General features: G+C 40.8%; 4 protein-coding genes across 6 annotated transcripts; 2 read left to right on the forward strand and 2 right to left on the reverse strand.

Moving 5' to 3' along the window:
* The first annotated feature begins 14732 nt into the window (after positions 1-14732).
* Positions 14733-18318, forward strand: LOC124292217 (mediator of RNA polymerase II transcription subunit 10-like). Its single transcript, XM_046729271.1, has 4 exons — positions 14733-14888; positions 15458-15541; positions 17034-17136; positions 17669-18318. Exons 1-4 carry the CDS (start codon positions 14767-14769, stop codon positions 17762-17764), a joined length of 405 nt encoding a protein of 134 aa, XP_046585227.1. The 5' UTR covers positions 14733-14766; the 3' UTR covers positions 17765-18318.
* Positions 18319-22257: 3939 nt separating this feature from the next.
* LOC124292213 (mdm2-binding protein-like) lies at positions 22258-42113 on the reverse strand. The gene is made up of 16 exons (XM_046729266.1): positions 41842-42113; positions 41263-41393; positions 39681-39772; positions 38228-38292; positions 37792-37855; positions 36612-36810; positions 35931-36032; positions 35254-35360; positions 34242-34305; positions 32868-32985; positions 31634-31939; positions 30410-30577; positions 29615-29743; positions 23021-23109; positions 22640-22732; positions 22258-22284 (listed from the first exon to the last, which is right to left on the reverse strand). Exons 1-15 carry the CDS (start codon positions 41873-41875, stop codon positions 22640-22642), a joined length of 1761 nt encoding a protein of 586 aa, XP_046585222.1. The 5' UTR covers positions 41876-42113; the 3' UTR covers positions 22258-22284.
* Positions 42114-42222: 109 nt separating this feature from the next.
* Positions 42223-46471, forward strand: LOC124292216 (serine/threonine-protein phosphatase 6 regulatory ankyrin repeat subunit B-like). Of its 3 annotated transcripts, none has more exons than XM_046729269.1 (2): positions 42223-42321; positions 44887-46471. In XM_046729269.1, exon 2 carries the CDS (start codon positions 44942-44944, stop codon positions 45998-46000), a length of 1059 nt encoding a protein of 352 aa, XP_046585225.1. In that variant the 5' UTR covers positions 42223-42321; positions 44887-44941; the 3' UTR covers positions 46001-46471. The 3 variants fall into 3 exon arrangements, with proteins under 3 accessions (XP_046585225.1, XP_046585224.1, XP_046585226.1); XM_046729268.1 differs by having other exon boundaries at positions 42233-42316; positions 44883-46471; XM_046729270.1 differs by having other exon boundaries at positions 42304-42389.
* Positions 46472-47093: 622 nt separating this feature from the next.
* LOC124292214 (serine/threonine-protein phosphatase 6 regulatory ankyrin repeat subunit B-like) lies at positions 47094-50242 on the reverse strand. The gene is made up of 2 exons (XM_046729267.1): positions 50177-50242; positions 47094-48872 (listed from the first exon to the last, which is right to left on the reverse strand). The coding sequence occupies exon 2, from the start codon at positions 48858-48860 to the stop codon at positions 47778-47780; it is 1083 nt and encodes a 360-aa protein (XP_046585223.1). The 5' UTR covers positions 48861-48872; positions 50177-50242; the 3' UTR covers positions 47094-47777.
* Positions 50243-60948: the final 10706 nt, after the last annotated feature.

The raw sequence follows: 60948 nt of genomic DNA on the forward strand, positions 1-60948 counted from the left end.
ATCACTGTATGCAGGTGTTATGTCGTGAAGTAGATGTTGGTGTTACGTCACTGTATGCAGGTGTATTGTCGTGAAGTAGATGTTGGTGTTACGTCACTGTATACAGGTGTACTGCCGTGAAGTAGATGTTGGTGTTACATCACTGTATGCAGGTGTTCTGTCGTGAAGTAGATGTTGGTGTTACGTCACTGTATGCGGGTGTTCTGTCGTGAAGTAGATGTTGGTGTTACGTCACTTTATGCAGGTGTTCCATCGTGAAGTAGATGTTGGTGTTATATCACTGTATGCAGGTGTTATGTCATGAAGTAGATGTTGGTGTTATATCACTGTATGCAGGTGTTCTGTCGTGAAGTAGATGTTGGTGTTTCAATGTATGCAGGTGTATTGTCGTGAAGTAGATGTTGGTGTTACCTCACTGTATGCAGGTGTTCTGTCGTTACGTAGTTGTTGGTGTTACATCACTGTATGCAGGTGTTCTGTCGTGAAGTAGATGTTGGTGTTACATCACTGTATGCAGGTGTTCTGTCGTGAAGTAGATGTTGGTGTTACACCACTGTATGCAGGTGTTCCGTCGTGAAGTAGATGTTGGTGTTACGTCACTATATGCAGGTATACTGTCGTGAAGTAGATGTTGGTGTTACGTCACTGTATGCAGGTGTTCTGTCGTGAAGTAGATGTTGGTGTTACATCAATGTATGCAGGTGTTCCATCGTGAAGTAGATGTTGGAGTTACACCACTGTATGCAGGTGTTCCGTCGTGAAGTAGATGTTGGTGTTACGTCACTGTATGCAGGTGTTCTGTCGTGAAGTAGATGTTGGTGTTATATCACTGTATGCAGGTGTACTGACATGAAGTAGATGTTGGTGTTACATCACTGTATGCAGGTGTTCTGTCGTGAAGTAGATGTTGGTGTTATATCACTGTATGCAGGTGTTCTGTCGTGACGTAGTTGTTGGTGTTGTATCACTGTATGCAGGTGTACAGCTGTGTCGTACATGTTGGTGTTACGTCACTGTATGCAGGTGTACTTCCGTAAAGTAGATGTTGTATGGTGTTACATTACTGTGTGCAGGTGTTCTGTCGTGAAGTAGGTGTTGATGTTACGTCACTCTATGCAGATGTACGTTCGTGAAGTGGAAGTGGTTTGGTGTTATATTACTGCATACAGGTGTTCTGTCGTGAAGTAGATATTGTATGGTGTTACATCACTGTATACAGGTGTACTGCTGTGTCGTACATGTTGTAGTTACGTCACTGTATGCAGGTGTACTGCCGTAAAGTAGATGTTGTATGGTGTTACATCACTGTATGCAGGTGTATTTCTTGAAAATAGACGTGGTATTGAAAACGACCCCTTGTACGAGTAACAATTGTCAAAGAAGATTCCCTTCAAAGCTGATACTTTAAGGATGCGAATGATTTTAAACCTTTCAACGTTCTTATTGCTGTAAGGCTCTTACTTCCGTGTGAAGTCTTTAAGTTCATGGTAATGGAAAATCGTATGTGCTGTAGGTCATCTGGTAATGTGTCAACGGCGGCTTGTTCTAATTATTGCGATTAAATCACTCGCCTCGCTGAAACTCTTCCTCAGTTTAATAGCTCGTCCCACGCACACAGGTGTTTCCAACAAGCATAAACGGCTGGAGATTTTTTGCGTTCGAAAATTGTGTTTTAAGCAAAAGAAAAATGATTGGGAAGTGATTTATGTTTGTCAAATCTGATTTAGCTTAATCGATATCCCATCGTCGTGTGCAGACTCACCAATGAGTGGCTTACGTCTTTGGGTATCGATTGAACATATTTTTCAGTGATCAGTGAAATGGGGCGTTCAGCATTGTGGTTATTCTGGGTGTCTTGTACATATTTAGCGGCATCGTGGCTGAGCTTGTGATATTTTCCGAAGGAGAACCCAATGGCAGAAAAATCGTAGACATGATTGTGTTTCTTGTTACCCTGCCTCGGATTGCTAGTAGGTATCTAGTAAAAACGGGGATTAGCTGGCTGAATGTCAGTATACAGAGTCAATATGCTGAGTTGTACCATACCCCAGTGTTACCCTGCCTGGGATTGCTAGTAGGTATCTAAAACGGGGATTTAGCTGGCTGAATGTCAGTATACAGAGTCAATATACTGAGTTGTACCATACCCCAGTGTTACCCTGTCTGTGATTGCTAGTAGGTATCTAGTAAAAACGGGGATTAGCTGGCTGAATGTCAGTATAATGAGTCAATATACTGAGTTGTACCATAGCCCAGTGTTACCCTGCCTGTGATTGCAAGTAGGTATCTAAAAAAGGGGATTAGCTGGCTGAATGTCAGAATACAGAGTCAATATGCTGAGTTGTACCATACCCCAGTGTTACCCTGCCTGGGATTGCTAGTAGGTATCTAAAACGGGGATTAGCTGGCTGAATGTCAGTATACAGAGTTAATATACTGAGTTGTACCATAGCCCAGTGTTACCCTGCCTGTGATTGCTAGTAGGTATCTAAAACGGGGATTAGCTGGCTGAATGTCAGTATACTAGGTCAGTATACTGAGTTGTACCATACCCCAGTGTTACCCTGCCTGGGATTGCTAGTAGGTATCTAAAACGGGGATTAGCTGCCTGAATGTCAGTATACTAGGTCAGTATACTGAGTTGTACCATACCCCAGTGTTACCCTGCCTGTGATTGCTAGTAGGTATCTAAAACGGGGATTAGCTGGCTGAATGTCAGTATACAGAGTCAATATACTGAGTTGTACCATACCCCAGTGTTACCCTGCCTGGGATTGCTAGTAGGTATCTAAAACGGGGATTAGCTGGCTGAATGTCAGTATACAGAGTCAATATACTGAGTTGTACCATACCCCAGTGTTACCCTGCCTGGGATTGCTAGTACGTATCTAAAACGGGGATTAGCTGGCTGAATGTCAGTATACAGAGTCAATATGCTGAGTTGTACCATACCCCAGTGTTACCCTGCCTGGGATTGCTAGTAGGTATCTAAAACGGGGATTAGCTGGCTGAATGTCAGTATAATGAGTCAATATACTGAGTTGTACCATAGCCCAGTGTTACCCTGTCTGTGATTGCTAGTAGGTAATTAAAACGGGGATTAACTGGCTGAATGTCAGTATACAGAGTCAATATACTGAGTTGTACCATACCCCAGTGTTACCCTGCCTGGGATTGCTAGTAGGTATCTAAAACGGGGATTAGCTGCCTGAATGTCAGTATACTAGGTCAGTATACTGAGTTGTACCATAACCCAGTGTTACCCTGCCTGTGATTGCTAGTAGGTATCTAAAACGGGGATTAGCTGGCTGAATGTCAGTATACAGAGTCAATATACTGAGTTGTACCATACCCCAGTGTTACCCTGCCTGGGATTGCTAGTAGGTATCTAAAACGGGGATTAGCTGGCTGAATGTCAGTATACTAGGTCAGTATACTGAGTTGTACCATACCCCAGTGTTACCCTGCCTGGGATTGCTAGTAGGTATCTAAAACGGGGATTAGCTGGCTGAATGTCAGTATACAGAGTCAATATGCTGAGTTGTACCATACCCCAGTGTTACCCTGTCTGTGATTGCTAGTAGGTATCTAAAACGGGGATTAGCTGGCTGAATGTCAGTATACTAGGTCAGTATACTGAGTTGTACCATAACCCAGTGTTACCCTGCCTGTGATTGCTAGTAGGTATCTAAAACGGGGATTAGCTGGCTGAATGTCAGTATACAGAGTCAATATACTGAGTTGTACCATACCCCAGTGTTACCCTGCCTGGGATTGCTAGTACGTATCTAAAACGGGGATTAGCTGGCTGAATGTCAGTATAATGAGTCAATATACTGAGTTGTACCATACCCCAGTGTTACCCTGCCTGGGATTGCTAGTAGGTATCTAAAACGGGGATTAGCTGGCTTAATGTCAGTATACAGAGTCAATATACTGATTTGTACCATACCCCAGTGTTACCCTGCCTGGGATTGCTAGTAGGTATCTAAAACGGGGATTAGCTGGCTGAATGTCAGTATACAGAGTCAATATGCTGAGTTGTACCATACCCCAGTGTTACCCTGTCTGTGATTGCTAGTAGGTATCTAAAACGGGGATTAGCTGTCTGAATGTCAGTATACTAGGTCAGTATACTGAGTTGTACCATAACCCAGTTTTACCCTGCCTGTGATTGCTAGTAGGTATCTAAAACGGGGATTAGCTGGCTGAATGTCAGTATACAGAGTCAATATACTGAGTTGTACCATACCCCAGTGTTACCCTGCCTGGGATTGCTAGTAGGTATCTAAAACGGGGATTAGCTGGCTGAATGTCAGTATAATGAGTCAATATACTGAGTTGTACCATACCCCAGTGTTACCCTGTCTGTGATTGCTAGTAGGTATCTAGTAAAAACGGGGATTAGCTGGCTGAATGTCAGTATAATGAGTCAATATACTGAGTTGTACCATAGCCCAGTGTTACCCTGCCTGTGATTGCAAGTAGGTATCTAAAAAAGGGGATTAGCTGGCTGAATGTCAGAATACAGAGTCAATATGCTGAGTTGTACCATACCCCAGTGTTACCCTGCCTGGGATTGCTAGTAGGTATCTAAAACGGGGATTAGCTGGCTGAATGTCAGTATACAGAGTTAATATACTGAGTTGTACCATAGCCCAGTGTTACCCTGCCTGTGATTGCTAGTAGGTATCTAAAACGGGGATTAGCTGGCTGAATGTCAGTATACTAGGTCAGTATACTGAGTTGTACCATACCCCAGTGTTACCCTGCCTGGGATTGCTAGTAGGTATCTAAAACGGGATTAGCTGCCTGAATGTCAGTATACCAGGTCAGTATACTGAGTTGTACCATACCCCAGTGTTACCCTGCCTGTGATTGCTAGTAGGTATCTAAAACGGGGATTAGCTGGCTGAATGTCAGTATACAGAGTCAATATACTGAGTTGTACCATACCCCAGTGTTACCCTGCCTGGGATTGCTAGTAGGTATCTAAAACGGGATTAGCTGGCTGAATGTCAGTATACAGAGTCAATATACTGAGTTGTACCATACCCCAGTGTTACCCTGCCTGGGATTGCTAGTACGTATCTAAAACGGGGATTAGCTGGCTGAATGTCAGTATACAGAGTCAATATGCTGAGTTGTACCATACCCCAGTGTTACCCCTGTCTGTGATTGCTAGTAGGTATCTAAAACGGGGATTAGCTGGCTGAATGTCAGTATACTAGGTCAGTATACTGAGTTGTACCATAACCCAGTTTTACCCTGCCTGTGATTGCTAGTAGGTATCTAAAACGGGGATTAGCTGGCTGAATGTCAGTATACAGAGTCAATATACTGAGTTGTACCATACCCCAGTGTTACCCTGCCTGTGATTGCTAGTAGGTATCTAAAACGGGGATTAGCTGGCTGAATGTCAGTTTACAGAGTCAATATACTGAGTTGTACCATAGCCCAGTGTTACCCTGCCTGTGATTGCTAGTAGGTATCTAAAACGGGGATTAGCTGGCTGAATGTCAGTATACAGAGTCAATATACTGAGTTGTACCATACCCCAGTGTTACCCTGCCTGGGATTGCTAGTAGGTATCTAAAACGGGGATTAGCTGGCTGAATGTCAGTATACAGAGTCAATATGCTGAGTTGTACCATACCCCAGTGTTACCCTGTCTGTGATTGCTAGTAGGTATCTAAAACGGGGATTAGCTGTCTGAATGTCAGTATACAGAGTCAATATGCTGAGTTGTACCATAACCCAGTTTTACCCTGTCTGTGATTGCTAGTAGGTATCTAAAACGGGGATTAGATGGCTGAATGTCAGTATACAGAGTCAATATACTGAGTTGTACCATACCCCAGTGTTACCCTGCCTGGGATTGCTAGTACGTATCTAAAACGGGGATTAGCTGGCTGAATGTCAGTATAATGAGTCAATATACTGAGTTGTACCATACCCCAGTGTTACCCTGCCTGGGATTGCTAGTAGGTATCTAAAACGGGGATTAGCTGTCTGAATGTCAGTATAATGAGTCAATATACTGAGTTGTACCATAGCCCAGTGTTACCCTGTCTGTGATTGCTAGTAGGTAACTAAAACGGGGATTAACTGGCTGAATGTCAGTATAATGAGTCAATATACTGAGTTGTACCATACCCCAGTGTTACCCTGCCTGGGATTGCTAGTAGGTATCTAAAACGGGGATTAGCTGGCTGAATGTCAGTATACAGAGTCAATATACTGAGTTGTACCATAACCCAGTTTTACCCTGCCTGTGATTGCTAGTAGGTATCTAAAACGGGGATTAGCTGGCTGAATGTCAGTATACTAGGTCAGAAAACTGAGTTGTACCATACCCCAGTGTTACCCTGCCTGGGATTGCTAGTAGGTATCTAAAACGGGGATTAGCTGGCTGAATGTCAGTAAACTAGGTCAGTATACTGAGTTGTACCATACCCCAGTGTTACCCTGCCTGTGATTGCTAGTAGGTATCTAAAACGGGGATTAGCTGGCTGAATGTCAGTATACAGAGTCAATATGCTGAGTTGTACCATACCCCAGTGTTACCCTGTCTGTGATTGCTAGTAGGTATCTAAAACGGGGATTAGCTGGCTGAATGTCAGTATACTAGGTCACTATACTGAGTTGTACCATAACCCAGTTTTACCCTGCCTGTGATTGCTAGTAGGTATCTAAAACGGGGATTAGCTGGCTGAATGTCAGTATAATGAGTCAATATACTGAGTTGTACCATACCCCAGTGTTACCCTGCCTGGGATTGCTAGTAGGTATCTAAAACGGGGATTAGCTGCCTGAATGTCAGTATACAGAGTCAATATGCTGAGTTGTACCATACCCCAGTGTTACCCTGTCTGTGATTGCTAGTAGGTATCTAAAACGGGGATTAGCTGCCTGAATGTCAGTATACTAGGTCAGTATACTGAGTTGTACCATAACCCAGTGTTACCCTGCCTGTGATTGCTAGTAGGTATCTAAAACGGGGATTAGCTGGCTGAATGTCAGTATACAGAGTCAATATACTGAGTTGTACCATAACCCAGTGTTACCCTGCCTGGGATTGCTAGTACGTATCTAAAACGGGGATTAGCTGGCTGAATGTCAGTATAATGAGTAAATATACTGAGTTGTACCATACCCCAGTGTTACCCTGCCTGGGATTGCTAGTAGGTATCTAAAACGGGGATTAGCTGGCTGAATGTCAGTATAATGAGTCAATATACTGAGTTGTACCATAGCCCAGTGTTACCCTGTCTGTGATTGCTAGTAGGTAACTAAAACGGGGATTAACTGGCTGAATGTCAGTATACAGAGTCAATATACTGAGTTGTACCATACCCCAGTGTTACCCTGCCTGGGATTGCTAGTAGGTATCTAAAACGGGGATTAGCTGCCTGAATGTCAGTATACTAGGTCAGTATACTGAGTTGTACCATAACCCAGTGTTACCCTGCCTGTGATTGCTAGTAGGTATCTAAAACGGGGATTAGCTGGCTGAATGTCAGTATACAGAGTCAATATACTGAGTTGTACCATACCCCAGTGTTACCCTGCCTGGGATTGCTAGTAGGTATCTAAAACGGGGATTAGCTGGCTGAATGTCAGTATACTAGGTCAGTATACTGAGTTGTACCATACCCCAGTGTTACCCTGCCTGGGATTGCTAGTAGGTATCTAAAACGGGGATTAGCTGGCTGAATGTCAGTATACAGAGTCAATATGCTGAGTTGTACCATACCCCAGTGTTACCCTGTCTGTGATTGCTAGTAGGTATCTAAAACGGGGATTAGCTGGCTGAATGTCAGTATACTAGGTCAGTATACTGAGTTGTACCATAACCCAGTGTTACCCTGCCTGTGATTGCTAGTAGGTATCTAAAACGGGGATTAGCTGGCTGAATGTCAGTATACAGAGTCAATATACTGAGTTGTACCATACCCCAGTGTTACCCTGCCTGGGATTGCTAGTAGGTATCTAAAACGGGGATTAGCTGGCTGAATGTCAGTATAATGAGTCAATATACTGAGTTGTACCATACCCCAGTGTTACCCTGCCTGGGATTGCTAGTAGGTATCTAAAACGGGGATTAGCTGGCTTAATGTCAGTATACAGAGTCAATATACTGATTTGTACCATACCCCAGTGTTACCCTGCCTGGGATTGCTAGTAGGTATCTAAAACGGGGATTAGCTGGCTGAATGTCAGTATACAGAGTCAATATGCTGAGTTGTACCATACCCCAGTGTTACCCTGTCTGTGATTGCTAGTAGGTATCTAAAACGGGGATTAGCTGTCTGAATGTCAGTATACTAGGTCAGTATACTGAGTTGTACCATAACCCAGTTTTACCCTGCCTGTGATTGCTAGTAGGTATCTAAAGCGGGGATTAGCTGGCTGAATGTCAGTATACAGAGTCAATATACTGAGTTGTACCATACCCCAGTGTTACCCTGCCTGGGATTGCTAGTACGTATCTAAAACGGGGATTAGCTGGCTGAATGTCAGTATAATGAGTCAATATACTGAGTTGTACCATACCCCAGTGTTACCCTGCCTGGGATTGCTAGTAGGTATCTAAAACGGGGATTAGCTGGCTGAATGTCAGTATAATGAGTCAATATACTGAGTTGTACCATAGCCCAGTGTTACCCTGTCTGTGATTGCTAGTAGGTAACTAAAACGGGGATTAACTGGCTGAATGTCAGTATAATGAGTCAATATACTGAGTTGTACCATACCCCAGTGTTACCCTGCCTGGGATTGCTAGTAGGTATCTAAAACGGGGATTAGCTGGCTGAATGTCAGTATAATGAGTCAATATACTGAGTTGTACCATAACCCAGTTTTACCCTGCCTGTGATTGCTAGTAGGTATCTAAAACGGGGATTAGCTGGCTGAATGTCAGTATACTAGGTCAGAAAACTGAGTTGTACCATACCCCAGTGTTACCCTGCCTGGGATTGCTAGTAGGTATCTAAAACGGGGATTAGCTGGCTGAATGTCAGTATACAGAGTCAATATGCTGAGTTGTACCATACCCCAGTGTTACCCTGTCTGTGATTGCTAGTAGGTATCTAAAACGGGGATTAGCTGGCTGAATGTCAGTATACTAGGTCAGTATACTGAGTTGTACCATAACCCAGTTTTACCCTGCCTGTGATTGCTAGTAGGTATCTAAAACGGGGATTAGCTGGCTGAATGTCAGTATAATGAGTCAATATACTGAGTTGTACCATACCCCAGTGTTACCCTGCCTGGGATTGCTAGTAGGTATCTAAAACGGGGATTAGCTGGCTGAATGTCAGTATACAGAGTCAATATGCTGAGTTGTACCATACCCCAGTGTTACCCTGTCTGTGATTGCTAGTAGGTATCTAAAACGGGGATTAGCTGCCTGAATGTCAGTATACTAGGTCAGTATACTGAGTTGTACCATAACCCAGTGTTACCCTGCCTGTGATTGCTAGTAGGTATCTAAAACGGGGATTAGCTGGCTGAATGTCAGTATACAGAGTCAATATACTGAGTTGTACCATAACCCAGTGTTACCCTGCCTGGGATTGCTAGTACGTATCTAAAACGGGGATTAGGTGGCTGAATGTCAGTATAATGAGTCAATATACTGAGTTGTACCATACCCCAGTGTTACCCTGCCTGTGATTGCTAGTAGGTATCTAAAACGGGGATTAGCTGGCTGAATGTCAGTATAATGAGTCAATATACTGAGTTGTACCATAGCCCAGTGTTACCCTGTCTGTAATTGCTAGTAGGTAACTAAAACGGGGATTAACTGGCTGAATGTCAGTATACAGAGTCAATATACTGAGTTGTACCATACCCCAGTGTTACCCTGCCTGGGATTGCTAGTAGGTATCTAAAACGGGGATTAGCTGGCTGAATGTCAGTATACAGAGTCAATATACTGAGTTGTACCATAACCCAGTTTTACCCTGCCTGTGATTGCTAGTAGGTATCTAAAACGGGGATTAGCTGTCTGAATGTCAGTATACTAGGTCAGTATACTGAGTTGTACCATACCCCAGTGTTACCCTGTCTGGGATTGCTAGTAGGTATCTAAAACGGGGATTAGCTGGCTGAATGTCAGTATACAGAGTCAATATACTGAGTTGTACCATACCCCAGTGTTACCCTGCCTGGGATTGCTAGTAGGTATCTAAAACGGGGATTAGCTGGCTGAATGTCAGTATACTAGGTCAGTATACTGAGTTGTACCATACCCCAGTGTTACCCTGCCTGTGATTGCTAGTAGGTATCTAAAACGGGGATTAGCTGGCTGAATGTCAGTATACAGAGTCAATATACTGAGTTGTACCATAACCCAGTTTTACCCTGCCTGTGATTGCTAGTAGGTATCTAAAACGGGGATTAGCTGGCTGAATGTCAGTATACTAGGTCAGTATACTGAGTTGTACCATACCCCAGTGTTACCCTGCCTGGGATTGCTAGTAGGTATCTAAAACGGGGATTAGCTGGCTGAATGTCAGTATACAGAGTCAATATACTGAGTTGTACCATACCCCAGTGTTACCCTGCCTGTGATTGCTAGTAGGTATCTAAAACGGGGATTAGCTGGCTGAATGTCAGTTTACAGAGTCAATATACTGAGTTGTACCATAGCCCAGTGTTACCCTGCCTGTGATTGCTAGTAGGTATCTAAAACGGGGATTAGCTGGCTGAATGTCAGTATACAGAGTCAATATGCTGAGTTGTACCATACCCCAGTGTTACCCTGTCTGTGATTGCTAGTAGGTATCTAAAACGGGGATTAGCTGTCTGAATGTCAGTATACTAGGTCAGTATACTGAGTTGTACCATAACCCAGTTTTACCCTGCCTGTGATTGCTAGAAGGTATCTAAAACGGGGATTAGCTGGTTGAATGTCAGTATACAGAGTCAATATGCTGAGTTGTACCATACCCCAGTGTTACCCTGTCTGTGATTGCTAGTAGGTATCTAAAACGGGGATTAGATGGCTGAATGTCAGTATACAGAGTCAATATACTGAGTTGTACCATAGCCCAGTGTTACCCTGCCTGGGATTGCTAGTAGGTATCTAAAACGGGGATTAGCTGGCTGAATGACAGTATAATGAGTCAATATACTGAGTTGTACCATAGCCCAGTGTTACCCTGCCTGGGATTGCTAGTAGGTATCTAAAACGGGGATTAGCTGGCTGAATGTCAGTATACAGAGTCAATATACTGAGTTGTACCATACCCCAGTGTTACCCTGTCTGTGATTGCTAGTAGGTATCTAAAACGGGGATTACTGGCTGAATGTCAGTATAATGAGTCAATATACTGAGTTGTACCATACCCCAGTGTTACCCTGCCTGGGATTGCTAGTAGGTATCTAAAACGGGGATTAGCTGGCTGAATGTCAGTATACTAGGTCAGTATACTGAGTTGTACCATAGCCCAGTGTTACCCTGTCTGTGATTGCTAGTAGGTATCTAAAACGGGGATTAGCTGGCTGAATGTCAGTATACTAGGTCAGTATACTGAGTTGTACCATAGCCCTGTGTTTAACTGGGGTATGGTAATCCAGTGGGCAAACACAAGAGAACCCTACCAGCTATATGAGCCCAAATCTGTGCATATATCAATCCGATCGGATAAGATACAGGGCCCTTATTCTCGAAACGTTCGTAGCCCTAAGAATTTGTAAAATTTTGATTGTAGCCAATGTGTTAAGAATGGGCTTAAGAAGTTCGCAGGGCTACGAATGTTTCGAGAATAGATAGCCAGGTCTCTAATCTATAGTTACATTTTTGAAACCGTATTTATCTGATCCATATTTAACTTTCCCAGGACAGATTGGAACGGAGTTAACGCCTGTCCTACCAGATCAGGTAACAGGAGACTCATAGCTTCAGAAGCGAACTAGTTGTTTTCAGTTGTGCCTAAAATATAACAGTATGTAGTAACTGAGTGAGTGAGTTTTAGTTTTACGCCGCACTCAACAATATCCCCGCTACATTGTATGTGACGGCGGCCTGTACATAATCGAGTCTGGACCAGACAATCCAATAATAAACAGCATGAGTATCGATCTACGCAATTGGGAACCGATGACGTGTTTACCAAGTCAGCGAGCCTGACCACCCGATCCTGTTAGTCGCCTCTTACGACAAGCGTGGGTTACTGAAGATCAACTTTGAGTAACATCCTTGAAATAAACATGTGGTGTTCAACTGATGACTGTACAATAAAATGCTGGGTTTCTCGTTTCTTAAAACTTTTTGTGCAGTCGTCAGGTAGCATTGAGACAAACAGATTTGGCGATTGAGTCACAAGCAGAGTGATCATTAGACCACCCTTACACCTCTGTAGCAGGCAGCAAGGTAATGAACGGCGGGATACAGAAACACAGCCCTATACCAACCATGCCGACCCTGAGACACTGCCATCAGCAATGTCATTTCTCAGTGAGTGTGGCTCTGAATGAACCAGCCAGTGGGTGATACCGTGGGTATTACGGCCCTGCTGACTGAGTAAGTAAGCATCGTTTTGTGTCGTTTCTTGCAATATTCCGGCAACATCCGGGGAACATCAGAAATGAACATCATACATTGCACCCACGTGGGGAGTCTAATCCGAATCTTCAGCAAGACAACCCCTTCGCCCGTTGGAGTTTCACAACTTACTTTATGTATGATGATTGTCCAGACTAGCATTCTATATTAACTGTCCATTATATGTATTTATTGTAACACTGAAGCTCCAAAGCATCGTATACACACTTCAAGAAATATGGTACATTACTTGAAATGCAGTTTTAAATAGTTTAGATATGCATTAGCTCAGTTCAGGTCTTCTACTCGTCAGCTCCATATTGAAACTGGTCGATATTCCAATACCAATAGAAATTCTAGGTTATGTAACATGTGTAAGGGTGGCTATGTGGAGGACGCGTTTCATGTTCTTCTGGTCTGTCAAGCATATAGGGACATAAGGAAATAACATACCTTGTAAATACTATATATTTCCAACCAGCTAAGTTCAATATCTTAACTTCTAATTGTGAATTATTATGAAACATATCTTTGTACATCTATAAAGCTATGCTGCTAAGAAAAGTATCTCTACTAAGTATTGATAGTTAAAGCAACTTAAACATAAATTTAACAAATCATCTGATATATGCATGGCTAACACGCCTTGACAACTGATTATTGTATTGTAGTCATGGGCCGATGGCCTACACTATTTCCGTAATAAAGAATTGACAACTGACTTGACATTAGGCACTCTACCGACTACACACCCCTACATACCACATGGTGTCGGCGGTAAACAAATAGATCCATCAATGGCAGCTCTCCAGACATACGTGTACCTTTAATTAACTGCAGGCAGGTTATTCACTAGACATTCTCGAGACATTATTCCTATTGAGTGTATGAGTGTATTGAAACAACATATCTTCGACAAGACCGTCACGTACTCAGCTGTCTCATCTGTGAGCAGGGCGGATGTCCGCTGATTTTGTGTCTGTGATTGGTGTGACTGGAGGGAAATCAACAATCGAATCTGTTACTTGAATGCAATACACAACTATGCTGCTTAATGGGTGAAGACGGATTCAACAAACATTATGTTCAGTACGAATCGGAGAACTATTTCAGCGTTATGGAGACCGGCGTCTTAATGTTTCGAGATCCACACGAACGTTGTCAAAAGTTGGTATTTTATGGCGCTTCGTACAGTAACTCAACGTCAAAGCCACTAAACTCTCAAATGTTTCACAAAGCATTGCTTACCTATCCATACAAAATGGACTGTGTTTAGGGGTGTTGTGTTTTTCTTTTCTTAAATCCATATAAACGTTATTTAAATCAATCCAGCGATTTGTAAGGCACAAAACGGGAAACCACAAGTGGAATACGTGCATGAAGGAAATTAATTAACAAGAGAATGGGCTACTGACAACTAAAGTCAACGCCAAACAATGGTAAACAAAATATGGGCAGCAGGAACTATATAGCCTACTGCTAGAATACAGAAGATAGCATGGATGGTTGCCGCGAGGAAGCAAGGATCGAAGGGTCAATGTAGGTGGGGTAGAACGCACCTGTAGACAAAGCCGAGAGTCACTATTTGCTCTTATGATAATTTCGTAACCTCATATATCAGCCTTTCATTTAATCTTCTCTGTTTTCATTACAGGAAACCATGTCCGTGTCATGGGGAATGTTTCCTGGTAAATGTATTCGCATCTCAAAACAAATCAGTTTTGTACATTTATACTCCAAACCCCTGGTGATTTTATACCGAAAATATACAGGTGCCGGTGTTGGCAGGTTTCACTGTATTCATATTTATTTGCGAATGTTTAGTGAAAACAGTAGAGGTAGATTGATTAAGTCTTCTTAGTTATTACTATCAGAATCAGAAACTGTTTGATTGTATAAAAAGTAACATCATATCTTGAAACACAGCAAATGCATTGGAGCCCTTTGATAGGTACCATGCCACACACTGGTTTGGGGTACAAAACCCACTACATCCCGTCCATGTATTCATGAAGGTAAATGATCACATTTCATTTTCTCTTTGATTATTTTACATGGTTTAATAAGGTGTGCTTCGGAAAAGAAATGAGTGGAATTTCTTGAAATAATTTCACATCATTTAACATTAGATATCAACCGAATCGCTCATAACTTTTTATGTGGTTTGCTCATGACAGAATTTGAGCGGTTACCTCCCTTGATAGGTTTCAATCATGGCGGACAAATTCGAGGCTTTGGAACAACAGCTAGAATTGTTTATTGAAAATACCCGTCAAATGGGTATCATTGTTAGTGATTTTCAGCCACAAGGACAGAATGTTCTGAATCAAAAGTTGTAAGTACACTTGTGTTGTGAAAAAGACTTAATGAAAACTCAAGTATGCTCTGCAAAACGAAGCTACGTAAGCCCAACATTAGCCGAGAGCTCGGCTAGCCCAACATCTGATCAAACATTTTCAAATATTCCTCCTCTCGTTGCATTCTGTAAGACTATCATTGCCTCATAATATCCATGTTGAGATAATGTACAAGCTGACTGTTTGCTGGGCGCCGACAAAGCCCGTCGTGTTAAAGTTCGCTTCTTTGACTGCGCAAGTCGTAGTGAATTAGGAGCGGTGGGGTAGCCTAGTGGTTAAAGCGTTGGCTCGTCACGCCGAAGACCCGGGTTCGATTCCCCTCATGGGTACAATGTGTGAAGACCAATTCTGGGGTCCACCGCCGTAATGTTGCTGGAATTGCTAAAAGCGGTGTAAAACCAAACTCACTCACTCGTAGTGAATGACGTGAACCAATTCTGGTCTCTTCATTTCTTGTACATATTGTAATTTAAAATGTAAATCTTGTACATATTGTAATTTAAAATGTAAATCATAAAATGCAGGAACTGTATTTTTGTCGTTTCAGGCAGACAATGGTTTTAGAGATGCAGGAAATCGACAAGTTCCGTCCTCAGATGCAAGATGTCCATGTCCCTTTGGAAGTTTTTGAGTAAGTTAACAGAGCTATCTTCATGATCTTGCACAAACGGTCTTACTATTCTTAGTGCTATGATATTCAAGTGAGTATTGGATCATCGCAGTGCTAGCATTGCTCCGTGCAAGTGGGCCCAGGTAGATAAAGGGATTACATTTTGCTTTATGTATTTGAACCAGTGACTAAATATATAGCCAAGTGATAATTCTGAATAATCACAGTTCTTAAATGTTTATATTATAATTATCCATTTCATGCTCAATTATTTCAATTATCCAGACTAATGTGAGAGTTCAGTACAGAATAAAATCTTAATAGCCTATGTCTTAATTTGCCTTCCGAACTTCCCGTAACTTTTGTAAGTTTCTCACCGATTTCCATTCAGTTCCATGAAATTAGGCAGGACTGGGGACATTTCCATTTAGTTTAGTGAGTGAGTATGGTTTTACGCCACTTTTAGCAATATTCCAGCAATATCATGGCGGGGGACACGAGAAATGGGCTTCACACAGTCTACCCATGTGGGGAATCGAACTCGGGTCTTCAGCGTAACGAGCAGATGCTCTAACCATGTTAACCATCAGGCTACCCCACAGCCCCCCATTTAGTTTAACAGTGTGGACATGACTCAGTCTGCTGGTGGCTTTCGTTTGTCTCATGTGACAAAGATTGTCCTAATGAGAAGCTGTGGTTCTGTATCCAAAAGGTGCTCAGATCATCCACTGATGATCCAGTGCATCATACCTCTGAATGGTTCTATAAAAAACCCTGGATGCACAGGTTATCATATCTTTGTAAGGAGTATAATTCAAATGAAACCTTGGTGCTAAATAATAGCTGGTTACATCCCTAAATAAGAATGATACAGGTTGTGCCTTTATATCTTTAGATTTCCTCAAATCATTAATTCTATACTGAACACATAAGGGTGTTATCTACAGTTCAGTGGCATCCTCAGAATAATCATGGAAATTGGAATTCTTGAGTATATATCACACACCACTGTTCTTAGTCCTCCTCCCTACAGGGTCCAGACTATGATAGTTTTACTGCATGTGTCATAAGGCTAAACTTATGTTGTGGGGACATCCACAGTGAGCTCCAGAAGTGTGCCAGAACACATGGGAACGGTCACACACATGTAAGGCTGCCTGTACAGGTTGACATAAAATATATATTGTGAACTACATCTTCGATTCATGGCTTGATGTGGCCATGACCAGGTCAACAATGTAAATAGGCATATGGGACAAGTTCTGAAATATATCACCCTTAGAAATGTTTATTGGTCCCATTAAGTTGTTTATGTTGACTTGATTATGATTATCCTTCCTGGGGATGAGATTTTTCTGCAGATTTCCGTGGATTTGATCGCGCTGGGATAATTGGATCTGGCATGGGGACCTACGACCCTTGACACCCCCGGCTCATTTTCCTCTTTTTTAGCACTCATACCCATTCCACATGATTGTAATTACAGTCACAGGCATCTCTCATTACCTTCCAGCTACATCGATCAAGGTAAAAACCCCAACCTGTATACAAAGGACTGTTTGGAAAAAGCCCTGGCTAAAAATGAACTGATAAAGGGAAAGATGGATAACTTGAAGGTGAGTTTAAAATGTGTGGATTGTATACAATAAATTTAGGCCTTACAGTGGTTTGACAATTTTCATCGACCCTACTTTCTGAAAAATATGTTGACAATTTGTTTAGATACTAACTGTTTCTTTTCTGTTTTGTTTATATATAACAGTAACACTAAATTATCTGAGTTCCCCCACCTCAAATCATTTAATTGTCCTCAAGAGATTATAAAGCAAATTGTTACACTATTTTACCTTGTCCAAGCAAACACTCATGTTGTATGTGAATTTCATCCAATGATACAGATGCCTTAAGATTTTGATGAAAACCTTACCAGAAACAAAGTCATAATTAAATGAGACAGAAAAAAACATGTATAAAATAGAAAGAAATCCATCAAGCAGCTTCCAAGTATTTTTGTCAAGCCTTTACTGCAGTTTTAGGGTGTTTGACAGAAAACAAGCAGTACCTGTAAAGCTATGACATCGCATTGAGTTACCATGACTCTGTGCAGGTTTGAAAGCCTTGTTTTAAAACCCTGTCTTTATTTTTCAGAGGTTTAAGGCAATGCTCATGGTTGAACTTACGAAAGTGTTTCCAAATGAGATGAGCATGTACCGAGCCCTCAAGGGAGATGAACGACCAACGTGACAACAGCACCTGACATTATGCGTGAAAATAATGACATTATGTTGAGAAAGACATTAGACTCCAGAGTTTCTGGTCATGGGTGGTCATGTGACCTAAACCTACACTTAGTTTTTGCAGGATATATGATTTACGGGACACATACCTGACAGTGGCCGTAGGTTTACTATCTGTACTGGAGGAATCAGTGAGCTACCTGAGCTGGTTTCTTTACCATCAGTTTATCATGTGTAAAAGTGACAGTTTCATAATGCTGCATCAGCAGTTTTCACAGCGACACACAGTCAGTAGCAGGAGGCTAATGAGGCATGCTTCAGCTCTGAGCTCTCATTTTCTGAATGATGGTTCTTTGTTCATACTTTATACCCTTTTTAAGGCAGTAGATAATACTTCATGAGACAAAATGATGTTGACAGAAAATAGTGATAGTGGGATATATTGTTGGACATACTCAAGTGTGTTTGGTCTGTGCTGATTTCTTCAGCATTTCCTCTGTACATAACCATATGGAGCCATCATCTCATGTATTTCAATCAATAAACAGGAATTAAATGCTATTCTGTGTTGATGAATTTCACAAATCATTCCTTTCTTCTACATTTGCAGAGATGTTTGTTTAGTGGAAACGCCATGCTGACCATAGCACTCATGACATACGAGCTTTTATTTCATTAAGACAGGAACACTGAGCTGTTCAACATGGTTTATTACAAAATGATATGTTTGCAGAAATAGTGAGTGAGTGAGTGAGCAAGATTGTTTTTTTAAAACTTCTTGAAACAGTCATTCATTTACACCTTGGAACACCAGCTTGATGTGGGTGGAAATCCTGAGGTGATACAGGTCTTTGAAAGACTACAGAATGGCGCTGAACCAACATAGAATCAGGTTGAGGTTTATAGGTTTCTGGCATGTGATGAAACTCGGAGCAGGAAACAGCATCATCTGATACATAAATTCCAGACAGACACCGACAGGGAGGAGGAGGGATTACAGCACATGTCTACTTCCAGGATGGTGTCTACTGACACGGACAGGGATGAGGAGTGATTACAGCACGTGTCTACTTCCTGGACGGTGTCTACTTCCTGACCACATGGGTACAATGTGTGATGCCCATTTCTCGCTCGCTCTACTTTCTGGACGGTCTCTTCATCTCTTGCCGTCTCTTCTCCAGGTCTACCACCTGAAACCAGAACTGCTGTACAAGGAATGGAGACAAGAACACAACATCATTACTCAAAATATTTGATGAATCGAATGATCAACAATGCCCCTAAAAGATCTGGATGCAAGTCGTGAAGACAACCATAAATATGATAACTGTTTTCTGATCTAAGAGTAGAACTAAATCCATGTGGAATGGTATGAGATTACAAACTGTGAACTACTCTTTGAATTGTCCAGTGACAGATGGATTGGACGTCAGTAAGTGAAAAGGCTTACCAGTCACAGCCGGTGTAACAATACCATTGGGCCAGTGATATGATACGTATGGTGATAATAGGGTGCGATACAATAAGTATCTTGATACATGCTCTAATCCTTTCTGCAGGTCAATCACAACCCAGAATCATTTGTTTTTAAATTTCTGACAGTGAAGATATTGTATAGAAACATAAACTTAGGGGCTCCGCGAAAATACTGCCAACCAGAAAATACTAGAGATATAATATCTGTATCAACTGGTCCTTGAAAAGATTATTTTTCACATTTTTCCACAAGTGTACTTTGTAATGTATTGCAAAACAAGAGTTGTAAATCTGTGTACAGTATCATTAGCCTCATGTCACAGTACAATACTGATACAATACTGTATTGCCGCTGCTTTACATCAAAAATCAACAAGAATGATGACACTGAAAGACATCTCATCAAAAGTTAATCTGAACACAATGGCACCTACCTGTGTGACCTGGCCCTCTGCAATGTTCTTCATTTCTTGACTGAGATTCCTGGAGTTGGGGAGAGTCTGCAAGTACACCACACACATCACATAGCGGGGTCAACAGTTAAGGGTGTACTAACAGGGTGTACTAACAGGTTGACCAACATGTCTGTAACAGTCTTCAGACATCTGTCATAATACTACTCATGCACTTGTACTGCTCAACTAACAATAGGGACATTCCAAGAAAGACATAGTCCTTATTTCTGTATGCCAATGTAGCGTTGAGTAGAACACAGAAAGTTCCAGTCGATCCAGAAACATCACCTAACCAGTGAGTGAGTTTAGTTTTACGCCGCATTTAGCAATATTCCAGCTACATGGTAGCGGTCTGTAAATAATCGAGTCTGGACCAGACAATCCAGTGATCAACAGCATGAGCATTGATCTACGTAATTGGGATACGATGACGTGCCAACCAAGTCAGCGAGCCTGACATCCCGATAGTCGCCTCTTACCACAAGCATGGGTTACTGAAGATCAATTCCTACCTGGATCTTCACAGGGAACCACCTAACCACTTACAAGTACCACTGATTGCAACCTGGGCCCGTATGGAGTGTATACTACTCAAAATAAATAAAGAACACACTGTGAACAACCATGAGAGATCAGCCATGTACAGGTACTGAGTGTTTGTTAACTTTCTTCGACCAGAACATTCAATGTCTCCTACCTTAACAAAGAACTTGGTGACCTGGAAGAGTTTGTCTGCACATGACTTGAATATGGCGCTGTCTTCATCTACCCCATGATGCACCAGCACAGACTTGACAATCTGCTCCAGTTTCTGCAATATAATACTGTTGCTTATATCAAGTACCTATGTGCAGAATTCATCTTTGCTGTTAGCATGAAGTTAGACGTGTTCAATACGGTTGCTGGCTGAACTAATTTAGTTCTGTTGATCATGGCAGTGATAACTTATTACAAATCCATTAAAAGGGCTATACTTTAACGATTACAGAAACATTAAGGAACTAGTTAGTGCCTTGCCTCTAGCTGACCTGAGTGTTATTCAATGACTTGAACTTGTTTTCAGTAACAAAATCTCAAAATATATCATGATACTTTTATACATGTGTAAATTTAAGTGAGCTATGTTATATACTTCAGTAAGCACCTGAACAGATCACAGGGTAGGGTTTTTAGTCTGGGTGACAGTATGTTAATCCATATTCATCATATCTCACAAACTGACATATTAGTACAAATCTCATTCAATCTATCTCAACATTCTCATAGTGGTTGAACAAAGAGTTATCTCCCCATACAAACTATTATTAGTGACAAAGATAACTCCGCAAACTGAGATGTCAAGAAGAACTACCTTTTTGTGCCTCTCTGAACGTGACTGTTTCCTTGCCCTCTCCTCATCAGCAACACTGGCAGTAGATGCAGGTCTCGAATGTGATGGTTTATCGTATCTCTGTGACGAGAAAACATCATCTCGGTCATCTGATCGGTTCAGCAAATCCGGATCTGATCGTCGCTTCCTCTTCGGTGGCAGGGGCAGCACATGGCTGTCCGACTTGAGGCGCTGAAAAGAAGCACTTGGTTGTTTCCGTGGCGACCGTCTTAGCTTCTCGGAGGGCAGGGTCTGGCGTTTCCGTGGACTCTTCAGCCCTGGATGCTGCAGCAGCATCTTCTGTCGGGACGGCTGGGATGACGCTCTTCAGGGGAAAAGAGAGGCAACATGTATTTACTATGTAGTTTAATGTGGATAACCACTTTGTCAAATATGTCAAATATTCTGCCCGTCAACAGCAGCTATCCCAAAACTGCATTCGTGTAACAGATGGACTGTGTCAACAATACTGATCCTGCACAGAACCAGTGCCATGTTTGATTGGAACTGGTGATCAGGCTTGGTGGAATGGTTGACAGCATGTCATCATGTCCCATTTCATGGATCAGTACTCATGATGTCTGTCACAAGGCTGCCCCGTCCAGCCTCTAGCAGATGGTATGTGTTTAAGTGCAGCATGGCACAACAAATAAGGAACAAACAAGAAGAGCAGATTGATGCCACTTTGTCATGTCACATCAAGCATAAGGAGAGCAAAATGAAATACAGGGGCCCGGTCCACTAAGCGTTCGGAACATTACGACAGGTCGTAACTCTATAGCTTACCATAGGCTTACACATGTCATGGCGCTCTGAACGCTATGGATCAGGACCCTGGACAATTACAATTACCAAACTGATGAAACACAAAAGAATATGTATGATGCTAACAAATGAGAGAACGTGATCCAAGGAATTCTGGGATTTGACTTTCAGATATAAACTAAGGGGGACAACTCTAGTCATCTGACAAGAAACCAGCATCTTCACCTGATCTCATCCTTCAGTGGCTGCAGTGATGTGAGTGGACCTCGTGGTGACTTCCTGGACGGCGACATGAGACTCCCTGACTTCCGCTTCCTGTCTCCGGACTCTGACTTGTGTGGCTTCTTCTTGGTGAGGATGTGTTTGGTCGTGAAGGAACTACATGTCTCGTTCTTGATGAACTTCTCTCGTAAACTGGAGTAGTGTTTTTCATTCTTTTCTGATATTCTGTCCTTGTAGTAACTACAAGAATATTGGAAACAAGTCTATATGAACCAATCACAGATAAGGTGGTGTAGGTGAGTGGAGTTTAAAGGCACTTTTAAGATAATGTGCATGGATGGGTGTGCATGTCTTTGATATGTCTGTCACACTGCTGTCTGTATATGCTAGTCTGGACTAGTATGCTGCTTTAATACTGATACACCATGGAGATATAACTCAACATGGATCCAGGACACTCCATACTGACTAGGAGCAGATCAATCCCATTTAAGTTTGACATGCAGTCGTTATACTTACAAAAGAAACAAAACATTAGATTGAATGGTAGAAGTTCTGTGGATCTCATAGAACGAGGAAGATGACTGTTACTTACTCAATGCCATGATACAGTGTATCCATGCAATCTGGCCACAACAGAGTTGTCTCCCCCCTGACTACTGAGTTTTGTCAGCTTGCGTCTTGACTGCTGTAAATAGATGAAATTTTTGGAGTTGAAATTTTCACCTTGTAATTGCCTTGTGCCTTGAAACTATAACCTCACCCCAAAACAACTGCTTTCAGATCTGAATTATTGGGAAATTTAATGCTTTTTGAAAGAATCTTTTCTTTCGAAGGCAGAAAGTCAGTTATTCTCAAGAACAATCATCCCATTCCCTCTGGTATCTATCAGTGTTATTTGTAACAGCCAAGCTGCAATATTTAAGGGCACATTTCATATCAATGACTAAACATACATAAACATAATCACTGATACCTGTCTGATTGGTGAAAGCTTGTCAATAGAAGCACTGCCATCAGGGTTAAACAACTTGATGAAGTCCTTCACTTCTATCGTTGACACACCTGAAATAAGCTGTGTAATTAACAACCAAGAAGCAGACAAAATGTAACCAATATGTAATTTTTTGAGTAAAATTGATATTTTATACTTATCCTGACTCATGCTCTTTTGCTTGTCTCCTTCCTCTTGCGAACATAGTGGAACACTTGTATCTCCCTAATTGAAGTTCCCTTCAATGTAAAATCACTAATTAGTACACCACGAGTTACCTCCCTTCCACAAGCTCGGGAACGAGGGCGCCACCTCTACCCATGTGCCTCACTCTCTCCTCATATACTGAGCCCAACATTTGAATTTACAGGGAAATCCAAAGTGTTATTTGGGGAGGATGGGAGGGCTGACCTCATGAGTCAGGATAAGTATAAAATATCAATTTTACTCAAAAAATTACATATTTTTCCTTATCCTGACTCATGCTCTTTTGCTTGTAGAATCCAACAGAGCGGAGGTGGGAATATATAATACTTTGGATTTTAATAATTAGTGATTTGAACTGTGATGATTGTAATAACCCTATGAGAACTTCATAAAGGCATTGAACTGATGAATTCCTGCTGCCAGCTTATCAGCTGCCATATAGAGGTTATTACAATGTACTTATTATGATAAGTATATATAATATTAATACAATGCTTAAGACTAATAGACTTAAGCTTGTTAATATGCTAGTATAAACTCCTTAGAGTTTGTTAGCTAAAATACTTTAAGATATAAACATAGCACTAAGCTTAAAAATATGATTAATTTTAAGCTAATTATATAATAACAAACCTCTTTAGGGTTTGTTAGTTAAAATATTTATATGATATAGACAGTGCTGAGCTTAAGATATGAATAAGCTTAGCTATATATATAACAGCAAACTTTGTAGAGTTTGTTAGCTAATACATTTTTACAATATGAGTATAGTATTGTGCTTAAGATATAATTATCTTAAGCTACATATATAATAGCCAAACTTAGTAGAGTTTGTTAGCTAATATATTTTTACAATATGAGTATAATACTGTGCTTAAGATATAATTAACTTAAGCTACATATATAATAGCCAAACTTAGTATAGTTTGTTAGCTAATATATTTTTACAATATGAGTATAGTACTGTGCTTAAGATATAATTAACTTAAGCTACATATATAATAGCCAAACTTAGTAAAGTTTGTTAGCTAATATATTTTTACAATATGAGTATAGTACTGTGCTTAAGATATAATTAACTTAAGCTACATATATAATAGCCAAACTTAGTAAAGTTTGTTAGCTAATATATTTTTACAATATGAGTATAGTACTGTGCTTACGATATGAATGAGCTTAAGCTACCTATATATAATAGCCAAAAAAAACTCTGTAGAGTTTGTTAGCTAATGCATTTATCATGTAACCTCTGTGATGATAAAAAACGAGCTTAAGCAAATTATATATAGCATGAAGCTATTTAGTACTGTTATAAGATAAGTAAAAATCTGTAAGATTGACTTATCTTCTCCGAGGAACTGTCAACTGTTGTGCAAGGACCATGGGATCGAATTGGTGGATACCTGAGATGTCCTCGGTGGTGATATCTCTCAGATAATGGTTGGCAACCACCATATCGGATCTACAGTAATAAACCCTCCATTATTTCAAATAACATTTGTGTAGATGAAATTGTAGAAGTTAGGGCTCTAATATCAAGAGTATTAAAGCTCATGGAGGGTCGGATTAGGTCCATCTGTCTTGTATGCACGTAGTATGACAGTTCTGATCCAAACGGAGATATAGTACGTGAGACTACACTCTGCGTAAGTTGATGATAGAGGAAAAAAATCTGTTGTATTTTTCTTCCTGTTTGGTTTGGTGGAGATAAATTTACAGTGCTCTTGCTGGCCAGCGTGATAGCATCATCGTATCATGGAGTCCAAGTATGTCATCCAGGCATGTTCATAAACCTCACTTGTGAGGTGTTGTAGCACTATATTCATATCCCCAAGTTGGTACGTGAAACTTCCGTTTATTCTCCAAACAGAAACTTAGTAGGTTTACTAACCATCTAGTTGTGTTAGTAGCTTGATGATGAAATTCAGGTGTAGTCTGAAACGCTGTGGATTTCGATCCACTTGTATCACGTCGTCTAGGTAAATCGTTGCGATGTCCTTGACGATGTATGTGCACAACCGGGAGTTTGTGTCCTCGATGAACTTTATGTAAAATCGCCTGACTGCTGTGCCCTTGTCTAAACTTGACAGGGAGGTCTCTAACCTGAAGAAAGCAGCCTAATCATGAAGGTTCAGGTTAACTGGGCTGTAAGGAGGCTTGCTCGTTCATTGATATAAAGTTGTCACTTGCAACCTATGTCTTGAACTGTGAACTATGCTCGACCTCTGTGTAGGGCGTTGTTCATCGGGGTCCAATCAGAATAAGGCATTTTGATTCTGTAGAGTACCCGCGCTGTGATGTCACCGGTGTAGCAGGAAAAGGAACCTTGTATAATATAGTGCCGTCGTTGATATTAGAACAATCATCGGTCTTCATCGTAACTTCCCGAAGTTACCCGAGTGACCACGTGTTTCGAGGATTAATGGTAAACGCGCGAAAGCTTCGGCGCAAAATACCTTGCTCTGTAATATTAATGCTGGGTAGGTTATTTTCCTGGCTGTCGTGAAAGTACTTCAGTTTTGAATATAATTCCGACTTCTTTATATATAAAGGTACAATAACTTGTAAGTTGTCAGCTTGTAGACTGTATACATGAATGTATCGTCATAATTGTAGAATTAAAGCTGAATTTGTTGTACATATTTCTTCTCAGAAATGTTGACGATTATGAGTTATACTCGCTGTAACAAGGCTGCTGTTCAATTTCGATATTGAATTGTCTGCAGATATGCGTAATGGTCACGCATGTAGATAATCGTATCGTCGTCCGGGATTGCATATACTAGCAATTTATACGGAATAGTTGATTTCTGTGAAGATCTATGAAACGTCGTTGACAAATTAATACAGCGACGTTCTGTGTTGTAAATAGCCTGTGCAATTGTCTTCGCGTAGGCTTATAGACGGCATCTGGCATACAGTTGATAGACAACTTATGCGATGTCTTGAACGGACTGAGGAGTAGCTATATATGACGAGTGGCTAGTATATGGAGACCTTGGAGGAGACTTCCTCGGTGAACGCCGGAGACTTCACGAAGCTCTCGAAGTATCCCTTCTAGATCTACTGGTGAAGTAGACTTGGAGCCACTTAGCCTTCGCGACCTTCGCGAAGGTATCGAGTCAAAGTCCGATTAGAATATATATATATATATATATATATATATATAATATATATAAGAGCGCTTGCTTCGCGAATGGCCTCTGTGTTTAACAGGATGTGGGGTCGGCGAAGCGCTACTCCTCCGCGACGTCCCTTGTAGCTGGTGAGGCTCTAGCTCCTTCGCGGAGGCGGCCTGGGACTTGCTGGTTCTGCATAAGTAGGGCCGAGTGGATCATCTTATCATTTTCAGAAGTCGTGTTACGAAATCTGGTGATAAGTGTCTCAATGATCGTTCTAGATCTATTTAGGCCAACGAACATACGTCTCGTCATGGATTCAACTGAACCAATTTACGATTGTAGTTCTTATTGTTGATATCGATGATCAACTTGTAGTTTTCATCGATGTCTTAAGCCTTGAAGAAGGGGTCCATGTTGTGCGTGGAAAACTTCTAGGCGTGAAAGTTCGGCAATTATGGTGTCTGAACTTTTGTGGCTTTATGGGATGCTATGTCTAGATTCTGTGCTACCGCAGCAATCGGGTCGATCGGAGGTAGGGTGATAGCATCTGCGTCGTCTTCCTTCATCAGGTATGTCTGCGTCGTACTGCCACTCTAGGAAGGTGATGTAGACTTGTGTGCAGACTTGTGTGGTAACCTGTGAGGCGATCGATGTGGTGATGTACGAGGAGATCGGAGACTATTGACAGCTTCGCGAAGCTCTTGAGTAGTCCCTTGACTCTGTTAAATGACGATCTATATTCGGGTGTCCTTCCCGAGTGCCTTCGCGAATGCCTTCGCGAACGCCTTCACGAACGCCTTCGCGAACGCCTTCGCGAAGCTTCCTCTGCGTTCGGTGCTGGGGAACGGCGATTTGAGCTTCGCGAAGGCTTCCGTGAGGTCTGGTGGCTGAGTCTGCATCTAAGGATGAAGCCGAGGAATGTGATGATCTATCCCGCCTTCGCGAAGGCCTTCGCGAAGGCTGTACATCTGGGTCCTTCGTCAAGGTGGTCTGCGACTTCCTTCGCGAAGGCTGCATCGTCTTGGCTGCTACGTTGACTGGAGGTGCCTCTAGAGTGTTGTCTAAGTTGGAGCCTTCGCGAAGGCTCGTACTCTGGGCTGGCTGCTTCTCCAGTCTGTAGTGACCCTCCATCACGACCATGATTTGCCGTAGTAGCTCGTCTGGGATGGTCTGCGACGAAGTAGTCGGTGCCATCTCTGCGCTGTTAGTGGTGGGGCCCTCAGGTAAGTCGTCTGACATCAGTGTAGAGACATCAGGCTGCATGACGATCTCTGCTGATGTCATTGTAGCTGTCACCGGTCGCTACTTGTCTCATACGTCGAGGATGATGATCGGCTGATCATCGTAGAGGCCAAGTTCAGCGGCTGGAACAATCTCGGTTGAGAAAGTCCTAGTAGACTTCGTTGAATTCCCCTCAGAGGTCGACGCTGCCCTGGGGGTGCGAAGTCTGCGTTGAGTGTTGGTAGCGACGGGACCCTCAGGAAGATCATCGAATGTTGATCTGCGCTGACATCACTGTTGCCGACATCAGTCATTCTTTGATGTACATCAGGAATGATGATCGGCTGATCATCATACAGGCCCAAATCTGCGATGAGAACAATCTCGGCTGAGAAAGTTCTAGTAGACTTCGTTGAATACCCCTCAGTGCGACGAAGGGATGTCTGGGGAAGCAGGACGCTTCTTGGAGGCGGCGGACTACGTCCCACGCCTCTCCACCATTCTAGCGGAAACCCAGACGGGAGGGGGGTCGACCAACAGCAGTAGACTGGCGAGGGGTTCAGGTGTATCAGTCATGCTAGACTCTGCATACGTGACCTATCTGCTGCGCGTCTCAAACGCAAAGTAATTATTTATTAAAGGTAGAATTGGATAAATTAGTATCGCAACTGCAACGTGAATCACATGAAACATGGCGCAGTACAGCTAGGGCATATTAAATGCGGATCAGCAGCAGAATAAAAAACGTAATGTGCAACAGTACAGAATTTTTATCAACGTAATCCACTGCAACAGCACGGCGTCCCGTGCATAAACAGTAGAAACACGACTAAATATCAATATATAATTGTTGAAAGATACTAGCTAAACCTCTATAGATCTCTATACGAGGTAACTAACTAAATATAATCAAAGGATATAGTGTGTCGGGAGACACAGGCGCTCTCACGTCCAGCTCACTGGGCGAAGAAGGAGAGAGTGAGGCACATGGGTAGAGGTGGCGCCCTCGTTCCCGCGCTTGTGGAAGGGAGGTAACTCGTGGTGTACTAATTAGTGATTTTACATTGAAGGGAACTTCAATTAGGGAGATACAAGTGTTCCACTATGTTCGCAAGAGGAAGGAGACAAGCAAAAGAGCATGAGTCAGGATAAGGAAAAATTTAGTTTTTTTATCTGCATTCCTTTTTAAAACAAGTCATAATATTTTACACTCATTGATTATAAATAATTAGTTGCCAGTTCATTTAGTTTTACCAGTAAAATATAACATTGTATCTGTACCTCCGTGTCATTCTCTAATTGCCCTATGCCAAGAACAGAGCTCCAGATAAGATTTAGCTCATGTGGGTACTGTATCCACTGTATTTTTTTGGAGTGGGTATTATGAATGTTGAGTGGGTATTTCAATTTCCGTTACCATCTGCTTTCAAATATGTGCGTATTTCAGTCATTTTACTCACCTAAGTATATAATGTCATTGAGTAAGTTTACTAAGCAAGTATGTCCTGCCTTATGTCATACCTAATCAAAACCAACTTAAATATAATGGAAATGATTTCATAAAAAAATCACTCATCCTATACTGACAGTACAACACTTGTCCTATACTAACAGTACAACTTGATAGCAATCGATGTCTTTTTCATTACGCAAGCGATTTTTAGAAATATATTCCGCACGCATTTATTTTAAACTTTTTGCATATCTAACATTTTAAATGAGTAATTGGTACGCAACAATTAATTTTCAATGCGTAATTGGAAATTTTTTATGCGTATTTTACCCGGATACGCAGCTTATTTGGGCCTCTGCAAGAAGCTCAATACGCTGATTGGCCAACTTAACATTTATTGTAATATTGCATGTTTTGTTCACCCTGTAAATCTTTCAGCAGATTTCAGCAAAGGGACAAGATTCACTATGTTATTATGTGTTTCAGGGTGTCTTATCTATCCATGAATACAACATTCTTCACAATTAAATCATCTACAGTGCCAGGTGTTCTGTGAGAGATGCTAGTACGCACCATCATCATGTGGTGGGGAGGAGAGACAGGCACTCTCTGAAGACTGGTAGCGCCGCATCTCTCGCTTCTGTGTGTCCTTGTGTTGCACAGCTTTCCTCTCCAGCCAGTCAAGGGGATCCATGTCAACATCTGTGTCAGTCCATACGTAGGGTAAACATTGGCGCAATAACAATTGTTGCTTGGATATGACAACACTTGTGTGGTCACTAAGCCTGTCTTACATTTAAAACATGTCAGCATTCAGTGACTCATCCATCAGCCATGATAACTAAGTCTTCGTCTTTGATTGTTTGTTAAACAAAGATCCTCAATTCAAACCCAGCCTACCAAGTCTGAACACTCACCAAAGAAGCTATTCCATGTTTTCTATAACTGTTGAATTATTTATGTCATATCAGGGGTGGAAATAACTTTAAAATTGCTAGTGTATTCCAGCACAGTGGCACATGTAAAATCACTTGCCCTGATAATTTTTCCACTATACCGGCCGTTTTCTTGTTGATTTTTTAAATAAACAACATAATTAACATTGGAATATCAACTCGACACCGGTACAGTGTGATATACAAATTTGCTTGCCTGACAGAAAAAAACACTGGACTCGGGCGTTGGGCAATGTGTTATTTCCACCCCTGCATATACTGACTAATATACAGCTTCATGGCCTGATATATATCACCAAGTACACACTTTCAAGGTTGTTCAGCCAGACATAATTTGGTCATATATCAATAACATCCTGGGTCCAGAAAGTTCTGAAGTTCACAACTTAATTGTAAGATTGTTTCCGCTGACCTGGTTCGAGAGTGGGAATGGCATCTGATTCTTCAGCTCTCCTCACTGCCTCCTGGAACACCCCGTCCTGGAGCAGCTGATCCAGGAAGTTCTGCTGAATCTGCCCCAGGAACTTGTACAGCATCTCCACTGACATCACCGTTGGTTCCCCACTCTGCTCTAGTTCAGCTGGTGGGAGAAAGGGTTCTCTGTGAAACACTGCAGTGTCCAGGGGACAAATATTTCTGCCTCTACAACCTCCTTTATCATGTCTGTATTGAAAAACTGGACACCGTTACTTATTTTGTATGAAATCTTTACCAATAATACAGGAATATGAACAGGACTAACAACCACGCAACATACACACGCTGTCTGATTGAACTAGCTGAACCTATAACCCATACAAGTATGTTGATATACCTTCACCTTTCAACCATATATATTATCAGTACATTCATACCAGATTGTCCTCTAACCCATGTCATGCGAACATGTTGATATACCTTCACCTTTCAACCATACATATTATCAGTACTTTCATACCAGATTGTCCTCTATTCCATGTATTGCGAACATGTTGATATACCTTCACCTTTCAACCATATATATTATCAGTACTTTCATACCAGATTGTCCTCTATTCCATGTATTGCGAACATGTTGATATACCTTCACCTTTCAACCATACATATTATCAGTACTTTCATACCAGATTGTCCTCTAACCCATGTATTGCGAACATGTTGATATACCTTCACCTTTCAACCATATATATTATCAATACTTTCATACCAGATTGTCCTCTAACCCATGTATTGCGAACATGTTGATATACCTTCACCTTTCAACCATACATATTATCAGTACTTTCATACCAGATTGTCCTCTAACCCATGTATTGCGAACATGTTGATATACCTTCACCTTTCAACCATATATATTATCAATACTTTCATACCAGATTGTCCTCTAACCCATGACTTGCGAGTGCTCTGACATTAAAGTGTCCTACAACCAACATGATATTAGCTTGTCCTATTATAATCCATGTACTGCACATGCTGACACAAGACTGTCCTCTAACCCATGTGATCCTAGCTTGTCCTATAACCCACGTAATCCTAGCTTGTCCTATAACCCATGTGATCATAGCTTGTCCTATAACCCATGTGATCCTAGCTTGTCCTATAACCCATGTAATCCTAGTTTGTCCTCTGATCCATGTATTGCTGGTTCCCTTACCGACCCAGTCCTGTAGCATGTGTGTCTGCATGTGGACAAGACTCGTGTTGATCTGGTCGACGAGTTCCCCAGTCATGTGAGGTAGGCTACTCAGGTACGTCTCCATGCTGTCACTGGGCCCCTCACTGGAGCTCCCACAACACACACCGCTGTACAGGCCCGAGTCGATGCGGAACAAGTTTGAGTTTATTTCCGAACTGTCACGCAGGACGACAGCAGTGAGGTGGTCTGCAGATGAGGAGGACTCATCTCTCCTCAACACGACATGGAGGAAGTGGGCAGGAGTCAACAGGTCTTCCTCTTGTTCTAGGAGAAGAAAGAGGCAAACAAGTGAACGCTGTTTTATGCCACTTTGGATTCGAATATCATGACAGGGCATCACAAATCACTGCATCCGTGTATGGAACTGAACCCAGACTTTCAGCATGACAGACGAACAGTTTGAATACCAAATCAGTTGACAGATGATCTCACCAATATCTGCTTTTAATCAGTCCTTATCCCTTATGCAGTGAAACTTTGAAGCAGTTCAAAACACAAAGTGACATCTCATTAGCAAAGTAATATAAACATACACATAAATACCTGGCTTGACACATCCTGTCCAGTGTCAGTACAAATTACCAGGGAAGACCAACCAGGTTAGTGAAATAACCAGCAATAATGTAATAGTATATTGTAAACACTTCCAGACCTGTCATCTGACAAGGCAGTAGGATTTAAGAAGAATTCACATTGTTTATACCTACACATTTCCCCTTTCAAAGCCAATACTTCCAAAATATTCTACAAATTTCCAAATGCAATGATTCGGCCACTGCTGACATAATGGTTCACAGGTTTGATGTCAGCTAGAGGTCTAGAGAACATGTGACAAACAATGACCACAGAGAGGACCTCCGGCTGATAAAACTTTGATTACACAAGTCTGTATTTACAAGGACCAGTAACAATTTGGATAGCTAGCAGAATCGAACCCCACTGGCCTGTGGTTTTGTGTTTGTTTTTTCCGTTAATTACCATCCTTCAACCAGTGAGTTACAAGTTGTCTCCACTGAATGTCAAGGGAGACAGACAGTTTGTAGTTGGAAGTTACGCACGTGTTACTTTATCTATTACTCATTGGTATTTTAAGACAGAAAGTAAAATAACTTGAATATCAGATCCAGAAAGTTTGTAGCACTCAAGCTATGACCTAGATGATGTAATTGATTGACTGTTGGGTATATCTGACCTATGACATAGTCCACATTTGCCATGACACTCTCCCTCCAGGCCTGGGCACTCAGTTTCTGGGTACAGTCGACCACCGACCCCGAGTCGTACACGGCCAGGCGGCAGATCACTGCAGTCTGTTGAACAGACATGACCAGGGTATAACAACTGTAAACAGTGTCTTAGCACATTTGTGCAAGTAACAAAGCAAAGTATAGAATGACATTTGTAATGAAGCCTATGATAAGCAGTTCCTGGCTTGCCTCAGATGACTGGACAACACCCACATATGACGTTTTTGTAATTTTGTAAATTGTAATTCCCAAATTTGTCAGAAATGTGTAGGATATTGTAGCCATGGTAATTGATTTTGATTAGATTAGAAACACAAGACACCAAGATATTCTTTGTTTCAGAACCAAACTAATCCTACTCAAATATAAGGAGGAAAACAAACTTTCATTTAAAGATATGAAAAGCCCTAGCTTTATAGTTTAGACAGACAGACAGTTTTATTCAGTAAAAGGCCACTGGCCCATAATACTGTCAAATGCGTGATCACACATCACATGAATGGTACACAATGATTTATAAAAATATCCTGCTCTTCATTCTAATTTGTACATTATATAAGAATAAAGAAACATTCTTAATCATATCGACATTTGCAGATTGCATAATATGGATAAAGTTGTTTATCGTTGGCGGCTAACTTAAATATTTCCCAATATATTTCCCTCGAATATCAGAGAAACATTCACAAATATACAAAATATGCCACTCATCTTCAACAACATTAATACCTTTGGATTTACAAAATAAACAAAATCTTTCATTAGAAGCAATATTTTCATATCTCCCAGTCTCTATTGCTAGATTAAAGTTTCCGCATCTAACTTTATAGTTTAGAGACATATGATCACATACTGAAGCATTCTGAAATGCATGGCAATAAATCCAGAATAACCCTCTTCTGGCAACAAACCAAAACACACTGTGCTACAAAACTATCTGTGTATTATTTCTACAGAAAATAACATGCATGCAGGGAACTGAAGGATAAAACTATCTGTGTATTATTTCTACAGAAAATAACATGCATGCAGGGAACTGAAGGATAAAACTATCTGTGTATTATTTCTACAGAAAATAACATGCATGCAGGGAACTGAAGGATAAAACTATCTGTGTATTATTTCTACAGAAAATAACATGCATGCAGGGAACTGAAGGATAAAACTATCTGTGTATTATTTCTACAGAAAATAACATGCATGCAGGGAACTGAAGGATAAAACTATCTGTGTATTATTTCTACAGAAAATAACATGTATGCAGGGAACTGAAGGACTGCTGCATATTTCTTGGTTCAGTATACAGAAGATCATCACACCTGTTCCTGCTCTAGGAGTTCCTGTACGAGTTCCAGCGACAGGTGGTGCGGCTTCCACACAGATCTGGGTCTCATAAGGATGTAACAGTTTCTACTGGCTCAAACACAGGCATCACTGACGTTCCACACACAGCCCTTGTAAACTAATGGAGCAGCTGACAAACACTGTAATGGTGACTGTACCCATCCCAATACATGTATATACAATTATAATCTGCTTGTGTGAACAAAGGTCTTCAAGCCATTGAAACCAACATACTCTGGCACCAGAATTTTGTTATTGTTTGTTTGTTGTTTAACACCACAATCAGTCTGGACCAGACAATCCAGTGATCAACATCATGAGCATCGATCAATGCAACTGGGATACGACTGACTGACTGAGTTTGGTTTTACGCTGCTTTAGCAATATTCCAGCAACATCACGTCGGGGGACACCAGAAATGGGCTTCACGCATAGTACCCATGTGGGGATTCAAACTCGGGTCTTCAGCGTGACGAGCCAACACTTTAACCACTAGGCTACCCCACCGCCCCAACTGGGATACGAAACATGTCAACCAAGTCCGCGAGCCTGACCACCTGATCCTCCTGTTTGTCGCCTCTTACGACAAGCATGGGTTACAAGCATGGGTCATGTATCTCACTACCATTCTATCTGTTCACATGCACTGCATAAATGATCATCTTACTGTGCCGCAATAAACGTTCCGTGGTACCAAATGTCCATCCCCTAAACTGGACATTCCACAGGTCACTATGATCATCTCCTCACAAGTCACACCCATTATATTTTCAGCCAATCAGGAAACAGTACTTCACAAGTGGGCTGGGTCGTATGTTCCTAAGCCAACCAAACGCAATGTATTCTTAAGCAAAGAAAAAGAACATGCAAAATATCTTTTAGACATTCTCCTGTATGTTTAGAACTGCCAAGTGAGTCACATAACACATTTCCCCATCACCCATAAACTGCTGATAACATGTGACATCTTGTTCTCATCAAGGATACAGCCTCAGTGTGTACTGTGTCAACATGAAAGATGGCAGCGTCCTTGCATCCACCTGGTCCAGGACCTCCAACATCCTCCCCATCACTGGAACACCTGTCTGTTCAAGCTGCAACAACAATCACAGCTACAGTACACACATCACCTGCCATGTGCAATGATGTGTAGATATAGTGGTACAGTATGCCCATTGTTAGTAATTCTTTACTGCAGATAGAAGTCACAAATATCTCCCAGAAAATCAACTCCGTAACTTTGCATACAGATGCTACCCACTTGTATTATTCAGTGTGCATAAGGCCACAGATGTGATTCTCAGTCTAGGCCTCAACCTGTGTTACAATTCACATGCATAAACTCAGCAGTCCCTTCAGTGACAGATGAACACGTCCTCCTATGACCGGTTTTTCATGTTTTAGTGCATTTCCTTTGCAAGAGCTGCAAAAGATGCAGTTATCTTCTATAAGATTCATTTCGTATTATTATATGAGATTTCAGACAATTTAGAATCTGTATTTCACAATAATTTCTCATCACAGAAACTGGAGATGTGACTAAGTTATTCATTTCGGAGACCAGTGCCGAGTAAATCTTGCTTTCGGTGATCACTACCAAAATATATCATAGTTGTCCCATAAACAGAGTATGCTTTATAGCTTCATTACACATAGCAACCTACTTGGTGTCTGTTGGTCAACTTCCTCAGTCGCTCAAGGAAGGCCTCTAGGTCATCCCGATCACACTGGAGTTGAAACCCAGGGAACACATGACCTTGACCTTCCTGAAAGGGAACACATAGAGATTATTACCTTTTATTTCTTAAATTATAAACCACGTTATAATAATGAAAAGACCCTCAAACAAGTCATCAAAAACAAGTGCATTAATTGGCAGTGGTTTGGTTGTATTGTTTCTTACCTGGGCCTACCAATGAAAACCAGCATGGAGCAACCAAACTATGGAAGATGCAGATACTTTTCTAGAAAATTACACAAAACTAACAAACATGACACAATCTCTATAAAGTGTGCATTCGTAATGATTAAAACATGACACATTGTCATTGTTGATTGCAATACACTGAACATGTGTGCACTGCATTTGTTGATGTCATTGGTTCCACTGAAAATGTGTCACGATCATTATGATCCATTCTTTATGGAGACTGCTTAATGTCTGGCATTTTTCTATTCAGAATGTATCTACATATTCTGTAGTTTTGTGCTGGTTGTCACTTAAAGGGATGACAGATATGCTTCAAATAGAGCAGGGAGGGAAGGTTGTATGTCTTGATGAGATGATACTGTGGGCTTGTGAACACTGGCCTGCTTGCATCATCCAACAGCACATGATGACTCACCACTTTGTTCATGACAGCGACCTTTCCCCGCCACACACGGTCATCCTCCCACGATATGCTGGAGATTTGGGAGGTGAAGGAAGCACCTGTAAAGTCCCCCAGGGCCTGCAGTGACTGTGGCACACTGTCTCTGATGACTGTGATTTCGGCATTGTGCCAACAGGACAGCTTCTTCAGAGCACCATACAAAGGGAGGTAACTGCAGCAAAACAAATGTAATGAATCACTTACTGGAATCTTTCTAGGTTAAGCCAGAGACCATATAACAGATCTCTGGTTAAGGTAACACACTGTGAGGATGTTTTTAAACAATAAAGGCAGAAACTATATATCTGCACAGGTTCTCTGACAAAAGATGCCTTTAACTAAATAGACTGACTGACTGACTGGGTAGATGATACTACAGCCTTCTATCTGTAAAGCAGATTACATGAGGGTAAGGATTGACCTACAGTCAAGATAACGTGGAATGAGGAATTCAAACACATGGTCAGCAGATCTTTAAGCAAGCGAGGCAACTATCCACAGTGTACCGGTAAGTGTGGTCACAAATACACAATGCCATTTAGAAAGTGACCACATTTGTAACATATGTTATATTTGGGATTACACTTTCTCAGTAAAGTACATATTCTAGGTACTTTCGTTGGGTTGAGTCCCATCCGAGATTGGGATCCACACCCCAAGAGTTAGGCACCTAGTTGCCAGCACAAAAAAGTCAGCTGTCTAACCCACTCAGCCACCGCAGATTTCCCCCTAAATGGAAGTCGTACAGCTGGTAGTCTAGACAACAGACTTTGTGTACCCGTCTCATAAGTGTAAATTGGCATGGCCCCCACGGCTGAAAGCTATGAAAACAAATTACCATTTACAAAGTGGTCAGATGTAAGATGTTATAATGGGGATAACACTTTCTCTCACTTTCTCTGGGATTACACTTTCACTCGGAGAGTGTGGATAAGTTGCCCGACTCTGACTGAAGGCTTGGGTTCGAATCCGAGATGGGATTCAACCCAACAAAAGGACTAGCATGTGTACTTTACTGAGAAAGTGTAATCCCAAATAGAAGAGTGGTCACTTGACATTTGGTTGGCGTCGGAATCTTGAGTTAGGGCAGGTTAGCAGGACTATATATTCTGAAAAGGTATCAGAATCTCAGACACGAAAACAAAAAGTTTACCATTCAGCTGCATTTGGCTCCTCCTGGAGAGTAGGTCTCACCAACACAACATGGACACCCACACCTGCAACATTCCAGTGAACTACAGAGGGAGGTAGATGTCTGCGTAGTCTTGCGGGAAAGAATTAGTAATAGCCCATGAAGGTTTAGAATATTCTGTAACAGAATACTAACAAAAAACCTGCAGAATGTATCCTGTCCCACAATAAAATATGTTGCACCTCTACGTAATGATTCACCATCATCATATAGCATTCCTTATGATGTTGGTTTCTGCATGTATTTAGTGACGAGGCAATCTCAGCGTGTTATTCTGTCTTTGGCTGAGGTTCACTCAAGGCTAGGGACATTTACCCTTTAGTTGATACAACAATCCAGAGGTGGAAATACAGTATCACTGTTATATGGAAACATGAAGCATGGTGACTATACATACCAGCGTATGGTAGTGAGTCGGACACCTGGAGCAGTCTGTGGGACAAACTGCTCTCTTCTGCACACCTGAAAATTAGGGCACATCTGACGATGATTAAACTTCGAAATACAGGGCATTACTTCACTGATTGTGGTAATTGTTGGAAGCAGAATTCACAAACCTGGCAGCAATGTAAAGAGAGCATGATTTGGGGCTAATTCACCGTACAGGTTTAAAATGGAGGGTGGTGTGTCTCTAGAGACATCATTGGAGGTCTACAGTGTTGATAGCCATGTCGTGACACCATCACCAGCAATCCATCGCTTTGTCCATGTGGGACAAGGATATTTTGTTTAAGGTTATCCCGTAGATCCTATGACTATCACTTCTCAACGCATGTATTTCGTGTTTGAAATAGGGCCTTTTTTTAATTGATCGTCCAAGACATGGAAAACCTAGCTTTTCCTAGTCCTAGACATGTAGAAAAAGTAGGTTTCCTAGTCCTAGACATGTGGGAAAACTAGGTTTGCTAGTCCTAGACATGTGGGAAAACTTCATGGCTCCAGGCAGACACAGACACAATATCCACCAAACCACAGGGGAGGTGTAAATAACTGAGGAAATCAACATCAGCTCTTTATGCTGCTTCAGATTCCAACATGGGTATGCAATGATATCAAACCCACTGTAAATAAAAACAGTGCAAAAATGAACATAATGAGTAGTGCTGGTATTGGCATACAACCTGCGATACGATACATCAAGATACTAAAATTTTAGTCACTACGATATATTGCCAAAGTGTAGTTCACTGAAGCTGCGATACATGATACAAATCCTGATAATGCTTTGAGGGTGGCGATGCGATACATTATCACGCGATACTAAAATCTTTAATTCTAACACCAACTATAAAACACCTTAAGATAAAAACAAAACCATTTTAAAGTATTTCACAAATTCAAGCCAGCTTTTTTCAATGTTCGTTCGAACTGACATAATTAAGTTTATACATGGACTTTGTCATTCTCTTCCCACAGAGGTTACTCCTGTCATATCTTCCTAAGCATTCTCTAGGACTTTGTGAATGTTGATAAAATTCGTAGCTCTATTTGACACAGTTCCTGATGCAAGAATTTCCGAGAAACTTATGAAGGAAAAATAAGTATGCATATATTTAATCATCAAACAAAAGTAAGTCTTTCTTGACAGATATCAGCGATCCAGCAATATTCAAAGTTAAACATCGATGTATCGCGTGGCCCATTTGAAGTATTGGATCGGGATATACAACAATGTACCGGTAAAACTTTGTATCTATTCACTGTATCGGTAGCCCATGGATCGATGCATCCATGCGTATCGATGAATCGTCACACCACTAATAATGAGTTTCAATGAAGTCCAGCTGGACTATTATGGCCGCATGGCAAGAACAAATGATTTGACTCTGGTAGGTCACACGATCACTGACCTGTCTCTTTCCTCTTTCTCATCAACTGACACCTCCTTCTTGTACTGGTCCAGATCCACATCCCTAGGAGAGGTCCAGCATCCATTGTGTTCCTGCAAGGCAGTCATGTACAAGTACAGTGAGTAACACACATTGACTGCTGGGATGTGTCGTGGTTGTCATGACCTTAACAATATCATTGTCAATTTGTAAGACAAGTCATCAGTGAGTCTACTACAACATGTGCTAAAGATGTTAATATCATGTTATCATTTATTCTACATGCATCCAGCAAAAGTGAAATCAACTTGTCAGTAGGAACAATTCAAATGGAAGCTGTAACAGTATATTCTGCAAAGCAACCAGCAACCCTCCAGACAACTGGGCAACCAACGTCTCCTTCATTATGTCCACTGTTGTCTTACAGTTAGGCATGTGCTGGCACGTGGTCCTGTGCATAGCGCTCAGGTCACAAATCAGTTGAAGTTAAGCAACGTCAGGCTCGGGCAGCCCTTGGATGGGTGACCGTGTTTGGCACCTTAACTCCTGAGACTTCAGTCCTGACCCACAACAAAGCACATGTGATACATGTGGTCTCACCTTAGGCAAGTGAGTTTAATCACAATTCCCTCTGTTCACCCAGCAGGAAATGGGTACCCCGGTGAAATAAGTCGTGAGACTATTAACCTTCTAGCACCTAACAGGCAGCTTGGGTTATCCGGGGTAATAATGATGTTAATGTGAGCTTTGAGCAGGATATCTAGCCTGGAAAAGGCGCGTTATAAATATTCTCATTATTATTTACATCATGATATAGATAGTCCAAATGTTAAAGCATCACAACCAATAAGAATAGAAAAAGTCCTCTTGACATCAGGAAAATATGACTTTGTGGTGTTTGTTCTTGTTTCTGTATAACTTGCATGACGTCATTCAATATTACAATACTTTACAAACTGTTTTCATAATGCAAAAATCGAAAACAATACTATTGCATGCAATTGTAGGATATTAAGTTTTAATGCAAAATTACGTACACAACCTCATCCCTTCAATTTGAAATTATTGAGAAGTGGGCTTCTGTGCCATGGTACTCTTGTTGAAGCACATCTAATGCTCACACTGTGTAGGCTGGCAGGTATACTGAACAAGCCATGAGTACACATACAGCACTGAACTGCTGTAACAATTATAACAAACTCTACATGGGTACAATGTGTGAAGCCCATTTCTGGTGTCCCCCGCCGTGATGTTGCTGGAATATTGCTAAAAGCGGCATAAAACCAAACTCAGTCAGTACAGGTCACAAATAATCAAATCAGAAAATACATATTCATATTAATGATAAAAGAAAGATCTATGTTGAACTTGAATTTAACAGGTTATTGTTTTAATGAACAGTGAATGACTTCTTGCAACATTACGTACAGATACCCCTTCCTTTATCAAACAGAATGGGAGGTCATCTATACATAAAGTTCTTGCCAAGTTACTGATCACCTGCTCGGATACCAACATCAAAATTAACACTTTCAATGTCATATATATTACAATGTCTTAACCACTGTGAACCATGAATAACAAGATAACTGTCTGTATGTACCTGTGCTGTCTTGAACAGGTTGTCTGTGCACAATACTTGAACAAGTGGTGAATTTAGACATTTTTCACCTTTATTCTGTTTCTTCACAAAATGTTCAAGACATTGGTTAATAGTATCGGCAGCTTCAGGATCTGAAATATATACAGTCATGTTTATTGTGTGTACTGCCTTAGGCAGAAATACACAAAACGCATGTTAGGAAATAGAAATAGTAATTAACACACAGAATTAATTATCACATATCAATTATCATGTATGTTGGGCTGGGATTAGCTACGATACATAGCGTTCACTGACAAGTTCATGTCAGTGAACGCTATGTATCTTAGGTAGGCTGGGATGTGACAATACAGATCAGACTCAACACTACCCAAGTACCAAGTCGCAAGTCTCAAGAGTTTCGTCATAATGACACCACTGACATCTGTAAATACGAACTGCCGTGGTAAACCGGGGGATGACCACCGCGTCAATAATTATTTACCGACACTTCCTTAACACTTCCAAGTTCCACCACGACTACTACCTGTGTTGTGTCATGTGTCCCTGACAATACTCAATAGTGACATCTGCACCTACCTGATATGTTCGCAAGGAACACTACATACGCCATCACAGCTACAATAAAACATTAGTCAATTCTGACAAATGCTACTGAATTTGACGTGTCCCGCATTGCGATCATGCATTAACCATCAACGACATTTCATGCGTTCACGTTGCAAATGTTTTGAAAACGGCGCTGGGACGGGTGTTGCCAAAGTTGTACGGGAAATTCCATCCGAGACGAACAAAAAGATGGATCGTGAAAGTTACGAAACTTAATTTTCTCAACACTGAAACGTTACATCAACTTGTTTCGTTTCTTATAACAAAATACACGTCATAATACATGATAATATAATACAGTTCAAACAACACAGACAACCCAAGAATGCTTTTCAACAGAAATACATCGACGTCGTGATCACGACAACGCAGTTACTTCCCTTGATTATTGCTTCGCGCGATGATATTGCGACATTTCCGTATGGGCTGTTTACCGTGATAAAAAAACAGGTATTGTTGTTTTTGACACAACACGGTTTGTGTAATTTGGATTTAATAGCTATCATAGACAGACACAGGTGAGAATATCTAAGCTCCGTTCAGACTATTCCCTACTGCGCCCAATGTCAACCATTTCCAATCCTTGTCACCCCATTCCCGACAGTGGCTCGATTATTCTTGTTTATTTCTTGACATTATCTAATATGGTGTCGTGGTCTGTGGATAGAACGTGTATCTGCTGATTATCGCATCTGTAGTTTGTAACCTATGTCCTTTGTTCGTGATCATGTGTGTGTTTTGCACATACACGACCCCCTTGTTTGGACTATATCGAACGAAGCGCCATTAAAATCCTAAACTGCTGGAATTATTTTCCGAAATGCAAAACAAAGACACCACCTCTCAGTGAATTCTTCCGAAATATTGCGCATGTATTTAGATTTAACTGTCAACAGAATTTTATGCTTATTTGGCCTTCATACAAAGTTCCTGTCCGCAGATTTGCTATTCAAGACCCTTTCTCCCTATTTATCGGTGTCATTACGTTTATTCAACTCTCTAATACATGGATTTAGAGTTTACAGTTCTTCTGTCCACCAAGCAACGTGTTGAGGTCATCTAAAGGTCATTCAGAAACTAACAGTTGAATTTGATCTTTCTGTGAAGATGAGGAAGGGCGAACTCCAGTAATATATATGGTCTGTGTATTTGGAACATAGCGACATTGTGGCCTATTTGTTGTCAAAGGGGCGCGTGTACATTATGTGATGAAAGATATCGGAGTAAAACGTCATTGTTCATAGCTGCATTAGTAGATCATACAGAAATCGCCCGACAGCTCTTGGACGCTGGAGCAGACGTCAACCAGCAAGTTTTAGAGTATTATAACAAAGGCATCAGATCAGCTAAAGTGATTTCAAGTAGAACAGGCATCCCTTTGTCCACTGTTTATCGTGTTTTGAAAAATATTGCAAATGGATATGACATTGAGCGCCAGGGAGGCGCAGGTAGGCCCAGAAAATTGACTGTCGGTGACAGGAGGCGGCTTGGTATTCTTGTTTCTAAAAACAAACGAAGGAGTTTAGAAAACTTAAGGCTGGATATGATTGATAGAGGAAATGTGGCTGTCTGTAAGGAGACAATTAGAACTGAGCTACATGCAATGGGCTGGCAGAAAAGTCGAGGAATTCCATCACCGATCATGAAACCTGAACAAAAGGAGCGAAGGTTGAACTGGTGCTTACAGCATAGAAATTTTAACTGGGACAATGTGATTTTCTCAGATGAAGGTTCTGTGTGGCTGTTTCCTAATACACTGAAATTCTGGACCAAACAAACTGAAAAACCTTTGTATCAGCGCCCAAAGTACAGTCCGAAATTTAACGTGTGGGGTGGCATATCTGTGTTAGGGGCAACGCCCCTCTGTGTATTTGAAGGGAATATGAACAGTGAGCGGTACACAGATATTCTCGAGGGACATTTACTTCCATCTGCTCACGTGTTCTATGGAAATATTTGGATTTTCCAGCAGGACAACGACCCAAAACATCGTTCAAAGCATTCACAGGCCTGGTTTCGGACCCAAAATATGACATTATTAGATTAGCCAAGCTATATCCCTGACCTAAATCCAATAGGGGACTTAGGAAGGAAAGTGTCAATAAGAAGAATCTGACAAATATTGCTGAACAGAAAGAAGAGGTGGTCCGATATTGGGACAGCATGGACCACGACTTTCTAACTTCTTTGTTCATATGCCTCTCCTCATTGAAGCCTGCATTGCTGCCCATGGTGACTTGACAAAATACTAACTGTTCACCTGTCTTTGAATCTGGAATTATATTCTGCTAATATTCACATTTAATACGTGAGTAATACGTGAAAAAGATATAAAGAAATACAATCTTTAAATTCTCAATAATTTCTGGTTGTACTGTATTTGTTTGTTTATTGTTTTGCACCACATTCAACAATACTCCAGCTGAATGACTTTGACCTTTAAGTAGTCGAGTCTTCACGAGACAATCCAATGATCGATATTATAAGCTTCAATCACGCCTATGTTGTTCGGTGACACGTAATTAACTAAGTCATCCAGCCTCAGACACCGATCTGCTCAGTTCCCCTTTGCCTGGGACGCACTAGAACCTAGATTCATCTGTTGCTTTCAAAGGGTATTTGTTGCATTCTACCTCGTTATAAGGATATTCTTATCGATTTTAGATAAACAGGGCATACTGATCTCGCATGATCTCCTCGGTGTATGAGAAACTCGGTTAAGCCTATTTCTGTCAACAATGCATAAGTGCTCGTTGGAAGTTGTTGTCAAGAGCTGCATGCCATGGTCCCGCCTCCCAATACCCCAATGTCAGGTAGACACACCAACATAACTAATTCCTCGCTCGTCCACTCCATACTCATGCAGTCGGCCATTGTTGCCTCTGCGTTAAATGTGACTTGACCACACTCATTGACGCACTCTGGGAAGAGCCATGAGCGCTGCCATGTTCATGTGCCCTCAGTTAAACAACGGTCACACTCTTTACTCAGCTTTGCTTGTTTCTATCATTTCAGATGCATGCACAGACAGACCTTAGTATTCCAAGCGCATTGTACAGATCCATGAAATATGACAGCTGCTCGCGATTGCCATGTGTACGAGACGCTTATAGACTGTATCAAAAGTAGAGATTTGAATTCGGTGCAGAAGTTGATTGACTCCATCCCTGGGAAACTCCAAGCCATCAAAAGTTTCCCACCATCACTACCGGACCCAATCTGCACTGCAGCCGAGATCGGGGACGATGCAATTTTTAACTTTTTGCTGTTATCGGGGTTTGACCCCGATCGGTTTGCCTCAAACGACGAAAGAGGTAACGTTATACGTCTGAAACCTATTCACATTGCCGCTTGTCAAGGCAATGTAAATATCGTCCGAAGGTTGGTAGATTATCACGGAGTTTCGATCAACTCGCCGGATAGTAAAGGCAAGACGCCATTGCTTTGGGCAGTACATCGTCACAGCAAGGACGTTGCGCGGTACCTTATTTCCCGTGGTGCTGATGTGAATCAAGCTGACACTTCTGGTTTGACCCCTCTGTACATGTCGGTAGGCAAATTCCACAGCCTTGAAACGTTCAAGCTGCTGATTAAATCTGGCGGGGATGTAAATGTGAAAGTTCGTTCTAGATGCTTGTTCTACAAGGCAGCAGTCATTGGAAGACTCGACAAGGCTAGGATACTCTACGATCATGGAATACACTTCAGTGAAGTATGTGCTGATTTGTGGATGAGGATTAATATCAGTCTAATAAAGCTGCTGATTGAAATTAATCTGCCGCTTGTCTATCCAAATGACAAAGAAACTTCTCCACTTGAGATGGGTTTGGAAAGAACTACGCCAAGCGAGAGCACTCAAGCATGGCTGCAGCTGCTTGTTTCGGCGGGTCACCCTGTCACACAGGCGGCAGTGGATATAGTCAGTGACAGGTTTACTGGAGACACTGCTGACTCCATACAGAGACACTTACAGTACTATGTCTCAAATCCAAGAACGCTTCAGGCCTTGTGTTGTTTCAATATCCGTGAGATACTGGGAGTTCGTCTTCTCCAAGAAGCTGATTATCTCCCCTTGCCACCGGGATTAATGCGATTTGTTCGCTTGGAAAACCTTTACAAAACACTTTAAACAAAATGTGATGATTTTGTTATCATGCCTGGATAGGTCGTGAGGTAGAACGACCATTTCAACATTTGAAACGGACAAAACATGTAATTTGTTCAGAAGATAATTTTCTCCAGCTTGCAAGTTAAAGCGTACCTGGAGATAAGACAACATTCCTTGCAGCACACCAGTCCCTTAACGAAACATCTAAGTAGCCAATATCAGATATGAAGTATAACCTAGATTATAAACATATCATACATACCGACCATGACAGTGGACGTTACTTGTGTTCTCGTTATGAAACCATTACTTTATGCTGTACGTATGGCATTAACTGTTGTTACTATATACATCGTTGAGACTAGGCCCAGACACGTGTTGAACATGACAGTTCTATGGATTCAGGGGTGGAAATAACCCATTGCCCGACGCCCGGGTCCAGTGTTTTTTTACTGTCGGGCAAGCAAATTTGTATATCACACTGTACCGGTGTCCAGTTGACTTTCCAATATTAATTATGTTGTTTATTTAAAAAATCAACAAGAAAACGGCCGGTATAGTGGAAAATTGTCAGGGCAAGTGATTTTACATGTGCCACTGTACCGGCGTACACTAGCAATTTTAAAGTTATTTCCACCCCTGAATGGATACTTGTCGCCACCTAGTGTGTGTTCTGTGTTTTGGGACAACGTGTGGACTTGCAGCAAGTAGCGAGTGTTGACAACTGTGTATGATGCCCGCAGCATCCACACCTTAACGTCACGATGAACTTGAGAGTTACTGTTTGTTATAGCTATTATGCTGTTTCTATTCCACTTATCCCATTTATGTATGTACTGTAATATTCAACACTGTTATAACTATTTTATAATAAAGAAAACTGTCTCCTAACAGTAACTTTATATGGTTGCCATCAAGATGGTTGACACTGAAATACAGTTTCCAGTTCAGCATATACGTTCTCATCCAGTGCTGACTGTATATCTAAACATAAAATGAGGTAAATAATTATTGTATCTTTACAAACATATCGATAACTTCAAAAAACAATTCCTTTAATTGGTTAATTGGTTGAAGGTGCATTATCATAGTTTTTATGATATCTTGGAGAGTAAAGGAAGTTTTTATTGACTCACAAACTCCGTTATTGACATACTGTTATTGGCAAACACATCCTTGATGTCATCCGTGAGTTTGAGTTGTGAAGGAATTACGGTTGCGTGAAGAAATTAAACAGACATAATGATGGTTTGCTGTCTGACAAGCAACCTGCTTGAATGGAACCCATGGTGCATTTAGTCCTTTTGGGATAGTTCAGGTTTCCAATATTCTGAAGGGGCGGTGGGGTAGCCTAGTGGTTAAAGCGTTCGCTCGTCACGTCGAAGACCCGGGTTCGATTCCCCACATGGATACATTGTGTGAAGCCAATTTCTGGTGTCCCCAGCCGTGATATTGCTGGAATATTGCTAAAAGCGGCGTAAAACCCACTCACTCACTCACTCGAATACTCTGAATACGTATCATTGTTTTTGTGTGTCATCAGGCATAAGAGGTTTATGAAATACGGAAAAGACACAAACAGATGATAGCTCTAAAACTGTCAGCGGTTCAGCTGATTTAAATATTGAAACAGGTTGACCACTGAAATGTTCGGATTTGTGGTGGAGCTGTTGCTCGTCACGCTGAACCAACTCTTGGGTCGATTCCCTTCATGTGGCATTGTGGAGCCCGTTATACTCGGCAGAGGTATTGAGAAAAGCGGCGTAAAACTATACGCACTTTATACGACGTAATAATCTCAGTCTGTGAGGTGCTTGAGCTGGACGTACTCCTTCACCTGCTCTGGTAAAGGGAGATCATGGACGCGCTTTGGCAGATCCGCGCCTAGAATGTGACGAACCTTGAAACAAGCCAGCTGTTGAAGTGACCAGGTACTGGACAGATAGTTCTGGAGTTCCAACTGAAGTGATTCACAGTCAGTATGGACATTACAGGCGGCATCGTACTCGCTGCGGGTCACATTATACCCTGCTTCAACTAGAAGACGTATGTATCTGGAAGGGTGGAACAATTTGTCCTTGCTACTTAACATTCCCAGGAGAGCTGAACGCCCCTCCGAACACACCTGATTTAGAGGCGCGTTGACCTTAATAAGGAACTTCAGCACTTTCATATTAACGGGCTTGTGTAAGGCAAAGTGTAAAATGCCGAATCCTTTATTTTTATCACGTATGTCGACTCTTGCTCCATTGTTGTAAAGTATTTGCATCATATCGACGTAGTTTAAACGCGCGCATTTATTTAACAGACAGCCATCCTCACTAACTCTGCAGTTGACGTTGGCGCCATGCTGTGTCAAGACTGTTACCAGACTCAGCTTGTTGCCATTCACCGCTGACACCAAGGGCGACAAGAAGGGGCTCGGCCTGTCACAGTCCGCTCCTTGAGACAGCAAGTACTGCACAACGTCTGTGTGGTTGCCCTCGACAGCATACGCGAAAGGAGTCCGGTGGCAGGAGTCCTCCGTGTCTACAGGCACATCGTGGTCACTCAACAACGTCATCAACATCTCCAGTTGTCCACATTTCGCTGCTATGTGGACGGGTCGCAGATTCCGTCGTTTGCCGCGTGTCAGTCTGTTGACCTGGAAACCATGACGCAATAGTAGAGTAAATATAGCCTTGCTTCCATCTCCAACAGCAACGAACACAGGGTCTCGAAGATGTTCGGGGAACTCACTACCCCGACCATGCAGACTTGTATTGTGTTTGAACCATTCTCTGACAACTCTGATGTCCTTTGTGGTCACTGATTCAGTCAGAATTTCCCAGTTTCTCTCCACAGACACATCTGCCTTTCCTCTCGTCATCCTTCTCGCCATGATCAACCGACACTAAAAGTAATAAAATGCATGTTATACTAAGCCTGAATTACTCTGTGGCAGAAGCCTAAAGAACCAAAGATAGGAACGAACGAATGTTTATGAATGAGTGAGTATTGTTTTACGCCGCCATACTGTTTATATCCCGGCGGAGTTACAAAAATATGCGTCATATTATGTACCCATGTTGGGAATCGAACCCGGACTAGCAGAATGACGAACGAAATCTCTAAGTACAAGGTTGCGTTAGCAGGCGTCGATAGTGTTGCAGATATCAGACTGAACATAACTGTAACTGAACGCCTGGTGAAAACCATTCCTCAAACCAAGGTGTATGCGCGCGTTTTCGCTGTTTTAAGCCGGTAATAACTGACTGACATCACGAGCATAGTTCCGCTAAATACGGCTACCACCTCACGATGACACATATATATAATCCAAATCCGAGAAATAATTAATTATAAACAGACGGAAGCGTTGATAGTTTCTCTTGCTACCAACCACAGGTTTATGAGAGATTAACACTGATGAAAGTGCCAATAACGTGGTGTGGACGTAAAAAACAAAATACTCGGGAGTATTTCAAACTGGATAACTCCACCATGTTTATTGACATAAACTAAGTTCATGGACCTAAAGAGACAGTCAGTGAGTTCACAAGGTCTCTCTAAGGGCTTTGTGTTTTAATGACAATATCTACCGTAACAACGGGGTCTTACTGATGTCTCTAGTGGCCTGCAACACGGGGCCCCTTCACTGGATGTGTTTGTGTTTCAGCGACAGTAACCCCCCAGGGATTGACCCTCTGCAGTATGGGAAAGTATACTATTGTCAGTACGTATACCTTCATGACCTGGTTATGGTATTATGTCTGTTTCTAGCCATAACAGTCAACCACGCACCACTGAAATCCACAGCAGCATGTAGTTTTGTATGATGACAGATGTTGCGTGTCTCCCTACAGAATGAGAGACCACGGTGCTTTGAGTTCGTGTAACGAGAACAGGGTTTTGTCAGCCTGGTCACGCATCAATGTATCTGCATCTATTTGCGTGAGAAACATGTCACCGATCACAGTTTTCCTAAATTTGCCCAAAGACTGGGGAAACCATATTTCACGCGTTGAATGTTTCCAGTAAACATTAGAGTTAACTCCCTTCCTTGGTTCTCTGTCGATATATTGTATACATTTTCAGCATTGAATTTTAGTCGATTCCTCCTAAATTTCACACTAGGAGGTTCCAGTGTAAATGCTAAGTATTGTACAGACACGTGATAGTGTGAATGGCAGTTGTTCAAACGGTGCTTCTACCTACCCGAGTACCAACCTCCACACGCTATGTAGATCTACAGATGAACCGACCTTGTGTACTTCCGTGTTTTCTTTTCTATTGATTTGGTTGTTAGGTGTATTTTATGAGCGCTTCAACTATTGAATGTTGTGCTGAGGTATTGGACACAGGTGTTTTAACGGGGAAGGATACAGCTTTCCTGAGAGAGTGTCTGTAAGTTTTAACAAAATTTCCACAGTACCTGTTCGCATTAACGAAGCCCGCTTGCAATGGAGGATACTTATTTTCCAGAGTGGAGAATACTTTAGTGCACATGAACTCATTATTTATCTAATCACGTAATATAAACGTGTCCTGACTGCCCCAGGTTCGCGTATTACACAGTCAGACTAATTGCTGAATGTAAGTTATAAACTAATGGATACTATGACAACGTATATAACTACGCCCATCACATCATTTGGAGATGGCAGCCATTTAATTATTATTATTAACTTAAAAAAAAGTAACTGGCAACAAACTGATAAAAGCGTTTTAGGATTTGATGTGAATGTCTGAGTTACACTTGTAATCTGTAATAAGTCTTTTTCCAAGCATGGACCCTGTTAAACAATAACGATTTCAACAAAAAGCCAAATTGTGTTATCATTTCAATGATACATACTATGTATGACGAGCAGTGTGTGTGTGAGAGAGTGTGTCATCTGAAGGTGGACATGTTGAAAGGATGACACAGTCGCCTCAGACTTCGTAACTGGTAACACAGATAGGTGTCCCTAAACAATTTCAAATTCTGAGTGCGATTTTTGGTTTAGCCTGTTCAACTTTACAGGTTTTTCTGTGTGGATAAGCAACACAACTCTTATTCAGTCAATCGTCTGCTAGGAACGTAAGTCGTCTGGCAGTACTGACTGAGTTTGGTTTTACGCCGCTTTTAGCAATATTCCAGCAACATCACGGCGGGGGACACCAGAAATGGGCTTCACACATTGTACCCATGTGGGTATTCGAACCCGGGTCTTCGGCGTGACGAGCCAACGCTTTAACCATTAGGCTACCCCACCGCCCCTGTCGGGCAGTAACCAGCTTCTGGCGAGCAGACGACCTTGAGCTGTTTCATCAATTGCGCCTCACTTTGACGAAACGTCATCGGGAAAGACTGTTTTGCGCCTGACAAGATCGCTTCAGTGTTACTTATTGGTAGGATTGTTATATTCAATGCAAATATAAACCATAAACCTGACCTTATCCCTCAATTTCCATCCTCTGTTGTGCAAGAGAAGTGTACTGTTCTGTACAAATACATATACAGACCCGTGCCAGTTATATTCAGACACATGACGTAACTTCCATAGACTTACATGTTAATTTAGTGTAGCATAAATAATTTTCATGAATTTAATTTTCGTATGATCCAAGTCAAATTTTGCACATTTGTGAGGAATCATCTTACCTACAATCACATAATTTCTGTTAAATTTCCGTTGCTTATTTATCGAATGGCAACGATTTAATCAACATATGTACAGTGCCGTGAACTCCTTTATCATGGCGGCCTATGTGATTGTGCATTGTGGAACTATACGTAAGTTGATAAATGTGATGTCATTAGTTAAATAGTGGTCGGACAACTGAACTGAAATTATGTGCGCAGAGCAGATATGATTTCAAATTTGCCTGTCAAATTGTACAAAGATCTATCCTAAACTCACTTCATAAAAAACTATTTATGTTACGCTGAAATAACATGTAAGTCTATGGAAATGACGTCAAGTGTCCGAATATAACTGGCACGGGTCTGTATGCATAAGTATGCCGCGACACCTATATCAATGTAGCAACGAATGTACATACACATTCCTAGCCAAGAGCATAGTCTTACGAACATTCAGTGATATACGAATACAATAATCACGCAACACGTTGGAGTCACAGGCCCTCGTGTTTTTGCGAGGATTAAAGTTAAATTATTTTTTTGTAGATGACCCCCGACTCGAAATGCTTCATGTTGAGTACAATACATCATGACAAGGCCGAACACTTCGTTGCACCCCACCCGCCTGCTTTGCCGAACGCTAGTGCATGGTACTTAATGTAAACATAATCATGGATGGTTGGCCTATCGATCACCAGTCACACCTACCAATTCTTTATTGTTATTTCTGCAAATCGATTGAAACCCGACTTTGATCCTCAACTAAACGATCTTGTCACCAATGGCTTACGATATGTCCGCACAAAACGGGTGTGGTCGAAGCACTGTCTTCACTGTCTAGGCCTATGAGGAGCTGTTAACCTACTCCCAAACACCGCATGAATACACAAAAAATGCTTTTTAGAAAATGGTCAAATGTAACATATGTTATATTTGGGATTACGTGGCGGCTGGCTGGGCGGGTTCAGACTGCTGACTTTGTGTGCTGACGATTAGGTGCCTTACTCTGAAAGTTCAGGCTCGAATCCCGGATGGAACTCAACCGTCAAAGTACTAGAATCTGTACTTTACTAAGAAAGTGTCATCCCAAATAAAACATGCTACTTAAAACTAGCCCTTTTCTGTAAAATCATCGCCTGAATGCCCATCTCACATTGTACCTCCAAATGTCTTAAATGACAGTAGCTTTTGATTGAGAGACAGTCCAATATTGGAGACCGAGATGTAGGATAATTTATTACTGAACGAACTCGTTTTTACCCAGTAAGATTTATCCGATGAAGTTGTTAATGAAATTGCCGGTGAATCATTCAAACAATACAAATTATAAGTTTGGAGATAAATTTAGGTCACATTGCACTTTCTCGTCTCAGATTCGATTGAAGTGATCTATATGTCCACTGATGTGAAAGGCACCTTTCTGGCGAGGCCGCTTGGTCTTGGGGGTACACGCATATACACTGAAACATTCATCACTCTGTTTCTTTTCTTGTCCTATTTATATTTGTATAAGAAACCATTCCTTCTACCATGGGGTTTGGTCTTACATATGTTATGCGTTAATTCCCACGTTGAAACTAATACCGTAGCTAACCGGAAACCAGTCCGCTACACACGTCATGTGAAACCCTGAAACAACCAACAGACGGGATGTAATTAACTAGTGTAGTCTAAAATCAACTAAGTTTACGAATCAATACAAACCGCTACAAATGTAATACCGTGGTGGGGCGGTGGGGTAGCCTAGTGGTTAAAGCGTTCGCTCGTCACGCCGAAGTCCCAGGTTCGATTCCCAACATGGGTACAATGTGTGAAGCCCAGTTCTGGTGTCCCCCGCCGTGATGTTGCTGGGATATTGCTTTAAGCCAAAATCACTGGTCACTCGTGTTACCGTGGCAGTACACAATACAGTGGCAGTGTATCTCCAGAAGCAGTATAATACATACTTTATGAGCAATAACGATTATGATGGCGATGTTCACCTCACGGCGACAATGGTCAAGTTTCCAAAATTAGGCCAAGACTGATCAAGCAGGTAAGAATGGTCTCCACACAATTACTGGACTTCGTATTACTTCAGGTGAACCACCTCCGTGGTGTAGTGGTTAGAGCGTCCGCCCAGAGAGCGGATGGTCGCGGGGTCGATCCCAAAAGACGTTAAAATATGGTACTTGTTGGTCCCTGCCTGGCGCTCGGCATTAATGGGTAGAACAAGGACTGGTCGACTCGGAGTCAGTATAATGTGTCTGAGTGGGGTATTCATGCTTCACTGCGGTATGGTATAACAGTGAGCTAGCACTATAAAACCAGCTTTATTCTGGGCTAGTACAAGTAGCCTCACATACACACGCATGCACGTCGTCATATGAGCGAAATATTGCAAGCACGACGTTAAACTCAATTTCACCTTACCTCACTTCAGGTGTAATGTCAGATGAGAGGTAAGAGAATATTCTCCTTATTTACCTAAGAAAAAGATTCCAGATCTTTCTATAATGTTCTCTACGTCACTGGACAGGCCTATAGCGTTGTAGTATATCCCAGATCTCCGTCTAAATATAGCACCAATGCCCCTTACTGAATATCCTATGTACGATGTATTATACTTCTAACATTGTTACTCAATGAACATTACTGCCAAATAACACATTACATTTTAGTGGTAAAGCCAGTTTTAACAACGTAAGTAATCTAGATAATCTGCTTCTTATACCAGTCAAGCTTTTAAACACGACATTTTTTTTGTTTGTTAATTAATTAATGACCATCAAACAATGTTGATTCGCCGCCAACAAGGTTGATGTATACCGCCAAGTGGCTGAGCCGACACTGAGTGAGTTCGCTAATCACGGCGTTAATTGGGTCTTGGGGGTAGTAAATCAGTTCGCTATAGCCGTTAATTCGCTACTCACGAGTTCGTTATTCGCGTATAATTTTAATGATATTATAAAGGACTATTGATGGGACTTTTAAATTTGTTCGCTATATCCGTTTGTACGCTATATCCGTGTTCGCTATATCCATGTTCTACTGTATCTTGAAATTCATTCAAACATATACATTCCAAAAGATTTTCAACATTACATGTATGCATGTAAAACAAGAGACAGCATTTATTTTATTGCGGGTATATCATGTGAACTGCGTACAACGTGTTAAATATTCAATGCTGATTCCCAGAGATGCTTTGTGTTTTTGAATCCTGGTGTTACAGTTACAGCTGAACAATCCCAGTTCTTCTGTCTGGGGTCGCGCAGCGTTTACCGAGATCACTGAACCCGACACTGCTAAGCACAGATCCGTCGATATTTCACACTAGAACGGCGTGACATCACCTCAGAACTAATGAGTTCCAACGTCAGACGCCTTCGGTTCTGCCAATAATTGGTCTCAGGAATTGTCCTAGCTGTTAATATGACATTTGTCGGTGCACGAATCGAATATCAGTGTCTTGCTGACGTCATGTCACATGTCAATGGAAAACCGGTTGAGTTGTGTTGCTGTTGTCACCAAAGGCATGACGTTGTGTTTCTATGAACATGTAAAAATTCATTTCTTCCATCATGCGTGCGTGAGTGGAAAATGCTGGATGACAACTTAAGAAATATTGATTCTGTTACCTTGTTTAAGAAACAGTTTGATCGAACTTTACCATGCAATGTGCATCACATTATTAAGAACACCGGTACAAGATGCAATGAAATTATTCAACGCAAGATAAGACTAGGGGGTAGTGACCTAAATGCCCATAGATTTGACCGTTTCCTTCAAAATATTTCCACTTGTAATTGTGGCACATCACTATGAGGATGCCATTCACTATCTTTTTATATGTCCACATTTTGCTGAAGTTCGATCAAGATGTTTCTGCTATGATCTACAATCAGTTATATACGGACATTATTCATTTTCTGATGAATTTAATCACAATATTGTTAGCTCTGTACACAACTATTTTACCCTGACAAAACGTTTCTCCAGCTAATTCCCTTCATGTATTGTTAATCTACTATTATACCATTACTTATTACTATGACTTTAGAGTGTGTTTTCCAGTGATGATACATAAACTTTGTATTATGCATTACTTTTGTGTCGGAGAGGTATTCATATAGGCGCAATGCCTGTTTACCGATCCATTCGTTTATTGAATAAAAAATATTGTTTAAATCATGTTACAATCTCCGACAAACTACAGATTGTGCCATTCCTGTTTCGCAGCATACCCACGACGTGTAGATCTTAGTTTTCACAAAACCGTGGCATCTATAATTTGGAAGTGATTTTACGTTCTTTATAAAGCCCAACATATATCTCGGCATCGAGGAATTTTACTTAAATAATATGTAAATACAAGGACTACTCTGAGATTGGTGTGATAGTTATCTAACCTAGCTAAAACAATATGTCATAGACTAAATCTTTATTAGCAGGGGTTTCCCAATGTTCAGTGTTGGGTCACCAACAGTTTGGATTAATTGACAAAGTCGACAGAGACAGTCTACAATATGTACAGATATACACTGTGATGTTACAGTTTGTGCTGATGATACCTTCTTATACGTTGTTGTTGATGATGCGATGAAATCAAGTATGTGTTTAGATAGGAATATAGAAATCAATAACGTCTTTAGTTTGGAAAGAGCAGTTCAATCCTTACAGAAGAGAATTAAATTTGCCTATCAGAAAAATCAATAACCCTACCTCCGACGGCTTCAAGGACGGCGCCAGGATTCAGTCAGTGGATTCTCACATTTACTTTGCATATTGATTGCCCAATTCAAAAATCGTTTGAATCGAAAAATGTTACATTTGTTGAACTTTTTTATGTTTTATAAAAGAATTTATAAATGATTTCTATCTACTCATGTAAACTTTAAATGTACTACAGGCCTGTGGCCTTTTAAGTACTGAAATAAAGATTGATTGATCTTATCAATATTCGTTTAGAGTGGTTAGGTGTGGAATAAATGAGGGGAAATATATATCGCACGTAGATGTCTTCAGGGTCACGATCCACAAAACGATCGCGCTACGACATACGCTATCCTATGATAAACTATAGAGTTACGACAGGTCGTAACGTTACGAACCACTTTGTGGATCGGGACCCATAACTTAAAGTGGACATAACAGCAGCAAATCATTGTAAAATGTACACTAAAATGGTCTGTTAATTTCACACCGTAAAGCTCATCAAGTTAAATTCCTGTTACCAAATACGTCACTTCCCCGTATGTAGCAAGATCATCCAGTACCCTTTATGTGCATGTAACAGGAGATTGTGTTTCTAGTTTTAGCAATAAAGTTTTATGTTTATCATTTCAAGTTGTTTTTGTGTTCATTAGTTTATGTGCTTGGGTTACTTATCCAAGCAGTTGGTCTGTTTAGGGCCTCAACAATCTAGCTTTCAATACAATAGCCCTCAGCTTCCTATCAGATTAACATTGTATAACTACAGCTTTCCTCCATAGCATTTGCACACTTTCTAGTGACACTGCTAACAACTCTGCACAGGACAAGCCACTCAGCACAGCTCAGGTTAGACATTTACTTTATATTAACCTAAATAGAATCTCAACTATCCATTAAATATGTTATAAATAATATAAAGTGTTGTAAATATTAATATTTTATATCAAGTAGCCAATGTATCTTTTAATTTATCAATATGAAGTGTCTAAATGTATGAATGTGTGAGAGCATGATGTGATTGGTAGTTTGAATGTAATGTTGAACAAGAAGTTTCTTTCTACATTATTAATGTAGCCATAGTACAATATTGTACTTATTATTTGTTTTAGGAATGCATTAACACAGAATACTTGAGTGGGTATATAGGCACACCCCGGTGTCACCCACAGGGTATGTACATATTATCTTTTATCATGTATGTAATTATCTATGTGTGATTTGAATATCACCTCTATGATCATTTAAGTTGATCATTTGAATGTTAAATTACAACCATTATGTAGTGTTTTATACATCAGTGGTAATAAGAATAACTTATTATGAACTAGTTATGTGTAACTGTACTTGTTGCATGTTTAGATTTATGTATAGCATTCTTTCTTATATTACAGGGTGATTGCCTGATCAATTGAATAATTGATATATTCATATGATGTTGGAATAAACGTCACCTCACAAACACACCCGCAGCTCGTCATTATTTTTTACTCACCCCTGCAACATGCATATAAGTTGCACCAAAACATACAGAAAATCATTGTAGCGATCACCATTGCATGATATGTTGAATGTCTCTTCAATAAGTACAGAATCGCTAACACAATTTGAAAAGAAGGGACGTGTATTATTAGCAATATAACCTATTTCCATAGTACAGTTCTAGAAAATACTAAATAAGTACAGTAGGATGAGGCGCAGCTGCAGTGCCTAGCCTGAATGAGACTGATACCTGTTAATGATATTTCGTGTACTTCCGGTTCTTATATTTAGTACATTAGACTTACGTGACCAGGATCTGGTTGTATCATTGCTTCATTAACTAATATCAACATTAAACCCTGAAGATGCATTAGGTCTTTTCTTTTGCGTCCTGTGCGTTCAAACAAAATGTTGGCAGCCATGTTTGTTTTAATGACCCTCTAGTGATACCCCATATTATAACCTTCATTAAGTTAATGACGCGTTAATGACAACACGACGTCATTAACGTTAGTACAACAGAATTTAATGACACATTACTTAATGAACGTTAAATGGCACGTTATGCGTCAGTAAAGTTTGATACAACCGGGTCCAGGAAGACATTTGTTTGTTTTTGTTGCTTTGTTTTTGTTTTGTCCACTTTTTGGTTACATTTCCATCCATTTCAAAACAACAATGCATATATGTGCATATATATGTGCATATAGATGTACACAAGATTATGTTTTCATTTAAATATGCTATATCTCAAATATTACACGGGGTTGCTGAAAAGCATATGTAGAGACGACCAAAAGGCATGAAAGTTTGCTTGTTTACAGTTTGAGAATGCTGTAAATTTTGTTGTTTGATAATATCTATATATTTCTTGTTGTAAAGGTTTGCAGTTGGTTTGATTTTCTTAATAGTACATCTGTAAAGCATAAATGTTGTTATATTGAGTGAATGAGTATGGTTTTACGCCGCTTTTAGCAATATTCCAGAAATATCACGGCGGGGGACACCAGAAATGGGCTTCACACATTGTACCCATGTGGGGAATCGAACCCGGGCCTTCGACGTGACGAGCGACCGCTTTAACTACTTGGTTTCCCCACCAGCAGCTTGAACCACGAAGGCATATTTGAACTCAATGTGATATTGCTGGAACATTGCTAAAAGCGGCGTAAAACTATGTGAATCCATCAGGGACAGGACTGTTTTCATTTTTCATATTTTTTAATGCTTTAAGTACTTTATCATAACTCAATCTACCTTCAAGAGATTTGTTTGTTTTTTATTTTAAGTTTTTCATTTCCCATTTTCAGCATAACAAGATGTAGCTATACAGTAGCATGTATAACAAGATGTAGCTATACAGTAGCATGTATAACAAGATGTAGCTATACAGTAGCATGTATAACAAGATGTAGCTATACAGTAGCATGTATAACAAGATGTAGCTATACAGTAGCATGTATAACAAGATGTAGCTATACAGTAGCATGTATAACAAGATGTAGCTATACAGTAGCATGTATAACAAGATGTAGCTATACAGTAGCATGTATAACAAGATGTAGCTATACAGTAGCATGTATAACAAGATGTAGCTATACAGTAGCATGTATAACAAGATGTAGCTATACAGTAGCATGTATAACAAGATGTAGCTATACAGTAGCATGTATAACAAGATGCTATACAGTAGCATGTATAACAAGATGTAGCTATATACAGTAGCATGTATAACAAGATGTAGCTATACAGTAGCATGTATAACAAGATGTAGCTATACAGTAGCATGTATAACAAGATGTAGCTATACAGTAGCATGTATAACAAGATGTAGCTATACAGTAGCATGTATAACAAGATGTAGCTATACAGTAGCATGTATAACAAGATGTAGCTATACAGTAGCATGTATAACAAGATGTAGATATACAGTAGCATGTATAACAAGATGTAGCTATACAGTAGCATGTATAACAAGATGTAGCTATACAGTAGCATGTATAACAAGATGTAGCTAGCTATACAGTAGCATGTATAACAAGATGTAGATATACAGTAGCATGTATAACAAGATGTAGCTATACAGTAGCATGTATAACAAGATGTAGCTATACAGTAGCATGTATAACAAGATGTAGCTATACAGTAGCATGTATAACAAGATGTAGATATACAGTAGCATGTATAACAAGATGTAGCTATACAGTAGCATGTATAACAAGATGTAGCTATACAGTAGCATGTATAACAAGATGTAGCTATACAGTAGCATGTATAACAAGATGTAGCTATACAGTAGCATGTATAACAAGATGTAGCTATACAGTAGCATGTATAACAAGATGTAGATATACAGTAGCATGTATAACAATATGTAGCTATACAGTAGCATGTATAACAAGATGTAGATATACAGTAGCATGTATAACAAGATGTAGATATACAGTAGCATGTATAACAAGATGTAGCTATACAGTAGCATGTATAACAAGATGTAGATATACAGTAGCATGTATAACAAGATGTAGCTATACAGTAGCATGTATAACAAGATGTAGCTATACAGTAGCATGTATAACAAGATGTAGCTATACAGTAGCATGTATAACAAGATGTAGATATACAGTAGCATGTATAATAAAAGATGTAGCTATACAGTAGCATGTATAACAAGATGTAGCTATACAGTAGCATGTATAACAAGATGTAGCTATACAGTAGCATGTATAACAAGATGTAGCTATACAGTAGCATGTATAACAAGATGTAGATATACAGTAGCATGTATAACAAGATGTAGATATACAGTAGCATGTATAACAAGATGTAGCTATACATAGCATGTATAGCAAGATATAACAAGATGTAGCTATACAGTAGCATGTATAACAAGATGTAGCTATACAGTAGCATGTATAACAAGATGTAGATATACAGTAGCATGTATAACAAGATGTAGCTATACAGTAGCATGTATAACAAGATGTAGCTATACAGTAGCATGTATAACAAGATGTAGATATACAGTAGCATGTATAACAAGATGTAGATATACAGTAGCATGTATAACAAGATGTAGCTATACAGTAGCATGTATAACAAGATGTAGCTATACAGTAGCATGTATAACAATACATAACAGCGTTTGTCGAGCATGGTAGCATGGCATATTTTAAGTGAGATTGTT

The sequence above is a fragment of the Haliotis rubra genome, unplaced genomic scaffold, assembly GCF_003918875.1.
Source record: "Haliotis rubra isolate DU_JTF1 unplaced genomic scaffold, ASM391887v1 Scf51, whole genome shotgun sequence".
Lineage (NCBI taxonomy): Eukaryota > Metazoa > Mollusca > Gastropoda > Lepetellida > Haliotidae > Haliotis > Haliotis rubra.

Bases quoted from the DNA above. Each gene is read 5' to 3' on its own strand.
- LOC124292217 (XM_046729271.1), top strand. From the start codon at position 14,767: ATGGCGGACAAATTCGAGGCTTTGGAACAACAGCTAGAATTGTTTATT. The intron at 15,542-17,033 runs GTAAGTTAACAG...ATTACCTTCCAG, and splicing joins GTCCCTTTGGAAGTTTTTGA to CTACATCGATCAAGGTAAAA. The intron at 17,137-17,668 runs GTGAGTTTAAAA...TTTATTTTTCAG, and splicing joins GAAAGATGGATAACTTGAAG to AGGTTTAAGGCAATGCTCAT.
- LOC124292213 (XM_046729266.1), bottom strand. From the start codon at position 41,875: ATGGCGTATGTAGTGTTCCTTGCGAACATATCAG. The intron at 38,293-39,680 runs GTCAGTGATCGT...CCTAATTTTCAG, and splicing joins GAGAAAGAGGAAAGAGACAG to GTGTGCAGAAGAGAGCAGTT. The intron at 36,033-36,611 runs GTGAGTCATCAT...GTTCCCTTTCAG, and splicing joins TCGCTGTCATGAACAAAGTG to GAAGGTCAAGGTCATGTGTT.
- LOC124292216 (XM_046729269.1), top strand. From the start codon at position 44,942: ATGACAGCTGCTCGCGATTGCCATGTGTACGAGACGCTTATAGACTGT.
- LOC124292214 (XM_046729267.1), bottom strand. From the start codon at position 48,860: ATGGCGAGAAGGATGACGAGAGGAAAGGCAGATGTGTCTGTGGAGAGA.